This window comes from Sciurus vulgaris (genome assembly GCF_902686455.1).
Source record: "Sciurus vulgaris genome assembly, chromosome: 6".
Classification (NCBI taxonomy): Eukaryota; Metazoa; Chordata; class Mammalia; order Rodentia; family Sciuridae; genus Sciurus; species Sciurus vulgaris.
In genome coordinates this window covers 8114725-8185451 of record NC_136466.1, presented here as the reverse complement: position 1 = coordinate 8185451, position 70727 = coordinate 8114725, and positions in this window count along the sequence as shown.

Here is a 70727-nt window from a genome sequence, read left to right as displayed (position 1 = left end):
TATTATCTAGTAAAAGATACTTTCCAATTTCCACCGAAATTTTTTTGGGTCTATTTTAAAATATATTGTTTAATTTTCAAAATTTGGAGAATTTCTGCTTATTTTGTTATTTATTTCCAGCCTAATTCATCTGTGGTCAGAGAACGTATTCCAAGTAATTTCAGTCCTTTGAAATTTCTTGAGTTTTTTTATGGTCACATAAATGTCCATGTACACTTGAAAAGAATGTATGTTCTTTGGATACAGTGTTTGGCGATGTTGGTATATCAGATTTGTGGATTGTGCTGTGTAGATGTTATATCTATGTTGTTTTTCCAGCTTATTGTATCTTTCATTGAGAGAAATCTGTTAAAGTCTTCCCTTAGGACTGTGGATTTGCCAATGTTTTTCTTTTCTTTTTTAAATTAGAGCTTTATGTTTATACATAGTAGTTAGCTTCACCTATATTTTTTATAGTTCTGTCAATTTTTGTCTTACATATTTCAAATATATAACAAGCTATGTTTTTATGTACATACACTTTGAGCATTATTTTCTTCTTGGAGGATTAGCCCTTTTATCATCATGAATATTTCATTTCATCTTAATTAACGCTCCTTGGCTTGAGTCTACATTGCTATGAGCACAGCTGTAACGACTTTCTTCTGAGTGGTATTTGCAGGCTCCATCTTTTTATCACCTATTACTTTTTAAATTGCTCTACCTTGTACATTTAGGTGGTATCTCAGTAATCATCACACGAGTAGATTTTGTTTTCAGTCTGGTTTGATGGTTGTAACTGTTTAAAAAAATCTTTTTGTTTGTGATGGCAGAATGCCTTTTGACACATTGTACACGAATGGAGCATAACTTCTCCTTCCTCTGGCTGTACACGGTGCTGAGTCACACCAGTAGTGTAAGCGTGTGTATAGGATGATGATGTCTGTCTCCGTCTCCTGACCTTCCCATCCCCACGGCCCCACGCCTCCCCTCACCCCCCTCTGCATGATCCAAAGTTCCTTCATTCTTCCCTACCCACCCTTTCTGTGGATCAGCATCTGCTTATCAGAGAAAACATCCTGCTTTTGGTTTTTGGAATCGGTTCATTTCACTTATCATGACATCCTCTAGTTCCACCCATTTACCTGCAAATGTCATAATTTCATTTTTCTGTACGGCTGAGTACTATTCCATTGTGTATATGCACCACGTTTTTTAAATCCACTCATCTGTTGAAGGGCACCAGGTTGGTTCACAGTTTAGCTATTGTGAGTTGAGCGGCTATAAACACTCATGTGGCTGTGTCACTGCAGTGTGCTGATTTTAAGTCCTTTGGGTATAACAAGGAGTGGCACAGCTGGGTCCAATGGTGGGGCCATTCCAGGTTTTCTTAGGAACTGACGCGCTTGGTCCACCTGGATTCAACGCGGTTGCTGACCTACCTGGCTGTCTCCCATGGTGGGTCTGGCCAGCTCGGTTAGTCCCTCTGCCTCGCACAACGTCCGCAGGTGGGCCCCTCGCCCTGTCCCTCCTCCTGGCTCTCGGGCTGCGTCCCGTCTGTTTTCCTCTGCAGTCTCTCCCTCTGCTCCCGCCCCGGGCCCCACAGCCGCTCCTCTCCAAGGGCCCCTCATGAGGCCTCCCTGGCCTGCCGCTCCTCCCTGGACCTCCTCCCAGCTCCAGGAGCCTCCAGCGGCGTCACGCGGGGATCATCAGGATGTCGCGGGCGTCCCAAGGCCACGTGTCCAACGACCGGGTCCAGGGAGAGTGGGCTCCGGCCTCCCTTCTGCAGTCTCTGCCTCGCCGTGGGCGGGCCTCGTGACCTGAGCTCATCCTGACCCTCCCTTCTCTGCCTCCTCCAGGCTCCTCAGTGCTGCCTGGGCGCGGCTCCGCCTGGGGACCCTTCCCACCTGTGCCGTCCGTGCGGCCGCTGCGGAGTGGCCTGAGGCTCCCGATTGGGCTCTTGTGCCGGCCGTTTCCCACATGGTTGCTGGACGGGCTGGAACTGTCTTTTGAAAAATATGCCGCTGCACCACTTTTACGTCTACTAAAAGCCAGTGTTTCCACCATGGCCTGTGGCCCTGAGGGCGCCATTCCCGACCTCACTGCCTGCCCTTCCCCACCCACTCTGCTCGGCCACGTCCCCTCCCTGCCGCTCCTCCTGCACACCAAGCGCACTGTCACCCCAGGGCCTTTGCATGGCTCACTCCCTTCAGGTGTTGGTCCCCCGTCCCCTTCTGGATCACATTATTTAAAATATCAGTGCTCCTTTCTTCCATGACCTTCTTCCTTCCCGCTGTCATTTTGGGCCACCACTGATGTGTCACTCACTCATTAGTTGATTTGTTCACCATCTGTCTCCCTCCCTCATAGGCTCAGATGCTCAGCAGCTTTGCTGTGCCCACTGTTCCCAGGATGAAGGTCAATGAAGGGCACTCGGAAGGCCACCCGTAGGCGTTCATTAAATGGATGCATGAAATGCATCTCTGGTGGTTCTGGGATGTTGACGGGCCGGGGTCCCACATGTGCGTGAATTCTTCAGGGCTTGTGAGAGTGGGAAACAAGCAGGAGCCAAGCCAGTGGGTTAGGAAGAGGGGGCGGGGTGGCCTCCGGGGTTCTGAGAGAGGGGCGCAGACAAGGAGTCACCTGGGAGGACTGCTTCCTAACGTCAGGGGAGATTCTCAGGCCACGGGAAACCGCCTTCCACTCAGCAAGCTCTGGAGTCCGCGTGGTGCACAGGCATCCGTCAGGGCGTGGGAAATCAAACCCAGGACAAAACACCCTGCCGCCTCCAGGGCAGGAGATAAGTCTGGGCTGTCACAGGACGAATGGGTGTGGAAGAACCTCGGGCTGGCTGTCCGGAGCACATGCAGTGACTTTGAGGGTGGCTGTCAGTAAGGGGTCAGGGGCAGGGCCAGACCAAAGGAGCACAGGGGAGGCCACCTGAGGAGGTCAGCTTCCTGGCTGGTGGACGCAGCAGGGCGCCCACCAGACGGCATTTCTCTTCTCTTCAGGGGGCATCCCATAGAAAGCATGCGTGCCTTTGGGGTACACATTTTGTTCCTGTTGAGTGGAGCTCTCTGATTCCTGGTTACCAAGTCCTGAGCTGCTGTCCTCCTCCACGCCCTTCTGCCATGAAGTTCTGCCTCACTCTGGCCCAGAGAAATGGAGTTGGCAGACTGGTCTGAGTCCTCTGAAACTATGAACCCCCAAATTAACTTTTCTTCCTCTATGTTGTCCTTGTCAGTTCTTTTTGTCACAGCGGCAGAAAACTGACTAAAAAAATGGTACATTGCATTGATTCTGTTTATACATAATATTAGATTTGATTTACTGATATTTTTGTGGAGTGTTATTTCATTTGTATTCCTCTGAGATAATAGTTTCTAGTTTTCTTTATTGTAATGTCTATCTGTTTTTGGTATTTGATTAAGTCTGGCTTCATATAACAAGTGGAGGAATAGTCCCCCCATTTCATACTATTTCTTCCTTAAATATTCAGATTATTATGGCTTCTGTGAAAGTTCTAAATCACAATTTATTTCTTATTTAATCAGAGAACATACTTTGTGTGACTCAAATTCTTTTTAAATTTCATAGATTTGGTTCATGGCCAAACATATAGTCTGTCTTGGTAAACACTCAGCATGCCCTTGAAAAGAACGTGCATTCTCCTTTTGTTGGATTGCGTGTCCTCTAGATGTCTGGTAGGTCAAATTAGTTGACAGCTTTGTCCAAGTTTCCACAGCCTGACTTAGTGTGTATTACATTCTAATGATTACTGAGAAAAGGTGCTAAAGTCTCTGACAATAGTTGTGAATTTTGTTCCTTTTAGTTCTATCAGTTTTTTGCTTCATGTCTTTTGAAGCTTTGTTGTTAGGTACATAAATGTTTAGGACAGTTATGTTCTTTTAAAAAATCAACTCTATTTCTCAGCAACTCAGCTGAGACAGGAGGATGGCTGGTTCAAGGTCAGCTGCAGCAATTTATCAAGACTATCTCAAAAATAAATAAATAAATATAAAGGGCCGGGGCTATAGCTTAGTGGTAAAGTGCCCCTGGGTTAATTTCCCAGTACCACCACCACCACCAGCAGCAGCAGCAGGCTATATTATCATCATTAATATCAGCTTCATTATCTCTGACACTATTCTTTGCTCTGAAATCTACTTTGTCTGACATTAATAGAGCTATTCCAGCTTTGCTTTGATGTTTTGATTGACTTTAGCATGGTATAACTTTTTCCATCCTTTTCCATTTTGCTTATTTCTATCTTTGTGTTTTCACCTGGGTTTCTTCTGGGCAGTGTATTGTTGAATCTTGCTTTTGTTTGTTTATTTTTCTCAAACACTGTCTGACGATTCCTGCCTTTTGATGGAGCCCTCTGTTTGGGGCCATCATCAACATGGCTGAGTTGAACTCTACCACCTTGCCACTCATTTCCTTGAGTCCCCTAGCTCTTTGTTCTGTTCCCCTCTTTTTCTGACTTCTTTGGGGTTATTTTTAATATCCATTTTGTCTCCTTGGTTTATCAGCCCTGACTTTTTGGTTTTCAGTGGCTATTTAAGCAGCGGTGCGTCTTGGTCTGCCTTTGGGCAGGAGAACATTACTTGGTGGGTGGCTTAGGAATCCTGCCCTGGTGTACTTCCATCTCTTCTCTGACCCTTGTACTTTTGTTCTCATGTGTTTTACTGGTACATATATTATCAACCCACCAATACAATGTTATTTCTATTTATAAAAGACATTTATGTATGAGGAAAAACTCATATTTGCCCCCAAATGTACCATTTTCAGTTTTTTTACTTCTTTGTATAGATCCTTATTTTCATTTGGTATCATTTTCCTTCTGCCTGTAAAGTCTCCATTAACATTTATTGAAGTGCAGATCTCCCATTGATAAACCTTTTCAGCTTTTTAATGTCTTTATTTCCACTTAATGTCTGAAAGGAATCTCCGTAGGCATGGAATTTTAGGTAGACAGTTTTTCCCTCAGGATTTTAGAGACACTCTTCCTTATCTTCTGGCTTTCATTATTTCTGATGAGAAATATGCGGACACTCTCATCTTTGCCCCTTTGTATGTAGAATGTCTTTCTCCCTTTGCCTGCTTTTAAGATTTTCTGCTTGTCATTAATTTTGAGTCTGTTGGTGATGATGAACCTTGATGGGCTTTTCTCCATATTTTTTGTGCTTGTTTTTGGCATGTGTGTGTGTGTGAGAGAGAGAGAGAGAGAGAGAGAGGGAGAGATCAGTGGATTTTTAGTTTTGATCAAATTCAAAAAAATGTTCCCCATTTCCTCAGGTGTTCTGCTCTCTCTCCATTCCCGTCCTTTGAGAGTCCCGCTGGGCGTGTATCAGGCTGCTGTGAGCTGCTGATTGAAAAATCCTCTTTGACTTTTGGAGGGATTTCTCTCTGTTCCGCTTGGCACAGTCTCTGTTGCTCCATCTTCAAACCTGCTGTCTTCTTTCCGCCAGCGTCTAACCTGCCGTTAATCAGGTGCGGTTCCTTCTCGGCCTCGAGGCTGCAGTTTTCTCTCGGTATGTTCGATCTGCGTCTTTTCGTACCTCTGTGGTTCCCCTGCACGTGCTCTCTGTTTCATTTGGCTTTGAGAATTTAGAATGCACGGTACCTGTCGATAGTGTGTCTCCCCTTCTACCGTTCGTGCCATTTCTGGGTTGGTTTCAGTTGATTTCTTTTCCTTTTTTTTTTTTGCATTTTTTTTTTAAATTTAGCTTTCAATTTTTTACAGACTGCATTTTGATTCATTGTACACAAATGGGGTACATAATTCCGTTTCTATGGTTGTATCAGCTGATTTCTGTCCTCCTACTGGGCTGTATTTCCTGATCTTTTGTATACCTGGCTATTTTTACTGGACGCCTGATGTTAGGACTTTTACCTTCCTTGTCATTAGATATTTTAATATTTTTATGAATATTTTGACCCGTCTTCTGGCGTGAAGTTATTGGGAAGCAATCTGGTCCTTTAAGGTCTCGCTTTAAAACGCATCGTGGCCTCCGTGGCGCAGCGTTTAGTCCAGGGCCCGTTACTCTGCCCTCTTTAGGTAGGGCAGGCCCTTAGGGCTCCAGCATGGCCCAGGTGCGAGGTCTTCCAGCCTGGCGGTTGGTGCACACTGCTGCCCCTGTGCGGTTGCTGGACTCCGGAGAGATGGCTGCAGAGCCGGGGCTTCTGTCGTGCAGCCTTCTCCTCCCTGGTGTTGTGCCCTGCCCACACACCCTAGTTCCCCTCACTTTGCGGGCTCAGGGGGTCCTCTGGGCTCTTCCTGGGACCCCTCACTGTGTCCCATCCTGGGAACCCTCTCGAGGCCACGAGGTGGGGGATTCGCTGGGCTCACCCCACGTGCTTCCGATCCTGAGAGGTCATTGTCTTTTGTTTCATGGGTTCTCTGTGGTCTGAATGTTTTTGCTCCTCCAAAATTCACTGTGGAGCTTGATCCCAGTACCATACTATCAAGAGGAGGGGTTTTTTAGGAGGCGACTGGGTCTCCAGGGCTACGCGTTCGCAGGTGGGATTGTGCCCTCGTGGCTGAGCTGCAGGGAGCCCACTGGGCCCCATTTCTGCTCTGCTGTGTGAGGACGTGGCATTCATCCCTGTGCCGTGTGAGGGTGTCCTGAGAGCACCATGCACAGGCCTCCCGCGGTGCTGGGCCTGCCTTGCGCCAGTCCCTCCTTGGGGGGCTTCCCAGGCTCTAGAACCGCGAGACAAAGTCACATTACTGACAGCTCCTCAGTCCGAGGTGTGCAGCAGCAGGAACAGGCTCAAAAACCACTGCTCATGTATTTTGTCCAGTTCTACAGCTGCTCCAGGAGGGTCAGCCTGGTCCCCGTTACTCCGTCCTGACCACAAGCAGAAGTCTCTGCCCATTTATTTTTTATTCTTAAGACCACCTGGGTTATTGTTTATCGCTGGGGTCATGCAGAGTCAAAAAGAGTTTGCGTGCCCACAAATAGCTCAAAATTGAGGACACACCAGGCCGCTGCCTTTCCCTTTAACTACTTCCCATAATAATTTTTTTTACCATTTAAAAGCATCTTCAAAGTACAATGATTGTTTGAGGTCCTGAGGGAGACACCGTTCCAGGCTAGTGAAAGGTCTCATGGAATTTTATCATGAGAAAGAGACAGCTTTCTTGGTCTAGAAGCTGCTTTAATAATAAAAGTTAAGCTAGTTCAAGGTCTTAGATGACTAAGGGTACAGAGAATCGATCTCAAGACGATGAATGATTAGGAGTGTATTCAACTGAAAGTGAACGCTCCCCCCCACTCCATCCCCAAGTCTTACTGTCCCAAAGTCACTACGATGACATCCTTGAAAATGCCTTCTGTGAGCACCGAGCTGTCGGAGTGGAAATCGGCAGGTGTGCTCTGCCTCCTGAGGTCACTGGCTCTGTAATCAGGCTTCACCACCCTCCCGTCCACTTCCTGGCTCCTCAGCGGTGACTGCTCGGGCGCCACTCTTGAGGCAGGGAAGGAGGGACCTCGTGAAGTCAGGGCCTCTGCTCTCGCCCGGTGCACTGCTGTGCCCGACGTGATCACAGACACCAGAGGGAATTCACCTGGCAACGCAGTGAGGAGGAGCCCTTCAGGGGCTGCGTCCCAGACTCCTACGTGGAGACATCCTCCCGCCTCTCCCCGCTGAGGTGGCTCCCGTCCCCGACCCTTAGTTCTGGGCCACAGCAGCAAAGCGCTTGATGAATCCAGGTGGTTTCGTCCTCACCACCCAAAGGCCTCTACCAGATCCAGTGAGCGGCAACCAAGCTTCTCCACAGGACGCTGTTTGGAGTCCAGCCTCGGGGGCAGCCTTCCCACGTGCTGCCCAGGGCCTGCAGCTCCCAGCTGGAGGGAGGCAGGGAGAGCCAATCGCCTTGTCTGAGAATGAAGAGGGGAGGGAGGGAAGGAAAGCCGCATGCCAGGGCGGTGGGGCCATTTCCCCTGGTGCCCCGCTGAGACCGGCCTGCCTGCAGCCCTGACTGCGCGGTCCCACATGCCCCCCGGGGCCCTGCTCCTGTGCTCTCTGTGGAGGCCCCACTGGAAGGTCAGTTCCATGGGCTGGATTGCAGCGTCTTTGTCCTCTCCAGCCACCAGAACCGTGCCTGGCCCGAGGCAGGCACTCAGTAGGTCACTGTGGAAGTGATAAAAATTAATGAGTAGGTGGATAAAAGGCTTTAAGAGAAGATGATCTCGTTTTAATGCACAACTTGGCCTGACATGAATAATAGAGACATGATTCTGTTAGTGTAAAGGTTGCATTTTTAATCAGTGAGATTCTACCTGGAACCAAATAGAGCAGATCAAAGTAGGACGAGGAAGAGGGAAAGCAAAAATTGAGAAAAACTCAACTCACAACACGTGTGTTAGACATGAAGGAGAAGTGATGCTTGATTATTAGGTTGTGAGGGTGATCCATTGATAGAATACACATCCCAGAGAGGGCCAGGGAGGGCTAGCTGGACTGAGCCATAAATCCATGTTTCATGTGAGAGTCAAGAGATTCTGCATAAAAGGTGGTAGAATTTCATTCTTCTTTATGGCTGAGTAATACTCCATTGTGTATATATAGCACATTTTCTTTATCCATTCATCTATTGAAGGGCATCTAGGTTGGTTCCATAGTTTAGCTATTGTGAACTGAGCTGCTATGAACATCGATGTGGCTGTGTCATTGTAGTGTGCTGATTTTAAGTCTTTTGGGTATAGACCAAGTATTGGGATAGTTGGGTCAAACCGTGGTTCCATTCCAAGTTTTCTGAGGCATCTCCAAAGGTCACGAGCTAGGTGCCTTTAAATGGAAAGTCGATAATTCCCCTGGGCCCGAGGATGGTGTTTCCTCCTGTCTTAGCGTAAATGCCTCTTGACCTCTCGTGCCCCTGGCATCCATCCCGTCTCTGATCCTGTGCAGAACAAAATCCAAGACTCACATCGCCTCCCGTCCCCTGGGGAGCCGCCTGCGGTCAGCTCTGCCTTCACCGCCCCACGAGCGTCGCTCTGGTCGTGAGCACCCTGACCTCAGTGAGGCCTGCTGCCCTGGCCAGGGGTGGAGCACGGTGACCGTGGGGCAGCAGCGTGGACGCCCTCCACTGCCCCGCCCGCCGGCCGCTGCCCCGCTGCTGACTGCGCGTCCCTGGTCCGTCCCTGGTCCGGGAGAGCGCCAACACCCGCCTTCTCCTCCTTGGGAACCGCACGCGATCTGCGTTCCCTGCTTCACATCAGAGCTTTGCTCTTCCGTGTCACTTGTACCCTGGACTCGGGGCTCGGATGCCCAGCGGATCACCCGGGTGGCTTCTTAACGGATTCAAAGCAGAGTCCCTGATTCTGCCACCACCCCTCCCGCCGCCCCTGCCACCTCAGCCAGCGCACCTCTGCCCTTCCGGTTGCTCAGACCAGGAGCCCTGGGTCGCTGGACCCCTTTCCCTCCCAGGGTCCCCGCGCTCCCTGCTGTCCCCAAGGCTGCGTCCACCTGTCGGCGTCTTCACCTCTCTGGTCCAAGCTGGTGCTGGGGAGCCTGCCTGGAGTCTACCTGCGAAGACCCTCACGGCCAAGGGTCCAGGATCTTGTGGCCTCCTCCCGAGCCTGGCCCCAGCCCCGTGCGGAGACCCTCCCCAGCCCTGCAGGGCAGCCACGCGACACTGGGAGGTGTCCGGCCAGCAGCGGGCACCCACTGGCCATCTGGAGGGGGGCAGTTTAGAAGCAAAGCCTCCTACCTGGCAGGCCACAGAGTATATTCCATGGTAGCCTTGGGGTTATTGATTAGAAATCAATACCAGAAAGATGTCTGGAAAAACCACAGATATTTAGAAACCAAATGATACATTTCTAAATAACTCATGCATCAAAGAAGAAACCATAGAACATATAAAAGCATTTTGACAGGAAGAAGGATGGAAAGACAATATCATGAACTTGTGGGAAGCAACTGAAGTGGTTTCTAGGGGGAAATTCATAGCAGTGAAGGGCCAGCCACCAGAGATGAGGAAGGCGGCAGTCAGAGGCCCGTCTCCACGCAGAAGCTAGCAGACCGACGCACAGACCGACGCACAGACCGACGCACAGACCGACGCACAGACCGACGCACAGACCGACGCACAGACCGACACACGGCAAACTCGCAGATGGAGCTGACAGGCAGCGGAGTAGAGGAGGCAACAGTGACGGGGCGAAAAATGATGGAGAAAGTCTCCCAAACCCAAGATCAGGAAGCAGAGGGAGAAGACCCCAATTGCCAGCGTCAGGGAGGAGAGAACCGACGCCACCAGGTCCCTCATGTTGTAGAAGAGACGTCCGGAGCCACTTCCCGCCAATGAACCCAACAGTGGGGTACAGTGGAGAGACTCCCCTGAGGACCCCAAGACAGCCACTCCTGGGGAGTCGACCCCCTGAGCAGCCCTCCACGTACTAGAGAAGTCGGGCTCATGCTTCAGAATTTGCCCATCAAGAAAACGTCATCTCGTATGACGCCACTGGTTAATTCTACTAAAACTGGAGGAATCGTGCCGTTTCTACAGAAATTCAAGGGGAAACAGAAGAGAAGACCCTTCCCGATTCATTCTGAGATGCAGACATTGCCCTCACACCGGAAGCCGGCGAAGACACGTGTGGATGGGGGGCAGTCAGAGCGTCATTCCTTACCAGCTAAAACTGTTAAAATTTCAACCACTTCAACCCCTCAGGTATAAAGCACATCATGAGCAAGCAAGGCTCAACCAGGTGTGCACACGTGGTTAACTTGAAAATCAGCCCGTGTAACCCACCGCCTTAGCAGACCGAGAAAGGAAAAGCTCATCTTCACCCAGTGAACTTCACCAGTACTTACTTTAACTTAATCTCGTAGAAGAGGGAACTTCCTTAACTTGGCAAAGGAATGTATGAAAATCTCCACCACCAATGGCATGCTCCATGATGAGGGCTGACACCGTCCCCACTTCCCAGGAGACCAGGGGCAAGGCAGGGCTGTCCACTCTCGTTTCCATTACAGATCCTTCTGGGGATCCAGCCCGCGTGGCCTGTTGAAGCAGCGAGCACACGGCGAGGAGGAGAATATTTCATGCTGGCGGGACAGAGGAAAACAGAACTCCAGATTCTGAGCCCCCACCCACAGTTTCTCACAACCTTTGTAGGTTATTTGGCGTCATCTTGGACCCATCCTGTCACGGGGGCTTTGTCCTGACCTATGAGCTGAGGTCCTGTGCAGGGTCTCTAACAGGAAGCTGCCCACAGAAACAGAGAAGCAAGGGCTCCTTTCACAGGCATCTGTGACGTTTCAAGAGGGAGTAGCCAGACTCCAAGGGCAGTTATTTACCATCCAAAAGTAGGGACCCAGGGCTTATGAGGCTTCCTGGAGAAAGACTGAGGGAGGGGAGTGGATCCGACCCCTTCTCAGGCGCTGGTTTCTTACCATAATGTTTTTAAAATTTCATTTGACCACCAGGTCTGGTTTTGCCGTCGCAGGCCAGGCAAGATAAGAAGTGAAAGGCATCCACAAGAGAAAGAGGAAACCTCTCCTTGTCGTCCATGGAGAATATCCTACAGCGTTGTCCAAAAATAACCAAACCGTATCCACTTAGTGAGTTGGTTTGGCATGGTGGCAGAATAAAGTATCAATATTTGAAAATCAATTATATTTCTATATACTCACAATTAGCTGTAGGACACTGAAATTTAAATACGGGTGCCATTTATAAGAGCTTCAAAAATATGAACTACTTCGGGATAAATGTGGCAGAAGATGTTCAAGAAGACTGAGAGCTTGGCTGAACTGCTGCTGCCTCGTGGGCAGACCCTACGTGCTCCTGGGTGAGAGACTCAGTACTGAGAGGAGCTCTCTTATCCCCAAGCTGATTGACTAGTTTGACCCAAGCAAAATCAAAAATCTCACAGGCCTTTTTGCAGAAATTGACAAACCAATTCTGAAATCAATAGAGACATATAAATGACCCAGAGTAGCCAGAACATGTTTAAAAAAGAAAAAGTTGAAGATCTATGTTTTCTGGCTTCAAGACTTATTATAAAGCTCCGCCAGATGAGACAGCATCATGTGGTATTGACATCAAGAGAAACAAGTGGGTCAGTGGGATAAGGTAGCGTCTGCGAGGGGCTGCACACGAGTGTGCCCGGCTGATTTCCAAGTGTAAGGCCAGGGGAGAAAGAATGGACTTCCCGTCAGATGGGGTGGAGCATCTGGTGCACACAGGCAAAGGAACCAGCCTGCACTGGGCGCGTGGAGAAACCCAGCCAGGCGGACTACGTGCCTCAGAGTCGAACTTTTGACTCCGAAGCTTGTGGAGGAGAACGCGGGAGAGCAGAGCTCTCTGGGTTCCACCTTTCCGAGCACGCTCCTGACCCGGCTGTGGCTGGAAAGCCTGAGGGTTTATTAAAATGCAGATTCCTCAGACACATCCCAGACCCAGGGGGGCCGAATTCCAGGCGGAGGCCCAGGAATCCGCGTGGCAGCCATGAAGCTGAATGCGGGTGGCTCAGGTGGGCCAGGCTGGGAAGCTGGTCCCAGGGACTGCGGCCCTGACTCTCCTCTGCCGCCTCCACTCCCGGGCTCCTCAGGTCTTCCTAAGGCTCTGGCTCACACCACAGACTCAGTAGCAGAAAGCTTTTTTTCTCATTCTGAAAATCTGTGTGAGTCTGGAATAATTTTTGATTGAATTGAGATTTCTTATTTTCCTTGCTGCTGTCATGGCTTCTGTATCATTGACTGAGTGGCAGCACGTGGCGCTGGGCCAAGGAGGAGGCTCTTCGGCCTTAAGCCACTCGCCCAAGCACGGCCAGCTCATGGATCTTGGGACTAATGCTCTGAACCCAGGTTTTACCCATGTTCTCTGCCAGCGCGGCTGCCAGGTTCGGAGCTCAGTGACTCTGGACACGCCTGGGGCTCTGGCACCCGGCAGGTATTGAGACCGACACCAGGTTCTCGTCTTACCCCGAGGAGCTGCTGACTCTCCAGGGGGAGGGACAGACAATAAATAAACAGATAAATAGAAAAGATCATCAGACCTGCTGATTAAGTGTGATGACAGAAATTACAGGAAAAAAACGGAGGAGGAGTTGGCAAGCCGCAGGAGACGGAGGGAGAAAGCTAGCCAAGGGGCTGGGGACTGGCCCGCGAGACAGGCCTGAGCTCAGAGTGCCCCCCCACACCCGGCCTTTGCTGTGTCACTTCAGCAGAAACCCAGATAGCCCCCGAGCGTTCAGTTGTGGGGAAGAGTGGTCGAGTGACCTGTGGCAGGTGACGCTCTGGGAGTATCAAGCTGCTGCGTTCCCAAGGCGTTCGGTTTCATCTCTCTACGTTGTTCATTAGGAGGGAAAGCTGGCCACAAACAAATGTGCACGGCAGGGGCCCCGTGCTGCAAAACAACCAGCCCAAGCCCAGAGGCTGCCTGTTCCGGTTTGGATGTGAGGTGTCCCCCAGAAGCTCACACGTGGGACAAGCAGGAAGGTGTGGAGGAGAAGTGATGGCGTTGTGAGAGTCTTAACCCCGTCAGTGACTTCACCCTGGTGGGACTGATTGAAGTGGTGGGGTGTGGCTGGAGGTGGGACTGGGCGTGGCTATGGCTGTACATTGGTCTCTGAGGAGTGGAGTCTCTCTGCTTCCTGATGATGCCAGCTGCTTCCCTCTGCCACGCTCTCCAGCCATGATGCTCAGTCTCACCTGGAGCACCGAGGAATGGAGCCGACTTCTCTGGAGAAACCTGGAGTGCTAAATAAACCTTTCCTCCTCTGTAATCGTGCTGGTCAGGTCATTTAGCCCCAGCAGTGAAAACGCTGACTAACTCACCGCCCGTATGCGTGTGTGCACGCGTCTGTGTGAGCCCAAGAGGCGGAGGGGACACCCCAGCTCTGCAGGCATGCAGGGCAAGCGAGGGCAGGGGAGGTGCCTGTGGGTTTTCCTGTGTCACACACCCTCATGCGTACCAGGGAATGGGGGCACGTGCCCTCTGCAAAGCGTGAAGAGAGATTTACCAGGAGGACGAAGGGAGAGGAGGTCTGGACCAGGATGGATGTGGCGCCAGGCACCAGGCTGGCGCTGCTGCTCGTCTCGGGTGCTGACTGACTGGCAGGAGGAGCCAGTCTTGTTCTGCAGGTGGCACCTCAGGGTGGTTTCTGAGTGGGAAGCCGCTTGTGCTGCTCAGGGCTCGAGGCCTTCTCTGCAAGCCATGGGACAGGCCAGGGAGAGCTGGTGGCCTGCAGGGAAGGCCAGGCAGCAGCAGGACTGCAGGCGTGGCTGGGCCTGGGGGTGTCCAGGCAGAGCAGTAGGAAGAGGGGTGCATGGGGGCTGCTGGGAGGCTGGGCCAGGTGCCTGTCCCTGCACAGGGGGACACACCAGGACGGAGGGGAGCCCGCCTCTGGCAGCTGTTGGCCAGGGCCATTCCAGGGCCTTGGGAGCAGAGCAGGTGGCTCTGCTGACACAGGACCCCCTCAGCCCGGAACAGTAAATCCTCTGGGCGCGGGGCCTGGGCGGGTGGCTTCCAGAGAAGTGGAACTCCGGTTCATAGAAGGCTGCCCAGAGCGCCCTGCTTCCAACCTGCTGAGCGCCCTGCTCCCGTCCCGCAGCTCCAGGCCTGGCTGGGAGGGCGAAGGGAGGGCCCTGCCCCAGGTAGGAGCAGGGTCCCTGGGCCCTCACCCCCGGCGTCTAGGCCGGCGCCCCGTGAGCCGCTCCAGTCACCTTGCTCCTGGCTGTGGGTGCATCTTCTGGCCCCTCTTGGCCGCCTCTGCTCCTTGTGGCCCCTCTGCTCTCCGCCAGCATCTCCAGGGTCCACTTCCTTGTGGAGGCGCGGGGGGTGGCATGGCGGGTGGGGGGAGGGAGTCCCCGCCGCTCCCGCCTGGGCTCTCTTCCTTGGCGGGGGCTCCCCACTGCCCACAGCACCTTATCTCCATGCGCGCCCCGGGAAGTGGGCAGGAAGCCCCTCCGCGCCACGCGTGAGACAGCTGGTGCGCAGCCAGAGTCACACCTGGAGAGGGAGCGCTGCGTCCTGAACGCGTGTCCCCCAGGGCCTTGGGCGGTCAGGGACAAGAGGTGCGCGTGCTGGCGCCCAGCAAGTGGCTGCCTGCGTGCGGGCGATGAAGAGAGCCCTCACCAGGAAAGCCCGCCGGCGCTTGACCAGGGCTTCCAGCTCCCGCGGACGACGCCTCTGCCACTGTGGCCTCGCCGTGGTGCCGGGAGCCTCGGTTTCCCCACGTGCTCTGCTCACCAGCTCCCTGCCCGTGAGCCAGCGTCAGGTCGGGACAGAGGGCCCCAGCCTGGCTTCCTCACGTCCACCCACGGCCAGCGGCATGGAGAGCTCCTGGAACCGGACCCCACCCCTGCCGAGGCCCCTGGAGGTCGTCACTGGGGCGGGGCTCCCCTCCTCCGGCGCCCCTAGCCCAGCACGCTCTTTCTTTCTCCTCTTCCTCTAAGGACCCCTAGGAAGTGCGGAAATCTCAGGCCCAAACCTGCCTTCGCTCTTCCCCCTCCGCTTTTCCACTTTTGCTTCTCCGAGCTTCTTCTAGGTGGCTTAACTCCCGACCTGATAGTTCCTCTGACACCCCGTCTGTCTCGACTCTGGGGTTGCAACACCCAAGGCTGGTAAGTCATAACAGGCGGAATGTTTGCTCACCGTCTGGGGCTGGGGCCTGCGCTGGGAGCGGGCCTCCTCGCCACGGCCTCACGTGGGGGAAGGTGGAAGGGCCCGAGGGGCACGAGTTGTCCCTTTTATGACAGCACCAACCCACCTGTGAGGTGGGGCCGTGGCCTCATCACCTCTCAGGGGCCCCACCTCTTAACATCCTCACGTGGCAATTAAATTTTCAACATGAGTTTTGCAGGGGACAGCGATTCCAAGTCAAGCACCGTCTCTGTGAACGCTTCTTCTCAGCTCTCCAGGACGGCTCCTCGGGCACCGCGGCCTCTCTGAGCCCTCGCCTTCGCCCTCCTTCCCTCCATGGAGAGTCCCCGTTCTGTGCATGACAGATCACAGGGACTCTGCGGTCCATGCCTCCCGTCCAACCAGTGAGATCTGAGGGGAAGTCTGCTAGGAGACTCCTGAGGACGTTGTCCTCCCCTAATAAATAGAGTCCTGGCCCTACAAAGGGAAGGGGGCATACCGGGCATCCTGTGACCTGGAGATGCCCTGATGCCAGATGGGAGGCCTGAGACCTCCGCATCATGGGGAGGCCCCTCATGCCCTGCTGCCCGCCCCTGGGCTTTCTGGAAGGCGACAGGATAAGGGTCTGTATTGCCTAGTCCCCTCTGTTGGACAACTCGTTCCTGGCAGCCCAGAGCATTCCAGCGGCGGCACGGTGGCAACCCCCTGTTCTGCCACCAGGCCTCAGACGTTTCCGATCAGAGCCCTCTTAGAGGGGTTGATGAAATCAGGTCGTTGGGCTTACTGTCCAGTTCTGACTTGGTATATCTGGGGGACAGGACAGTCACCTGCGTTTCCAACAGTTTCCCAGTGGTGCTGATGCTGCAGTCCAGGGTCACACTCTGAGGAACAGTTGCCTAGAGAATACCTGGCATTAGATTGAACCCCTTCCCCACTTTCTCCCCCTTCATCCTGCCCCTGCCTGGGGCTCCCTGCCGTGTGGCCGTCGCTCTTAAGTGCGCCATCACTGCCTCACAGGAGTGAGGCTGGAGAGCGAAAGTCTCTGAGCGCTGTGCGTTGCAGGGATATGTTAGTGGGCAGTGGGCTTACGGAAGCATAGGGAAGCGGGCGTGCTCCAGCGTGGGGGCTCTACCAGGAAGCACAGGGAGCGCCTGCTACAGGAGGCCGGGGAGCCTCTCAGCAGTCTCCCTGGAGCTGAGAGAAGCCCCAACGACGGGGAAGTGAGAGGAAGTGAGAAACATAAGGAGAGGACGAGCTGGGTGTGGCGCATAGCTCAGAGAACTGGATGGCCAGGAGTCAGGGAGCGAGGGGGAGCGGCCCAGGAGGAAACGGGGAGCAGGCAGAGGCTGGGGTGCCGGTTACCCAAGGCTTCAAACAAACGTATCAACACTTGGAAGGCTGGAAGTTTTCTGTGGGTCAAGAATTTGGAAAGGGGACAGCTGTTCTGTCTCCCCGGGTCCAGACCCTCAGCTGGGATGCCTGCCTGGAGGGGTGTGGCAGCTCACTCCTAGAGTCCTTCATTCCAGGGCTGGGGCCGGTGGCCTCAGCTGGGTCAAAGTGTGCTCAAGGGACGTGTCATCCTGAACTCTTGCCCATGGCCTCTCCAGCATGCTGGCCTCAGGCCAGGCTATCCACGTCCCTGACATGTCAACTGAGGGCTCCCAGAACTGGTGTCCCAGTCACCCCGATGGAAGCTGCCTGTGTCACGGTTGACACAGCCCTCCGGAGTCATATGGAGTCATACCTGCTGGCCATGCAGTCACGAGTCACCAGATTGTTGATCTGCAGCCCTCCCTCAAAATCTGCAGCCGGAGTTGTGCCGGGCCTCAGCGCAGGGAGTCCTGGGGAGGTTTCCAGCAGCAGAGCGCCCGTCCCCAGGCTGGCTCTCAGAGGCCGCATGCCGGCTTCCTCCACTCTCTCAGCATCCCGAAGGCCACGTCCAGGCCTGCAGTGAGCCCAGTCTGGGGCTGGGCAGCCTGAGGGCAGCGGTCAGGGTGTTACTCTCCCTGTAGTCACACCGAGTCATGAATTCACCTCCTGTCTGCTGAGCACTAGAAAATGGTCCTTTGCAAATGTGAACAGGGCCTGCACCTTCTCACTGGACCGATCCACTTTCTAAAGAAGGCTGCCAGGTTCAAGGCGGGCCGGAGACTCGGCTGAGGCTACGGAGAGCGGGAATACTAGGGTCTGGATCCGGCCCTTTTGTGCCCAACTCGGAGTTCTTTTCCTCACGGGGGGTTGCTTTTCCTCCGCATCCTGGGTGGACTGAGCCCTTGGACCCTTGACGGGCGATTCTGGCATCTTATTTCCAGGAAGGGCGCTTCACATTGAGGAGGCCCTTCCTGGGCCAGCAGACTCCTCCGCTTTGTGCACACAGCTGGGGATTTATAGAACTCGCCACAAAACCTGGCTGAACACACACTGTCTCTCCACTGGAGGGTCAGCTCGGGAGCACTGGGCACTGCACTGACCACGTCCGGCCCCCTCACCTGCCCAGGGGACCCTGGCAGCTCCCTCTGAAGCAGTGCTCTGCTCATCGACTTCAATGTTCTCATGAAAAGCTCCCCATGAAACCGCTCTGCCCACCTTAACCGACTGTTTGCACTTGGGTTTAATACATGCTGTACTTTTTTGGTGCCCAAGGTTGGGGGCGGGGGGACTCTTGGCCCACGTGAAGTAGGCAGAAGCTCTTGGAAGAAGTCTCTGGAAGCATGTTTGAGCTGGCCTGGGAACATGGCTCTGGATGCCCAGGGAGCTGCGCAGGAAGAGTCTGCCGGGCCCACATGTCTTGTTGTTTCTGAACCTTTGACAAAATTAGGAGCAGCTGCTGCCGGCCAAGCAGGAATGCTTTATGATGTGCTGACACCTCAGGAGATGTTTCAGGGGGTGCCGGGCGCCGTCTCCGGAGGATGCGAGTTTATGGCTTCCCCCTCGGCAGGCCCAGGAATGCAGCTCCCTGTGCACTCGCTGCTGAGCTCACAAAGGGAGCCTGTGAAGGGTCACCTTGGCCAGACCAGCCATGCCCAGACCCCATTCCTCGAGGTTTTGCCCTTCAGAAGAAAGAGCGGTTCCTGCCCTGGCAGCACACACTGCTGCTCTGATGTTGCTGCGGCCCAGAGAGCCGCCTGAGGTCGATTGCTCTTGAAGACCGTGAAGTGGTCGTGAACGCAGCCAGCTCAGCCTGGGTGCCCATTCTGCCCTGCCACTTTCGAGCTCTGTGACCTGGGCCAACTCGCTTGCTGTTTCTCACCGTTAAAGAAGGGCTGATTTCTTCTGCCTGCAGCCTAGCCACCAGACGGCAGCTGCTATGGATCGTGAGCCTCAGTTACACCAGGAGCTGGGCTGAGCTGCTTCTGCGGATGCCTCCATTTAGCATCCATGAGATTCCCATGACAAAGCCACCATCTTACAGAGAGAAAATGAGGCCAGGAGGTTAGGAACCTTGCCCGAGATTCACATCCCCTGGAATGCAGAATACCGACAGGCTTGTCGATTTTGTGTTCAGCTCTGTATCAGATGTTTCTGTTTATGGAGGCCTAGTGAAAGGCCTGGCTTGGTGGTGGCTCTAGCCACTGTCCCTAGCTCCCTTTCCATATGCCCATCTTCTGAGTGCAGGAGTCAGATAAGCAGACGAAAGCCCTGGCACTGCAGGACAGCTGGCAGGAGCCCAGCAGAGCCGGCTCCGGGTGTGCACCTGTGCCAGCTCCGAGGCTGGCTGCTCCGACAGGCGGGCGCTCCTAGGCTCTTAGTGCTGCGGCTTCCACTGCCTGAGACCGGAACCGCAGCCTGCAGGAGCCCAGAGGGTGATGGTGAGGACCCGACTCAGAGCCCCTGGGCCACTGAGGCCTCTCAGAGCCTCAGTTTCTCGTCTGTGGAATGGGGTGATGGCGGGCTCTCAGGCAGTGTGAGGCTTGAGCCGCTGGGAGCCCTGGGCATGGGCCCGGGACAAGCACACAGCAGAGGGTAGCCATCGCTGTCCTACCCTGCAGACCGCAGAGGCTCAGCCGAGTCTCCGGCCCGCCTTGAACCTGGCGGCCTTCTTTAGAAAATGGATTGGTCCAGTGAGAAGGTGCAGGCCCTTCACATCTGCAAAGGACCATTTTCCGGTGCCCAGCAGACAGGAGGTGAATTCATGACTCGGTGTGACTACAGGGAGAGTAACATCCTGACCGCTGCCCTCGGGCTGTGCAGCCCCAGACTGGGCTCACTTCGGGTCACAGTAAGGGTGGGGAGGAGGGCCTTCATTTTATGAAAATATTTTAGGAAACAGAACTGCAGAAAAATCAAAGAAAGACACATCTGTGATTTTGCACCCAGCAGGCCCTCCCTGGCCTTGGTGGCCTTCATTCTCTATTTTGAATCTTCCTTTTAAGAATCTTTAAACTTTTCTCAAATGAAGCAAGAAGACCCCTTCCCAGCCCTCCCCAAGGGAAATATGAGAGTCTGAAGATGCTGTCGGTGTCCAGCAGCACTCCGTGTCCCCCTGGAGCTCCATGTCCCCCTCAGCACGGGTGTCCTGTACTCCCAGAGCCCCGGTCAGAATTTTCTGCGTGTTGTTTAAGGCACATAATTACTTGTGCCTTTTTTCTGAGGCCTTAAAAAAATCCTTAAATTCCCACAGAGTTTATTTAAATTATCTAAACAGTGAAATTCTTCTTGCATTGACCTTCAGGGAACTGAGTGGTTTGCAGAAATGTCCAAGAAGCAATCATTTTATGGGGGCTGAACTCTGTCTGTGGGGCCACACCACCAAGAATTCCACCCAGGAGGGAAACAGAAGTGTAGGCCTGTGGTGGCAGATGCTATTCACAGCTGATGCAGGGTCCACGTCCCCTTCCTTGCTGACAGTACCCTGGTTTTGTTCAGGATAGCAGTGAAGTCAGTTCCCAGGGGTATACACACTTTCCCAGACACCCTTGCAACCAGGATGGTGGTACATGTTCTGGGGGATGAGAAGTGAGCACGTGGAGAAGCCTCAGGGCTCTTTGGATGGTGAGCACCCGCTCCTTCTCCCTATCCCTACCTAGACACAGATAGGATGGGGGGAACTTAGCCACCATCTTCGAGTACTGTACAGTATAACTGCAGATGACCGTGGGTTCCGTATGCCATGTTCACACGTGCACACACATGATTTGATCCCTCTCCTTCTCCAGTGCCTCCCTGTCCCTCTCTTCTCTCCCCCACCCACTTGTACTCTGCCAATCCCCCTTCTGTTGTTGCATTGCTGTTTTTACTAGTGCATTATAATTTTCCGTATGTGCACACACACATGCAGCTCGAGAGGGAGATTCATACGTAGACATAGTGTAATCCGGTAGATTTCATTTTCTAGGACTTCGCCCTCCTCTCTCCTTCTTGATCCCCCATAGCCACTACCTCGAAAACAAGACAGGGAGGCACAGAGATGTGGTCCTGCCTTTCCTGAGCTGGTATAGCTGGCACTTTCTATCTCCAGTTGAATGATAATGTGAGGAAAATAAACTTCCCCCTGGTAAGGGAGAAGGTTGAGGTGGCAGTTGGGTTGACCAGATGGCTGAACTGCTTTCTGGCAGAGGCATGACCTGAGGTTGTTCAGGGGCCAGGGGAACCCCCAGATAAAAACATGACCACCTCTCCCTGGGCCCTTCTTGTCCATAAGAAGAAAAATTGTTCAAGTCATTTTAACTGAATTTCCTATTACTTGCAGCCTAAAGTATTCCTAACTAAAAAGCAGAGCGCTGGAGGCCTTTGGGAACTCAGGTAAAACACAAAAACAGATACAGAGGAGACAATTCAGAGATGGATTTTTCTTTCTGACCACAGTCTTTTTCTGGTTAGAGCTTGGCCCAGTGACCCCATGTAGATAGTAAAGAGAGGTCAGAAAATCTAGATCAAGACGTCGTCTAGAAGTGTCATAGATAAAAAGAAAAAAGAAAGTGAGGGTCCTTGTGTTATGAACTCCTAGCCCTTTAGGGGAGGAGGTCCTCTTAGCCCTGGATTCTCATCTCCCTGTTTCCTGGGTTCCCATTCAGCCTTGTCAAATTACTCACCATTTCTTGAACATTCTGTGCTTTGGCTAAGCCTTCCACTTGGCTCCAAAGCTTTCGTCATCCCTTCTTCCACTCCCCTTTCTGGCATGTCCTTCAGTGCCCTGCCTGATGACCTCTTCTGTAAGGTCCTCCCTGGTCCCCCATGCTCCCCACCCACATGGGAGGCACTGCTCCTTCTCCTAGGTCATCTCAGAGCTCTACTCTGACATCTTCTCCAGCCTTCCCTTATACAACAAGTTCCTGACCCTTGGCACACACCAGTCTAGGCACTTGGCACATGACACTACAATTCTTTGTAGACATGTTTATCTCACCCGCCAGAGTAGGATTTTTGTGAGGGCAGAATCCATTTATCTTGACCATTTTCATTTTGTGCAGAGCCCAGTGTGGTATGTGGGAGACACAGCAGTCAGGACGCCGACGCTCAAGTCCACTTTGCTTCTCCAAGTGTCTGCCTCGGAACACCAGTTTCCTGGGACTGTCTTAGGAACTGCACACCCAAATGGTCCCATGTTAAACAGTGGTGGGGAATACCAGTCCAGGTGAGGCTGAACAGACTCCACTGCCAGATCTCCCACAATCTAAGCTGCTGAGAGGGAGACTGAGTGTGTGGGGTTTCTCAGAGGCTTCAGCCATGGGCTCTCTCTCCCGTAGAACCTTGAGGACTAATAGTTGAGGAATGCATTTCAAAAACCCTAAATCAAATCTCTCCTTTCTTTTAAAAGGAAAGGATAATCCAGTGCCTTTCTTAAGATCTCCCAGCTAGATGGAGATATAGATGAGGCCCAAGATTGAGAGCCCTCGAAGGCATGTCTGGGTCACCTCCAGGGTCACCAGACAGACAGTCAGTGAGCCACAGTTGAAAAGGCAGCAGTTAGAAGGGTCAAGATGACCTGAGGTCAGACCCAGCCTTCCCAGTCACCCGATCTCCACGAGCAAACACTTCAACCTCTCTCAGCTTTGGGCTTCTCATTTTTAAAATGTGGCCAATATCGCCTACTGCACATAGTGCTTGTGATGCCTAGAGGGTCTGACACCTATCAAAGGCTCAATGGATGGTTGCTATGGAAGCCAACGATATTCTCCAAATTTCCTGGGAAGGGAGGAGAGATCCTGCTGATATTGAAGGCAAACACTGAAGAAAAGTTAACATCATTTTGAGTACACACACCTAAGATGCATAGAGATACAGCCAGGAAAGGCTTCCAGGTGAGAGGGAGCGCTCTCCAGTCCAATATTACCCTAGGACAAGGGCCTGGCTCCTTCTGGAAACTTCTTCCTCAACCCAGGCACAGATGCATGGACAACATCCCAAGTTTCCAACATCCTCAGTCCTTCAGGCTGGTTCCCACCCATCCTGGTGGCTGTCAGTGACCCTCCACACCCCAGAGGGGACAGAGGTGCAGCTGCCCTGACCCCAGGGCTCTCCTCTTCTCCATCTCCCCTGCTCTGGCCCCTCTTTCCTCTTTGCTTGTCTTCCTCCACTTTCCTTATCAATTTCTGCCTCCTTGACCTCCTGGCGCCTCTGGGCACCTCCCTATGCCTGGGTGTGTTCCCTTCTCTGATGGTCTAACTCTTCCTTCCAGTCTCACCTCAGAAGGTATGGCCTGAAGAGAAGTCCTCCATGACTGGCTGCTCCTGTTATTGCCCACAGAACTTCCTCCACTCTTTCTCATAATAAACACCATTAGCAATTACATTTAAAAAGAGCCTATCATCTGTTCTAGAAGCCAGCTTCATGAGGTATGCTTTACTGACCATTGTGTCCCTGGGGTCTAAATGGGTCAATAGAAGCATGCTGTATTGTCTAGATAACATTTTTGGTTTATGGAAGTCACAGGTCCTACACTTTCTGAATGGGATTGTTTCCTTTGTGGGCTTAGAAGGGGAAGGCTAGAGATTTGCCAAGCATGCTCCTCTGCAGAGAGGGTTGGTGTTCGACCTTGGTGCGGACATAGACAGACAGAAGCCCAGCAGAAAAGCCCACACCAGTCGGAACCCCCGTCTCTGACACTCCACTCAAGCATTTTCTGAACATCCAGCACATTCCATTTTTCGGACACTGCAAATTTTGGAGGAACTCATACCTTCCATTCTGCTTCAGCTCTGGGGGTCTCGAGGGACTTGCAGCCATTCACAACCAAATGAGAGCTGAAGGCTTCAACTTGGGCTCAGTCCGTGCCCAGGACACACTGGCCTTTTCAAGCCCTCTTTTCCTTTCCCTTGGGCTTCTTACTGAGCATCTCTTGATATACGGATGAGCACAGACGTCCACATCGAATCCTCTCTGCAGAGGGTTGGGGGTCTCTTAACTTGAAGTGAGACTCACAAAACAGAAAAGGAACCATTTAGAGTGTACAGTCGGCAGCCACGAGACCATCACCAATACCTAGTTTCAAAACATTTTCATTGTTCCAAAAGAAAGCCTTGGACCCTTAGAGCAGTACTATGGTCTGAATACCGTTTGTCCCTCTGAAGCTCATGCTGAGGCTCAACTGCCATTACCAAGGTGTTGGAAGGCAGGACCTTCCACAGGTAACTGGGCCATCAACAGGGATCAAGGCCTCCAAGGCGAGAGTGGTTTCGTTCTCACAGAGTGACTTGTCATAAAGCAAGCCGCCATGTTCTGCTCCTTCCACACCACCCACTCACCTTTCCACCACGTACTGTGCAGTGCGAGGTCCTCACCAGGTGTGACCACCTGATCTTGCATTTCTAGCTTCCAGAAACATGAACTAAATAAACTTTCTTCTATAAATTATGCATTCTCAGGTATTCTGTCATAGCAACAGAAAATGGACTAAGATAAGCAGTCACTCCCCACTCGCCATGCCCCAGCCCCTGGTAGCCACCAATCTGCTTTCTGCTCTACAGATTGGTTGATCCGCATATTTCATCCAAATGGAATCATGCAATTCATGACCTTCTGGTGTCTGGTTTCTTTCATTCTGCATAAGGTTTCAAGGTCAATCCACGTTGTGGCACGTATCAGTCCTTTATTTCCTTTTATGGCTTGTTTTGATGGATCAACTGATTCAAATTATGGGTCAGGAGAAGCTGGGAACTTCAAGTTCCCTCTGACATGTGAGGGGAGGAAGAATCTCTCCAAGTCTCTGCAGAGTACATAGTAGCAAGCCACCCATCCCACCTAGAAGACCAGTGTGCTGTGGACGGTCCAATATTACATTCCAGAGGTCTTGGGACCTGGGCACAAGCCACTTCTCTCCAGAGACACTCTCCCAGAATAGACAGAGGTGTCAGTCAGCATCAAAATAACCTTGGCAGAGATCCCCAGCCAGAGAGATAGCCACAAACATAAGCGCCAAGGTACGTGGTGGCACGCGGGGGGTGGGGGTTCTAAATTAAGTCTTGGTCTGGAGGCCTGTTGACTTGGGTCTGGTGGGGCCGACTGGTCAGTTGGGCCCTTCGGGGGCACGTCCTGGGCTTGGCAGGTGGTGGGTGAAAAGGGCCTTGGGAAGGCCAAGATGGAGCCTCTGCCAGGAGGTGTGGCATGATGGCCAGCACTCAGCTCCCCATCCGGGCCAGGGACAGGTTGGCAGTAGAAGTGAAGAAAGCCCAAGAGTGTCCACTCCTCGGGTGGACCTGGAGACACGGAGGAACGGCTCGGCTGTGGGAAGCTCTCTGTCCGTGTGTTGGCTGAGTATGGGCCTCGAGGACCCGGAGGGACTGCGTTAGAGGACAAGGCCTGCCACCAGAACCTCCGCAGGTCGGCCTCTTCCCTGTGGTTCAGCAAGTGGCTCCTCTTCTTCGGAAACTTCGTCACACATGGGTGTGGGCTTTGGCATTTGGGGGAGGCTTGGGGCTGAGCTGCACCTGGAGGGGGCCCGGCCCTGTCATCTTGGCGAGGTTGACTTGGTGAACTTCTTCTTGGATCCGGTTTTCCCCTCTGTGCCCGCGGCGATGGCACGGTTGACTCAAGGAGCGAGGGCACAGACTGAGAGAACGCAGGGGAGACGCCCGGCGCCGGAAGGTGCCCAGCGAGAGCTCGCCGCCGCCTCCTCCTCCTCCTCCTCCTCCTCCTCCTTCTCCTCGCAGGAGAGTGTAGCCAGGTCTTTACTTGAGCTCAACGGTGCTCAGCGACAGCGCTGGCCGGAGGGTGGCACACAGAGGGAAACCGAGGGAGGGTCGCGCGGTGCGTCAAGCTGGGACTTCAAGGCTGTCTGGTAGAAGAGACGATGAATCCCTGTGAGAAACGGTTTCAGAGTAACAGGGCACGGCAAGTGTGAGGTGGCATGTGCCACTCCTGACAGTGGCCGCCCACGCTGGTGGGTGCCATTCCACCTGTGCTCTCCATCTTGGCTCTGATGCGGCGCGTCCGTCGGATCTGTGAGGGCCTAGGCCTCTCTCCCCAGCCCACTGGGGAGATGACTTTTTAAAATACTCTAAGTTAGCTTCTAACGGCACTTTCACCCTCAGAGGGCCTGGGCTCAGTTCTTTGTCTGGGTGTCCTCCTGTCTCCATTACATCCCCAGGAAGCTGGTCGCGTTAGCATCGCCGACTTGCAGAGGGAGAGACGGGACTCAGAGGAGGTTTCCAGGATAGACAGGCAAGGCTTTGACCCACGCAGCCAGATGCCAGCGTCACTGCTCAGAACCTCAGACCCTTTGCAAACCTTGCCGCTGGTAATGGATTATATTTGAAATCTGTAAGGAACTCAAGCAACTCAATAGCAAGAACATGAGCTGATTAGAAATGAGCAGAGGATGGAACCGACATCTCAGAGGACCACATATAAATGGCGGCACGTATGTGAAGAAAGTCTCCGCATCGCTGGTCACCAGGGAAAGGCGAATGAAAACCACAGTGAGATTTCACCTTCACCTGCAGTGATGGCTGTCATTAACACAAAGGAAAACCGGTGTTGAGAGGAGGTGAAGAAAACAGAACCCCACGTGTTGTGCATGGGAATGGAAATCAGAACTGGCAGCATGGAAAACAGCAGAAAATTCAAAATGGCTCTCACCTAAGGCGCAGCAATCCCGCTGCTGGTTCTCCGTCCAGAGGAAACGAAATCAGCAGGTCAGGAGACATCTGTACCCTGGGTTCACAGCAGCACTCTTCACCAAGGTCAAGAGGCAGAATCAACCCGGGCATCCACGGAAGACAGTGAGCATGAAGGAACGTGTGTATTCACATCGTGGGACACTCTCCAGCCTCAAAAGTAAGGAGGAAATCCTGTCATCTGGGACCACGTGGATGAACCTGGAGGGCAGTTTGCTGAGGCAGATAACCAGACATTAAAGACAAACACTGTACCATCTCACTGCCACATGAAAGCTAAAGAAAAGTCGAACCCATGGACGCAGAGAGCGAAAGTGGGGGTCACCAGAGTTGCGAAGGGGAGACAGGGAAATGTTGGGGGACTGGCTAGGTGCTTCAATACTGGGTGCCCTAGGAGGGAGTCAGGTCCAGGTGGGCCTGGGGGGCTGCTGGGGAAGTCTCCATAAGACCTTGGGGTGTCACTAGACACATCTGCACAGAGGGCCTGGAAGACCACGGGAGACCCTGGAGACCAAAGCTTTCCAGTGGGAACAGAGGGCCACCAGCTCTGAGCACAGTGGCGTGGGCAGCAGAACTAGAAAGGTGTGTGTGGGAAACAGCCTCCCCAGCATGCAGCGGGAGCCCTGGATCCGCCTGGGTTCAGCAGGTCAGACCTGGACAGACCACTGCTGTGAAAGAAAGCACGAAAGCAGGGTGTTTGGGCGGGGGATGCCACCCCTGGGGCCATGCCTAGATTCAAGGGGCTGGTCTGCCCTGACTGGAGGGGGTGGCCAGGAAAGTCACCTTTCCTCTTTGGCCTGTAGATGTATCCATAAGATCAAGGGAATAACGGTTTGCTGCCCACTGGGAACAGTGCCAGGCTTGAATACAACGCATGCCACTGCGCTTGCCTTGTGGAGGGGTGCGTGAGTGGCACGGTGGCACATGCCTGTGATCCCAGCGGCTTGGGAGGCTGAGGCAGGAGGATTGCGAGTTCAAAGCCAGCCTCAGCAACTTAGTGAGGTCTTAGGCAACTCAGTAAGACCCTAAATAAAATATAAAAAAGGGCTGGGGATGTGGTTCAGTGGTTAAGTGCCTCTGGTTTCAATCCCCAGTACCAAAAAATAAAAATTTAAAAAAAAAGGAAGTGGTGTGTGGCACTAAGAGGAATACCCTTCTTAGCGTCAGCTTCAGTACAAACCTAGGTTTCCTCCGGTGGCCTCGCCACATCACGGTGAAAATCAAGGTGGGTCCACCTTCTTAGTCGAAGCTTTCGACGCCACTGTCCTATTCACTTGTATTCCTTGCCATATTGATCGAGTTCAGGGAGACACCAAGGAGTGCATGCAGCACGCACTGGCCAGTCCCCCCTGCCTTCCCGTCTCCCGCTCTCGACCCTCAGCAATTGCTATCATCTTTCACTGTTTTAGAATGGAGGGTGAGGAGCATTGGGGTGTCTGTGTGTGAGTGCTGTGGAGTTGCAGGTGCTTTGAACGTGACTGGAGAACGTGGATCTTGGTAGAGGGCAGGTCTGTGCCATGCGCTGTGCGGCTCCAGGGAGGGAATCATTAACTTTAAAAGAGAAACCTTTCAGAGGATGTGATATTCCCATGCGCTCCTGGCGGAGGAAGGATGCATTCTGGCAGTAAGGGTAAGACAGGTGGCAGTCTCAGGGTGGCCCAAGCCAGTCTGGTGCCCCTGGACTCCGCACGGTCCCTCGTCCTCCTTCCTTCCAGACACATCATGTAGAAGCGACTCCGTGCTCCAACGTCCATGTGTTCCAGGCTGGTGTCACAGCCCCAGGGCCCCCGGAAGTGGGCGGTGCCTGAAGAAGCTCAGCAGGGAGCCCGGGAGGCCAGATCTGGGAGGGCCTTCCTTGTCTGCGCTGCACGCCCTGCCAGGGTCACCTCCCTCGGTCAGCAGTGTCTGTGGCCCCGAGCCATGGAGATGGAGGGTGGAGATAGTTCTTGGCCAGGCACACCAAGGTCTGGTACATCTCATAACTCCCCTTGGAGGCCTCCCTGGGTGTGCTGTCTGTCACAGGCAGAGATGCACTTGGGCCCCCATTGGCATAGCCTGCCTCTGACTTGTTTTCCCAAAAGTGCGGCTGGATCTGCTCAGTGTCATCTGCACAATCTCACCGGCCACCCCACCCGCCATCTGTTTACAGGCTGTCAGACAGCTGGCTGGGGTGAGGGGGACACTGTGTGACCACAGAATGTACAGCATCAACTGCCTCCAGCAAGAGGGGCCCTGGGGCCTTTACCTCACTTGCCCCGGGACCCTGATGAGCAGCTGGATCTGGGGCAGCATCCACCATGAGCTTGGCCTACAGCAGCAGTGGCCATGGCAGTGATGGACGAGCCTCACCGAGGGTCTGTTAGGTAGCAGGTAATGCAAACACCCTCTGCCCCTGTAGCGACCCGGCAGGGTGGGTGTTCGTCTGCTCTTGCTGATGTAAGAAGCAGAGAGGTAAAAAGGGTCATGAATTGGCCAAGAGCCACAGGTCAGTGGCAGACCTGGGAATGGAGCCCCGTCTGCGTGACTCCAGAGGTGCGGGGTCTTTCCTTGCCTCCTCCTAGACGCCAAGGCCCTCAGGGTCTGCGGTGGCTTAGCTGCCTGGCCCTGGGCCCGCGGCACAGCCCTGGTGGTCTCTGGTCCTTCCCAGGTGCCCTGCCACCTCCAGGCCGGCCCCTCTGCTTTGTTCCCCACCCAGCTCTGGGTCCCTGGCACAGGGTGGTGCCTGGGCTGCAGAGAAGGTCCCCATTCTGGCCCCTCCAGGGCCCAGCAGGGCAGCCAATGACTGTTTTAGCTGCCTCGTTTATTCCCACTGGTCACACTCCTGCCTGACCACGTCTCTCCTGGTCAGTCACCTCCTGTCCCATTGTGGATGCCCTGGGCCGGGGGTTTCCTGAGTGGCCCTTTTATTCTGAAGCTGCACGCTCAGCACTCCCAGAGCGCCCAGCTGCAGGAAGCCGACCCTCTTCCTGCGTTCCACACCCAGGGGAGCTGCGGCGGGCAGTGGTTGCTGGGTCTCCAGAGGTTTCCATGGGCACCCACAGAATGCAGCTTTGCACAAAGAGGTCAGGCCGCCTTCTGGTGGCCTCTGTCTGCCTCCCTCCCCTGGCCTTGCAACTGTTCTATTTTTTTCCTGCCCCACTGTGCCCAGGAGGCCGACTCCACAGACGGCAGTGCCCGGCTCCCGTGGCTTCCAGCTGGCACCGCCAGGAGATGGGATTCCCTCCTCCTGCTTCTGCCTGCTGCCCTGCACTTCCCAACATGGTCCAACTGCCCAGAGGCACAGACTCTGCAGCTTTCTCTGGACCCCAGCAGCCCCGTCCCTTCCTGGCCCCTGAGGCCAAGGCATGACAGAGGCTTCCTGCTGTTGCTGTCCCAGTAACATGGGTGGACTCTGTCACTGGTGTCCCACTGACAGACACGTGGGTGTTGTCCGCAGCTTCACTACTTCAAGCTGTGCTGCAGTAGAACCCTCTTGTGGGCACGTCTTTGTCCCTCAGTCCTTTCAGAGAAGGTTCCAGATGTGGGGCTGCTGCAGAAGTGAGGGTGGATTGACACATGCTTGATGGGTGAGCGCTGCTGAGGGGCCGACTCCTCCCGGGGAGCCCATGAGAAGCAGCGCCACTTGTTTGCCTCCTAAGGGGCGGAGGAGGCCTTGCCCAGGAGCGGGAGTGGGTGGACCTGTCCACTCGGGCATCGTGGACTCCCTTTTGTCCCCAGTGGCAACGGTGGGGCTTGCCTCCCCCACCTCCCTTACCCGCCATCTTTCTTCGAGGAGACTTGGGGTCAGGGTTGACCTAAGAGCGCCGCACCCACAGTCCAGGGAGGTGTTTTGTTTTTGATGTGGTCCAAGAGAAAAGCCCGGAAGCACCCACTGCTTCAGGCTTCCTGGTGAGCCGTCTGAAGGGGTGAATGTCTAGAGAACACTTACTCTCCAGGTTCACGCTGGTGCTGGGAAACAGGAACGGACAGCTGCTGCCCGCAGCCCACGGCTGCCCCGCCGTGACCCCTGGTCCCCAGGAGGCCGGGCATCGGCCGGGGGTTTGCAGGCTGTCATGGGACTTGTAGCTCTGCATAACCTGGCGGGCTTTCAGAGTCACAGGCCCCTGGGCCTGCCCTGCAGCTTTCCATCCCACCGCCTGGAGCAGGAGCGGGGTCTGGAATATTCAAGGCCTCTGAAGCAGACGGCCTCAGGGCAGGCTGCGAGTGGTGGCCGGCACAGGGCTTGTGTGAGGTGAGCTGCGCAGCCTGAGGCGGGCTTGGGTCTGTGTGGCCGGTGGCTAGGCCTGCACAGCAGAGCCACAGGTGCCAGCCTCGGGGAGGCGAGGGCTCTGCCATCCAGACCCCACCTCTGCCATGGTGTTCGTGTTCCTGCCCAGGCTCACGCCGACCTGCATCGTGAGGACGGAGGGCATGGACGCAGCGTCCAGCTCCTGCATTTGCAGGAAGGACGCTCAGGAGGCAATTAGGCTCGAGTGAGGCCACAGGGGTGGGGCCCTAACCCCACAGAATGGTGGCTTCACAAAGATGAGGAGACTGGGTTTTCCCAGGGCTTTCTGTCTTGCCATGCAATGTCCTGAGCTACCTTGGGACACTGCAGAGTACCCGCCTGCAGAGGAACCGTCCTAAATACAGGTGCCCTGTCTTGAACTTCCCAGCCCTTCAAATGGTGAGCTGAGTACATCTTTACTGTTTAGCAAGGACTGTCTCTGGGGTATTCAGTTATAGTAACAGAAGACAGACCACTACACTGTCACTGACAAAACCTGACAACCAGGACCGTGCTTGGCAGGTGGGACCGGCGTGCTCCAGTTCACAGTCCCAGCCTTCCCTAGCATCTCTCTGTCGTGGCCAACTGCCAGCGGTGAGTGGATGAGCACACTCTCCTTCTTATTGGAGAACTCCGGGAAGATGAAAGGCTTCCTGTCCTCACAGGAGGCAAAAGTCAAGAAACATGAGGTGGACGGCGAAGTCTGTGCCAGTGTGGTTTCTGTTCTACCAGGGGAGAGCCTCCTGTGGGCCCAGCCTATGTCACTCACCTGCACGTACTGCCTGACCCCTGCGCACCACCCAGGGACACCGACAACCGGGTTATGTGAGAGCCGTGACTCAAGGGTTCACGTGGGCACGGTAGTGAGCTTCTCTTGACCTTTCTGTAAATGATGGCTCTCCACTGAGGGAAAGCTTTTCTTCCCTTACAAGGGACATTCAGTGTCCTGGGGACTTGCTCATTGTCATTGGAGCACTGGAGGGAGGAGAGGTCGCTGGCACGTGGCACGTGACAGTGGGGGTGCCGTGAACCCACAGCAGTGTGCAGGGGAGCCCCAGCAGCAAAGGGATTCCACTCCCCATGGTGACAGGTAGAGTCTCAAAGAGTGAGCAGAGTGGGAGGCAGGGAGAGGGCCCTGCAGGCCAGGCCCTGGGCCTGGGTGGTGAGGGGCTGGTTCTCCTGGGTGAGGGGTGGTGTGGCCACAGCCATCCCTGGATGCTGCAGCCTGCAGGGTGCAGTGTTCTCGGTGCACATGGAGGCATGGAATGATGCGGCTCTTCCTAAATTCTCCAGCTCTGTCTCTTTCCCAGACGTGGTAGGTTGTGCGTTCTGCTCAGGTGAAGTCAGGCCTGGCCGGTGACTCACTTCAGCCATGGAACAGCAGGCAGAAGAGCTGGGTGGAAATGTTGAAAGCATTCTGTGCCTTCCATCTGACACAGTGACCCTCAACATTCATCAATGTGGGACCCTGATCCGCAGGATTGCGTTGGGACCTTGCCAATCTACAGCAGATACAGATAAGAAATAATCTTTGTATTTGGAGCTCTTGAGATCTGAGGAGTCTTTGTTACTGCAGCAGAACCTCGTTATCCTGATTGATTTAGAGGGGAATCACTAGTGGTACCAGAGGTGGTTATAGACAGTACACAGGGTGACGTTAAATTTTATGACATTCCTCAGGAAGAACACTGTTCCCTTTTTAATGACCTGGATTTAACCAAGAAACATCTCGGTGTGGAGTTAGAGTGTGTTTACCACCTGCCCAAGAGGTCCTAACCCTATGCGGAGTGGACACAGTTTTCTGTAGTTAGCTATAATTTCACAGAGAAGTTTAAAAATTGAATTTAATTTTAAGGTGGCCTCATATTTATAGCAAAGGCTTAGAGTCTTACATTTATGGTAGCAATATAAAATTTTTACAAAATGCGAGTAAAGAAAATGAGTAATTTAAAAGAGATAGAAAGCCAATGAAGCATAAGCAGTATATGCTCAGAAGGAAAGTCATGGGGACGTTTCCCAGGTGACTGAAGTTGGGTACGGAGCTCAGAGCACAAGCGACATTTGCCGCAGGAACGAGGGGGCCCAGCGTCAGAGCGTGGATGCTGCTTTCAGGAGTTCTAACAGGAAGAGGAAAAGAGGAAAGCAGGCGCCAGGCAGCACTTCGGTGCCTGGTGCACAGTAGGTCCTCCTCAGTGCTGGCTGAATGAGCCGTCAGTCAGCAGGATGAGGTGAAATCAGGCCCCGTCTCAGGTGGGTGGGTGCAGCCTTGGAAGACGGCCGCACAGCATGTGACGAGCTGCAGTGAGCACATCTGGGGGACTGGGCCGCTGAGCGCTGGCTAGATGAGAGCTGTTGAGTAAGGGAGTGAGGGGCAGTGGGACAGAAGAGGGTGCACCTGCAAAGCTCGGCTCCTCCCGCGCTCCCTCCATGCCACACGAGGAGACCGCGCATCAAAGCTCGGTGGGCACCGCAGCCTCCAGAGCTACGAGGCCAGGTCTCTTTTCAGACGCTCGGATGTGACTTCTTCTCTGACAAGCAACCCTGGTTGATCGACAAACTTGGTAGCAATAAGAAGACCAAATACCACTCTAAGTGGGAAAGGGAACGATGCAGGAAGGAAATTGGTGGGAGAGGGATTTGGAGCATGTCATTTTATACCCAAATCGAGTCCCGTGCAGTAACGTTAAGACGTCATTTTTAAAAGTCTACTAAAAAGTGCCATCGGCTAACTGTGCCCTGCCACTCACTGGGGCCCCACTGCTGCACCTGGGGCTCAGGGTGGGGAAGAAACTGCTGCTGGCGAAGCCCGCCCTCCTCGGTCCAGGCCTGGGTGGGGGTAGCACAGCCGAGATGGTTTTCTGAGTGCCGCTCAGTGCCAGTCCCCTTTGATTTGCCCAGGGTGCTTTGCAATCGGTGTTAAAAACTCTAGCTGTGAAGGAGGATTGAAGGAGCCGAAGTCTGCCTGCCTGGACAGCTCTGGTGGACGACCAGCTTGGGCAGTCTTGTGCTGGTGGAGGAGTTGCATTGCACCCCCGAGGCAGGGGGCCAGCTCCTTCCAAAGGAGGCCTAGCCCGACTCCCAGTAACATAATAGAGGCATCCCGGGGTCTCTCTGCCCTGCGAGTTTCCCTGACAGGTGACCCAAGAAGAGTTGGGAACACTTGCTGACAAAACCTGGCAGGAATAAGTGCGAGGAGGCTCCGTGGTGCTGTGGGGAATGGTCTCTTTGAGAAATCCACATTGTAAATTCACTGTGAAAGACCTTTGTCAATTAGAGCCTTGGAAAAGGGAAAATAGTCCAGCTACTCCCTTCTACTGGGAGTTTATTCAAGGATGTTTCAGTTTCTCAAAGCAGAAAAGTATGCAGCTAATTCATTCCACATACCGTGAAACCTCAATCTTAAAACCTGGTCAACCTGACTTATCAAAGTGTGTGAGCTGGCGCCACCTACAGGCCTGTTGTGATGCTGCAGCCCAGCTCTATTAGATGCTGTAAATGTCCAGGCAGAGAAATCATAAAGTAAAACATGGAAAGAATTTTTTAAAAAATAATATGTGAAAATGTAAGCATTTCATAACACAGTTTTTTACAAGTATGAAATAGAAGCTCTTGGAATTGGTGACTGAAATCATTAAACTGATGGTGAAAAGACGGAGAAAACTGTCTTATAGAAATTTCTCAGAAAATAATTCTGTGTACAGAGGAAATAAATTCACACACTTACGTCCCTTAATTTGTGGAGTAAGACCCCATAACCTATGATGCAGGATGAGTATGTAGTTCCTGTAGAAACACAGAGCCCCTTAGCTGGCCAGAGTTGAGCCGGATGGGATTGACATGTTTGGGAGCAAAACTGCATTGCTGAGTCCCCATGGAGTTCTTGTGGGAAAGGGGAAGGCTGCCAAGGGAAGCAGGGGAGAGAGGGAGCTTGGGCACAGACATGTCTGACACAGAATGGAGGAACCGTGTCACAGGGTAACCTCTCCTGCACTGCTTTCTTCTCATGGAAAATCTGGTTGGATTTCTTTGTGGAAAGTGGGTTAGAGGTGATAGCATTAACAGACCTGGTTTACAAATAAAATCTTGGAATTGAAAGAGGTTTCAAGAAGCCACCCCCAGACACCCACCCAAAGTAGGGGCCCATTCCCAGACCCTCCTAGGAGGTATGAGCTGTCTTGTTCCAGTGCACCCAGGACAGAGGGCTCACTTCTTCAGGATGAGGACAGGGCCAGCAAGGATGCTCAGGGACTTTGTTTATTCATCTGATTCAAAAGAAATGCGAGTAGCGACGCAAGTCACACTTGGCAGGGGGAAGGAAGGGGCCCAACAGTTGAGCATTCTTACTGGGCACCGAGCACTTCATTTATATTATCCCATTAGTACCTTTTGGGGTGCTCATTCCTCCTACTGTAGAGATACACACGTGACGATCTTGCAAGCCCAGCCAACATGCCTGAATTCAACTGCTGGCAGGAGGAGAAGGAGCCAGGATCTGAACACAGAGCTCTGAGGTTTTCACCCCCCTCCTTCCTGCTGGCTTTCCTAGGAAGCCACCTCTGACAGCACCCGCGGAAGACACCTGTCCTATAGAATAGCTTCGCACCATGCCTGGCTGTGGTCCCTGCATCCTCAGAGAAACAGGGAACTTACAAAGTGGTCAACTAATTTGCAAAGGAAACGTGGAGATAAACCATCTCTGGGAAAAGCTGAAAGGAATTGGAAGGATTTCCCTTGGAGAGGCTGGTTATGCAACGGGTCTCCAGGTTATAAAAGATTTGTTGAGATGGTGGCCACCAGCTGTTCCTCATCTCTCCTCTGGATGAGTGAGGAGGAAATTGGCTTAAGCAGTGGCCTGAGGGTGTCTATATGGAAGAATTTCCTGACCTTGGAATGGGTTAGAGCAGAAAAACCAAAACAAAATGGGAGAGTGCGCCTTTCTCCTGAGGACACCAAATGGAGACCAGCGTCGTCTCAGAGTGTGGGCTTTGGAAAAGGCGGCGTCTGCCTCCCTGACTCGGCTGGCTGGGTGTGCGCCTCGGGGTTTTGCACTGGGGAACCCCTGAGGGCCGCCTCTGGCGGGAGCTCTGCTGGGACGATGCTTCCGGGATGGCTACACGCTCCTTGGTGGTGACGGTCCCTGCCAAGCAGCCGGGCATTATGATAGGGGCTCTGCAACCTATCAAAACCAGGCTGGGCAAACCAGGGAGCTTCTGCGAGTCTTGGTTTCTGGTTCATAAAACTCTTGCCAAGGGGACCTGATGGGGTTCTGCTGAGGAGGTAATGAAACCAGTTTTGCGCAAGTCTAGAAGAGTGCCTGGCACAGGGTTCGCACTCAGCACATGACGGCCCCCTGTCCTCCCTCGCGACCCACGTCTCTGGAATTTATGGGGACCTGAATACGCTTTGTTTCTAATAGCACAGTCACTTGGTTTGGAGTCGACGAGGTCTGTGAGGTCACACTGCTGGGCTTCGCAAGATTGATGGGGGCATGTGGGTCGGGCGCCTCCGTGGAACCCACGCTGCTCTGCACCCTCAAGCAGCCAGGGCGGTGTCCGCTGCCATCCGCCGATCCTTCCAGACCACAGTGGCCAGGCTTAGCCTGCTGCCCTATAGTCAGTTCATCCCACCAATGTCATCCTGGTCCTGTCTTGTCCCCTTCGGGTCTCTAGTCCTTCTTAGATACAGATTCCAAAGAGGCTCCAAATTAATTTAGGTCAGGCTGGCTTCCAACTCCAGTTCCTCTGTGGATTTGGTTCACAAGTCAATTATCTTCCTGAGCCTCAGTTTTCTCATCTGTAAAGAAGGAATGAAAATCTTGCAGGCCTGTGGTATGGAAAATAGAATGGAAATAGACTATACGAAGCACCTGGCACAAGGCCTTTTATGCATTTGCCAAATACATTTTGAGAACAGCAGCAACTGAGGAACCATTTCCACCTCTGGGCCAAAGCTGAGCCACGTGAGTACGTGGCTGGTCCCCCTGCATTGGTTCTGCTTTCGATGTTTTTGACTTTACAAGGGTGCAATGAGGATATACCTTCAGTAGAAACCCCACTTTGAATCTGGATCCTTTCCTGGGTAGCACTATGCAGCACAATCCTCTCTATGCCGGGCCATCGCAAAGAATTGCAGCTCCCGGTCAACCGCGCGGTGGCCCGGAGGGCCGACTGCTGTTGCTGAGGCAGGATGCTCCATGGGTGGGATGGGCTTAGTGCATATTTTCAGTTTATCATGGGTTTACTGGAGCCCATCATAAGTGGATGAGCACCTGTATCTGAGTCTACAAGGCTGCGGTCACTCAGACACCTGAGCTGGCTTTTAGAAGACTCTGTCTTCCTCTCAAGTTCTTTCTCTTCTCACTCAAGAGGAATTTCCTCTGGGCAGCAGTGCCAGATAGGCGGTCTCACCTTGCCTAAAATTCCTGCATCAGCTCTGGGAGCCACCCGTCCGATCAATCACGGACGGTGGCACCAAGGGCGAGGCACTAGCTGGACTCATGGCACGACGCAGGCGCAGGGCTGTGCACTGGGCTGGCTTTTGCAGGGATGGCAGGGAGGCGCCACGGGTGCCCACACAGCTCTGCAGCCTCCCAGGCCAGCCTTCGCCGGGCGCTTCGGGTGGCCGAGCCCCCGTGATGCCACCAAGGCACGAGTGGTGGGCTCGTTCTTTGCTGATTCGTAGTGGGGTGTCTGCAGCATCCTTCTCCATCCTCTAGATGCCGCCAGCCTGGCATGCCCCACCCAGGTGTGACAGTCCTCTCCAGGTAGTGCCGACGTTCCTGGGAGCGCAGAAGAAAACCCTGGCCGAGAGCCACTGGATGCAGCTGCGACATGGAGCCCTGTCTAGGTAGTGGGCTCCTGGGCACTGATCCCAAAAGAAGGGAAGGGAAGTCACTCCCTCCGGCCCTTCGCCTCTCTGCCGCTGGTACCCAGTGGGTAAGTGAGAGGCCACCTTTAGATTCTTCCAGCAAGAAAGAACCAAAGACAGAAGCCGAGGGAGGCAGAGGGGAAACTGAGGCAGGGGCCAGCAGCCCGTGACTGCCATGCTGCCCAGTGCAGGTGTGCGGGAGCAGAGGAAAGCACACTGGCCTGGGCAAACGCGCTGGGAGGGTCTGCGGGCAGGGAAGCCCTGGGACAGCTCCACAGGGGCTGCCAGGGTGCCCGGAGGCCAGCGAGGCGCACACAGCCCCTCCACTGACACTGCACTGTCCCTCCCTCCGCGCCTCCAGCAGGTCACTGCAAGCTGTCCTGGCACGTCCTGCTCTACCCTGCCCAGGCCCTCTGCTCCTGTCATCCACCACCGCCAACTGGCTCCACCAGGTCGCCGCTCATCGCCTGGCTGGACCCAGACGCGGGCAGAGCAGGGGCAACGGAAACTCCCCGTGCCGCGCCATTGAAAATAACCGCCGCCTTTCCAGAGGCCAGCTTCACCCTGGCCAAGGCGAGAACTGTCTGTCTCGCCACCTTTCAGTTCTTGTTAAAAAGCAGAAGCCATGTCGGGCCGGGCAGGGCCACAGGACAGAGAGGGCTTTCTTCCCAGAGCTGGACGCAGCTCCCAGCTTTAATGAAAGCTCTTATTAGCCCCAGCTGGCGTCCCGCTTTTCCTGAGCGGGAATGAAGAATTGCCTCGGTCACCCCTTCCCAGGCTGATTTCAGAAGCATAATGACCATCATCCTAATCGATGGCTATTTATCTTGGTTGTTAACAGTCACGCACTCCCTCCATTGTTACAAGGGGAATAAATGGTCTGAGAATATTTAGGGCACGTGGCAGCTGTATTTGTTTCCCCCATTCCACACTGATCCCTGCCCCAGGGTCAGGGTGACCCTTGGTTTCATGACACCTGGAGAATACGCCTCTCTGATTTGACGTTCAAACTGCTGTGTCAGGTGCCTGCTTGAAAATTGGGCTGAAATCGGGGACTCGGAAGAGACCTGAGGAGTATCCTCTTACTGCTACAGACTGAAGGGCAACACGGGCCAGCTCCTGAGTCCTGCCGGAGGAGGGCGAGGCCCAAGGGAGACGACTTCAGACCGCGAAACTGGCTTTCTCTTCTCAAGCCCCTGGAAGGAGGCACTTCCAAGCATCGGTGGGCAGCTAATTTGGGAAGAGAATTGGCACCCTTGGCCTTGGAGACAGAGAGCTGCAGAGCCACCTGCGTGTGACTGAGCACCGGTCACAATGTGGCAGATATTCGAAATGTGAGTTCAGCTCCCATGCCGCCCAGGCTCCTGAGACCCGGCCCAGTGAAGGTCGGGAGCAGTGGGCTCAAGGAGCACCCGCACCGCAGGCGAAGCCCTGGGTTCCACATCCAGGGCCCGCAGGGCTGGGGCTCGCAGCCCAGCTTCAGCTCTGGGGGCCCATCGTGGGAGTGACTCGGGCTGAGCCAAATGCAGGCCCCCCAGACACCGAGCTTCGTGATTGGTGGAAGAAGTTCCCCCAAGCCCAGATAGGCTCACCAGACCCCGCCCCAAGAAGTTTTGAAAGCGGGCCCAATCGGCGGCCTCGTTGGCATTGTAGAAGCGCCATCAGCCACAGACGATTCTTCTGCATGTGGTTGAAACCATTCCGTCCTCAGGAGAAGGGATTTAGTCAGTATTCAGAGAAAACCCAATTTCAGAGGTGGAGAGAGTCCTGGTGGCATCTGAATCCCTGTTTCTAGCTACTCCTGAAACTTGGAGCAGACACAGTAAGAATAGCTGGATGCGTTGTGCCCTGACATAGTTTTAGGAAGTGCTGTTCATAGGACCCCCATGTGATAGGGACCCCTAGGGTTGTGCAGTGGGCAGCCTGCACAACTATACATGGTGACCCTGCCTGGCAGCATCTGTGCCTTCCTTCAGCTTACTTAGAGATATTCTCGTACCCTATTATTACACTCTCCTTTTTGCCAAACGCACTTGGAGTTGAATTTATGCCACTTAAACCAAATGAGACCTAAGTAATATGATGAGAATAGTTATCTGCAACCACAAAAAAAAATAAAAAAGATGTTCGCTCTCCCGACTCCCACCCCAGCCCATCCTAAACGGCAGGAAGGAAGTACCTGTTTTCCTTAGCTAATTGATTAGGCTTCCGGGGAGTCAGGGGTGGGTGTAGGGAAGAAGAGTAGAAGCTGGCGCCCCGCTAGCCACAGTCCTGGGGGGCTAGGCCCTGGGAAGCCGCCAGCCCCTGCAGAGGGCGCATGAATGCAAGCAATTTCCGGGAGGCCTCGGGCTGGCTGTGTAGGAGCAGCTCCATGACAGTGTCAATGTCAGCAAAGGCTCTGCGTCCCCAGGGGGTGGGCCGAGAGCGCTGGCTGCGGCCAGCTCTGGCGGGGTGGGTGCAGGGTCCAGGCAGAAGAGCTGCACCCCGGGTCCCACCCTGCAGTAGGGGAGAGCAAGGAAGAATCTGGAAGAAGCTGCAAGTTCATGGGTCCTGCCTCGACCCCTCCAGGGCTTCCTGAGTCTCCCCAGGAAAATATGTGGACAATTTCAGCAATGAACAATAATTAAAGGATACTTTTAAAAGAGGACGGGAGAGGGACCCGACAGAGTTGTTGGTAAGAAGGCCGAGGGCAGAGAATTCCAGCAATCCCTAGGAATGTAAATAGTGTTCCACCAGGAGACGTGGTGTGGGACGGGGGATTAGCGAGGACTCTGAAGCTGGCCTCTCTGGGTTCATGTCCTGTCTCGGAGGGACTGTGGGGCAGGCACGTCAACCCTGGAAGCCTCAAAGCTGGGGATAATAATACCTGATTGTGTGTGGTAAGCACCAGACACAATAAATAAGTATTAGCTGGGACCTAGAGCCACCCAGGACAGCGGGGCCACGTTGGAGCAGGGCCAGGAGGGCAGGGGCTGTGTGCTGGAGGCCCGAGTTCTTGCTGCGTCCCTGACACTGGCCTGCATTCTTCTCTGCATCCTCCTTCCTCATACCGCCCAGTGAGCTGCTCTCGCCCTCAGCCACGTGTGCTGAGCTCCGTAACCGGTGCACAGATGGTAGGGAGCTGGGACTGGAAGTCTCCGCGCTCCATCTTCCTTCCTTCCTCCAGCCCCGGGCCTCGAGCATGCGGGAGCTACATCCCCAGCCTCTGCCCCACCCCCTTTCTTAAACTTAGTTTGAGACCGGATCTCACTAAGCGTATGAGCTGGCCCGAAACTTGCCGTCCTCCTGCCGCGGCAGCTGGGTGGACCGGTGTGAGTGGGCCTGGCCCAGACCACTCCCGTGTGAGTTTCCTAAGCCCTGCCTGCCCTACCCACCGCACCTTGCCTCCTGGTGTACCCTTTGGGTCTTGGGGTTGCTGTTGCTGTTGCTGTTTTTATCTCTTCTGTTTGTATTTGTTATGTGTTGCTGTGTCATAAACTGTACTTGTCCTTTGGTATCTGAGGAAACTGGTTCCAGGATCACTGAGGATACCAAAATCTGCAGATGCCCAAGGCCCCAAGCTAAACTGCCATAGTATTTCCATGTAACTGTGTACACCCTCCAGTATTCTTGAAATCATCTCTAGGTGACTTACAACACCGAGCACAGTGTCAACGCTACATAAATACTTGTTGTGTTGAATGTCGAGGGAATAATGACATGAAGAAATCTGAACACGTTCAGGGGAGACTCAAGTCTTTTCTCCAGTAGTCTCCATCTGGGGATGGTTTGAATCAAAGCTGCAGAACCTGGGGATGCAGGGGCCAGCTGCATACCAACCCCTGTGACTTAAAACAAGAAGGCTTGTCATCTCGCAGTTTCTGCCAGCCAGGAATTCGGGATGCCCTCACTGGGTGAGCCTGACTCAGGATGTCCAGGAGGGTGCAGTCAGGTGTCCCCCACATTTCAGGCAACTGGTGGCCCGAGGGCAGCCAAGCGACTGTGGGCAGGAGGCCGAGCCTCCCCACTGGGCCCCTCCATGGGCTGCTTGAGTGTCTGACAACATGGCTGCTCGCTCTCTCAAGAGCCCGGGGCAGAGAGGGAGCAGGTGAGCAGAGAAGCACAGTGCCTTTCAGGACCTCACTCCAAACTCAGGTGCTGCCACCTCCAGCCTGTGCTCTGGCCTGTGCCACGGGGTTGGGGTCTAGGAGGCACTTGTTCAGAAGCCAAGCAGGAGAGGGTCTGGGGGCCTTTTAGACCAGCGCATCCAGGGCTGTCACGCTCCTGTCCTTCAGCTCTGGGACCTAGGGTTGGTTTTCTCAGCAGTCGGCGGCAGGAGCGTCTGTCCAGCAGGGTCTCTTTCCTCTGGTCCCCGACATGGTGGAGCAGATAACGCCTCACCGTGGGATGTCCTGTGTGTTGCTGTAGGGTACTGAGCGGCATCCCTGGCCTCTGCCCACCAGACCCAACTCATGACTGTGAAAAATGCCCATGTCCCCCAAGGACATCGCCACGTGTCCCCTGAGGCAGGGGGTTGGTGGCTGAGAGCCAGCATGCTTGGCACTGCCTCTGCAGCCTCGCCGTGGTGCCCTCACAGGACACAGTGCCACGCGCACCACTCTCCGACACCGCGGTACAGGGCGTGACATGCACGGCTTTTGATGACCCGGACCGCTTCATGCCTGCACCGTGACGGTGGGTGGAGACTCAGGGCCTCATGGCTGGGTGAGCGCTCTCCCGCAGCGCCGCCCAGCCCTCCCTGTCTCTGGCTCGTTTAGGTCTTGGTATTAGCCACTAATTTGTCACTGTAGATAAGGACCATGAGCCTGTCCAGGTCTATGCTAGCGCCTCCCACCTGCCTCCATGCTGGTGTGCTGTGATTTGACTTGGAAAGCTCTTACTGTTCATTGTATATTCTCGCTCGCCTGGTGGGCCGAGCCGTGAACTGGTCCCCTCTCTTTCCTAGCCTCGATGCTGTCTTTTGCTCTTGCTGGGTTTTTTGTTTGTTTATCTGCTTAGCATTCTCTATATTGATCTCTAATTCCAACCTAAATCTCCTTTAGTCTATCTATTCTCATAAACTCTCTCTTCCAACTTCTTGAAGAAATCTAGGCAGCATCTAACCTGCTCAGCTGGGGCTAGGGGCCCTCCGTGCTGGGCACAGCTGTGAGCCTGATGAAGCCGTCGACGTTATTCTGAGACTCTCCTGCCACCTGTTTCTGTAGGCTGTACAGGGTAAATATTCTCCCAAGAATTTGTGACCTCCCCAGAACCTCGGGAATGTGACATTATTTGGGAGTGGGATCATGGTAGAATTTAATTCTTAGGAGGTCATACAATTGTGGGGTGGGTCCTTAATCCATGTGTCTGGTGTCCCTGTTAGAAGAGAAGAAAGAGGTGCGGGGTGGACATGCATAAAGGGAGGCCAGCCTGGGAGGGGAGACAGGGCTGGAGTTCTGCGTCCACAGCTGGGAAGCTCCAGGGCCCAGTGGAAGTTGCAGGAGGCCAGGAAGAGCCCTGCCCTGGGGATTGCAGGGGGAGCGTGACCCACAACCACGTTGACTTTGGATTCCTTGCCTCGGGACTATGAAACAACACATTCCTTTGTTTTAAATCCCCTCGTTTGCAGTACAGAAGCCACCCCAGACCCTCAGTTTCACTTATACAGTTTTAGGGACCCATGGTAAACTAGTCTGAAAATATCAAATGAAAAATTCCGGATATAAGCAGCATTTTAAACTGCACGCTGCGCTGAATGGCCTGATGGAGCCTCGCGGGGCCTGCCGCTTGCTCAGCGAGGTGCGCGCTGCAGACACACCATCCGCCCAGAGCCTCTTGGCTGCTGTCTGGTTGTCAGCTCCATGTCACCGAGTCACAGTGCGTGTGTGGAAGCAGCCCTCATTGCACTTAATAATGGGATGCTGCCGATGTGGACCCTCCAGAGAGAAGCTGAGAGGGGCTTCAGGTAAGGAAAGGTGCGCGGTCCTTGACTTAACCAGAAGCGGCCCTCGGGGGGGATTGCTGAAGCGCTGTACTGAGGCTGGGCTCTGCTTCAGGCGCCCTCAGGGTCCTGGAAGTGTCCCCCGTGTTCCCCCGGGGGGAGGCAGGGACTGTGTCCTTTGTTGTGTCGTTCTAGGAAACCGATACATACGGCGCATCTTTTTAAATTGCTTTTTAATTTACTCCTTTCTGGGCAGGAGCACATCCTCAATGGGGAGGCGCTTGAGAAGTCTTTTTTTTTTTGCATTTGCATGTCTCCGTTATTTCTGTTCTGCTCTCACACGCTGGTGATAATTGGGCCGTAAAACTCTGGTGGGAAACCCACTTTCCTTCTGGAATCTCAAGTCAGCCACTCGCCCCCCTTGTTTTCCTGCCGTGTGCTGCTGAGAATTCTAAATTCGGCCTAAGCCCTGACCGGTCACACCTGACCTGCTTCCATTTTTTTCTTCCTGCCTTTTTTCAGACACTTCCTTTTATCCCAGTGGGAGTTCCCTGATAACGGACCTTGGTGTGGGTGTATTTTCGCCCATGAATGCTATCTTCTCGAACGTTCCTCCCAGTCCGTAGACTCAGGTTCTTCAAGTTGGGAGATTCTTTTTCTCCACGAATCTCCCTCCTCCCGGCCTTCACTGTTCTTGCTTTCGGTACACTTCTTATTTGCATGTTGAACTTCTTGGACTTGTCTTCAGATTATCTCCCCACCCGTCCTTTTGTCTTTCTGGAAGGTTTTCTCACTAGAGTGGCCGGGTTTTAGTGAGAGGAGGGACTCTGCGTGCTTGGTTGACCTCACCAGGAGCCGAGAGTACCTGGCACGCAGGTTCAAAGTCAGGTTTTGGTTCCACCTCTTCATTGAGCAAGCGGGGAAACTGAGGCCCAGAGAGAGGAAGGGGCCACCTGGACTCACACAGCAGGCTGGGACAGAGCCAGTCCCCCTGGCTGCCTGGTGCCTCCATGTGCATTTGGAGCAGGTTGTGCATGGGCTGTATCTAAAGTCCAGGTGACTGACCTGGTTGGGGTTTCGAGGCCCCCTCTCAGCTGAGAAGTGACAGGATACTCCTGATCCTGTCCCCCCAGAATGTAAATCACAGGCAAAGAACAGTGTCCCTAAAGCAGAAGCAGGATGCCTGTTCTCAGATGCTGGTGGCAAACCAGGCCACCCTTCCAGAGAGGCTGGCAGCCTCCCATGCTGTGCCTCGGTCCACACCCCACCCTGAACAGGCCTGTGGCCCGGCACTTATAGCGGGCCCCCTCCCTGCCTAATTCTTCCAACTTGTGTCTTTGTGGTGTCCCTGCAGGGAATCAAGAGGCCTCACAGTCCTGTTCCTAGGGGAGACCTCCCACTGCTGCTGGCTCCACCTGCAGACCAGCAGTGACCCCTTCTACATAGCAGATCAGGCAGGACTCCACCTGGTGTGGGCACCAGGCATGGGCTTTACCCAGTTCCATGGGGACAGGCCCTGACAGAGGGCAGGGGCAGGTCCGACCTGAGTGCAGGGTTCTCAGTGACTCCATATCCTGCCAATCTGAAGGCCTCTGGACCTGGCCACTGCCAATGAGAATTCTCCCAGAAGTTAGAGAAAAAGTTCAAAAATTCATCCTTGGTCTTATCTCCCAATCATTTAAAAAAGTCTCCATCTCTCTTTTCATGTTGAGTAATAATGTATGTTTTGCACGTGTTCTTCCTTTATAGCACTCTGTTCTTGTTTCATAAGTGCGAAGTCTTTTCTCATCTCCCAAAGGCGAGTGAAGATCGCCAGGAATCCTTCTGCTCCTTACATGACTTGTTTCCTCCCAGTCATCTCCTTGTTCTCCCTTTTCTCTGACTCTCCTAGCAGAGACTTTCTCCAATGTCTGTTCATTCATGGTTGTCTGAATGGGGGGGGCCCCTTCCTCGACCTTGAGCTCTACTTGGGGTGCTGTGTGTGTCAGCTGTGGGGCGGAGCCTGATGCCGCATCTTCAGGCCTTTGCACGGGGTTGTTTGACTTGCGGAGGAGCTTCTTCCACTGTCTCTTCTAGAAGGCAGCGAGCTGGCCGCCAGAGTTCTGGGAGCACAGGGGAGGGTGGGATGGGTGTCTCAGCTTTCCGACATCATAGCCACACAAACCCTCCTGTTCCAGTATCATGCCTGTGGCCTCAGTGTGGTCCGATGTCACGTAGTCCAGAGTTGCTACATTTCACCTCCCTGGAAAGACCAAGTGGCTGGCCTTCAACACAGTGGGCGTAGGGAGGGGTCCCGGCACCTCGTCGCTTCTAAGCAGATTCCAGCCAACCGCCATTATGTCATCCTCTCGCCACACTTTGCTCTCAGTCCAGAAGTGCCTCTTTGCTGAGTTTCTGAGCACTGTCCTGTCGGAAGTGCACTGGCCAGGAGTCACTGATGGCGGCTGGAAGGCAGCGCTGCGGGGCTTCTCCGCCAGCCGCTGCTGCTGTTCCGCCTCTTTCATTTCCCTTGTGAGTTCATGTCTTTGAAGACTCCCGGGTGGTCACAGAGAGATTTCTGGAGGCGTGGCCTCTCCTGTGGAGGCCTGGCTTGCGTCTCCAGTCTAATCCTGGGGCTACTTTAGGAGGGAGGGTCCCTTTCTGACACTTTTCTCAGCATCACCCGATCGACAGCATTTTGACCAGTCGTGTTCTGTTCAGCAAAACCTGCACGATATCTTATTTAGAGACTTGCGCCTTCCTGTGTGAGCAACTGACTCGTGGTACCCAGGGCTTTCCTCGAGTACTTGGCCACTGTCCTGTGGTCTGAGGACGGCCCTCCACGGTGGCCCTGGGAGGAGGTAGACAAGGCGGTGGGGTGGGCAGGCCTGGTTCCTGCTCCAGACCTGGCAGCTGGCAGCCAGCATGGGTGTTTTTATCAGGATGGTCAGGGAAGCCTGCTTGGAGGAGGCTGCGTGGGAACAGAGTCCCTGGGCAGTAGGAACATGCTGTGGACCTGCAGGAAGAGTTTTTAGGGGAGGGGAGGCCAGGGTCAAAGCTAGAAGGAAGAGCGGGAGTCAGTGAGTGTGAGTGGAAGAGTGGGTGAGGACCGCGATGTTCCTCTGGGCGCCATGGGGAACCACAGGGCTCGGAGGCATCCGGTGCTGCCAGGGCTGCTGCAGAGGGCAGCAGTGGACAGGAGCTCCTGGAGGCACCCGCAGGGGCCGAGGTGTCGGCTGGGACAGGTGGCAGCCCTGGAGGACTCTGGATGTATTTTAGAGGCAAAGCTGAAGCCCCGCAGTGAGCGGATGGGCGGCCTGAGGGAAGGGCTGGCCAGGCACTGGGAACGTCCTTCCCTGAAGGACCTCTGCGAGCACTTGTAAGAGGGTCTGTCTGAGAGACAGAAAAACACGACAGCACTTCCAGGCCACTTTCCAGAACAGGATAAGCATTAAGGGCACGCCTGTGTTTGCACGTGTGAGCAGATATACTACCGACGGTCACAGGGGTAACAGGCACGAGCAGATGAACCGCGCTCATAAAGCAGTAAGTCAACAGGAAAAATGTGGATGCACCTTTACCCTTGGCTGGTAACTGAGGGCACCCAGCCTTATGACCCTGGTCACGGGAGCCACCACGATGGGCCCTCTGACCCTCAAAGACCTCAGTGGACGACCCCCACACACACATAGTAGCTGGAAGAGCCCTGGTCTTGAGAAACCCGTCTCTTACAAAGGCAGGCGTACCAAAAAGGACACCTCGTCATGCACTGAAGAAACATCAGCGTCTCGGGCGGAGGCACAGAGGCACGCTGCGAGCTGTACTTTCATGACTCACGGTTTTGGACGTCAGCTACGGCAAGGATGCAGTTACCAGGTGTTGAGGTGCAAAACTCGGGAAGAGCCGGTTGTAGAGAGACCAGGAGTTCAGCTTCGGCTACGGCGCCCCCAGTGCCCCCATGGAGATGCTGAGTGCAGACAGCAGCGCCCAGCGTGATGGAGACTCGTGTGCAAACACGCGTGCTGTGCGTGGGACTCACCCCACTTCCATCACTGCGGCCCCCGGGTGAGGGATCGCCGTTCTTCCCCGCAGACAGGAAAGCAAGGACCTGACAGGTGGGGGCCTTGCCACCAAGGGTGGTCTGTGAGCTCCAGGGTGGGACTGGAGCCTTAGCTGTGGGCTGAGCCTGCCTCTGCCCGGGGCGCTGGGTCCATCTCCTGGGCTCCTGCACGGAGGACCCCCCAGGTTTGGCGCACGCCCGGAAACTTGAGTGGCGAGACGTGAAGCTCACAGGTCCAGGACAGCAGGCAGGAAGTTGGTGTGGTTGTTAACAAGGAGGCTTCTGCAGCCAGGGGGCACTGGGGTTGAACCCGCCACTTAGCTAAGGAACGGATCTGCCCTCTCAGCAAGGTCCCTTCCTCTGTGACAGGAAGACGATCGCGTACCTACCCCTCAGGGAGAAGGCGTGCCGGTAAAGGCTACCTGTCTCCATGGCCGCCATCAGCGATAGAAGGCTGCCGTGTCTCCCAGTCAGACCCGAGCTGTGTCCTGGAGGAGGCGGGTTGTGAAGGGGTCCTGGGGAGCTTCCCCTCCTTCCAGGAGGCAGGCGTAGCTCAGGGCACCATCCAATCCCCAGGAGGTTGGGTTCCATCTTGGCCGATACAACTACCCGTGACTCTTCTGGCCCAGGGGTCTCTTGACTTAATTTCCAGCACTCCAGGACATCAGGGATCAGGGCCACCAGACAGAGGGCCATCTGGGCTGGATCCTGGATTCACGCAGAGCATCGCGTCCCCCAGGCCACCTCCGACTCCCACCCTGAGGAGTTGGGATGTGGCTTTCGCTGGTCGGCCTGGCCGCAACACGCAAACAGCCCTGGAATGTTTCCCTAGACGGGCTGCCACCAACTTACAGGAATAAAGAGTCACCTTTAATTCCTGGGTCCAGAAGGCTCCCAAATGAATTTAGAACAACTAAAGACTCTCAGTTCAGAGGGACACTGAAAAAAGTAACCAATAATTACAGTTTGGGAGCCATGAAGTAGCCAGAGAGGCCGAAGCCTGTCTGTAGGAGACCAAAGAAAGAATTGTTTACCAATTTTTCATTTATGCTCCACCTACTTCCAAAAAGAATTTGGGGTGGCTGGCGGGGGCAGGCAAACAAGGCGCCCTGCTCCGAGACCTTGCCGCTGCTGACGCTCCCGAGGCGACTCTGAGGAGAGGCTTTGAGAGAGCAGAGAGGTGCTGGGTCGCCGGGTGCCCACACGGTGTATCCCGGGCCCTGGCTCCAGCAACCTGTGCACACGACCCTCTTCTGCAACATGGCACCGTGTGCACGTCCGCCTGGGCCCTTTAGTCACCCATGGATCACGGGCAACACTGACACCATGTCAATCTGTGTCAACAGTTGTCACCCTGAATTGTGTGAAAAATAACAAGGGGACCATCTCCATGTGTCCAGCACAGATACGTTATTTTTGCAGGATGTTTCGGTCCCTGGTTGGTTGACCCTGCAGATGGGTCCTGTGGACGCAAGAGGGCCGGCGGGTCCTCCACAGAAGCCATTCCGCCATGTATTTCCTTTAACCGAGGAACAGAATTTTTCATCAAATGCCGCAATATTTAAATGATTCCTCTCTGTTCGGGGCACTGAAATGGGCCTAGAAATCTTGACGCAAAGCTTCCTGGAAGTGACGGAAGCCAATGTACAGACTTGGGGAGTGTTCCCATCACGCTGCTGGGTGGAGAGGCGCTGGCGGGCGGGGAGGCTGAGCCAGCACTGGTGCCACCTGGGAGTGCGATGGGCGGGCGGCCAGGGCACCGGGTCCAGCCACAGAGGGGCAGGGGGACGGGTAGGCAGGGCAGCTGGGGCATGGCGTCCTGCAGAGGGTCAGGGGGCGGATGCATGGGTGGGGTGGCCGGGGCACCGGGTCCAGCCTCAGAGGGGCAGGGGGAAGGGTGGGTGGGTGGCCAGGGAACGGGGTCCAGCCGCAGAGGGCAACGTGAGGAAGGAGAAGCGGGGAGAAGGTGTGGGGTGAGGAGCAGGCTCTGGGAAGGTCTGGCTTCTGCTTGGGCTTTTTCCATGCTGTCTCTTCAGCCACCCGGTGAGGCTGGCCGACTGGCCCTCTGTGCTGCCGGGGACTGGCCCAGGGCTGGCCTGAGCCACAGCCGGGGAGGAAGCACGCTGAGTCGGCAGCTGGTCCACACCACCCACTCAGCACCACATGGAGCGGGGACTCCCTGGTTCCCCGGCCTCTGGGGAGTCCAGACCTGGGGACCCTTTAGGGAGTCACAGCCAGGAAGCAGGAGCTCAGCGCCGGAGGCATCCTGCCCCCGGGCCACAGCAGAGGCCCACCTGAAACAGCCCTGACTCCTGGTTCTGGTGCTGGCTGACCCCGTGGCTGCAGGGCCCCATGGACCCCACGACACCCGCAGGCTCCCGCCGGCCCTCCCAGCCCACAGCCTTTTCAAAAATGGAAAGTTTCAGCAGCCACACCTGCTGGGAAGTGGAGGCTATTTTGTGCTGGCAGCCTCTATATTTACCGCTCTTGACCTTGGTCTGCACCGACAACATTCCTAAGGTTCTGGAGACCCGCAGGCCAAGGCCCGTACAGCTGGAGCTGGAGGGAGTCGCTGAGCTTCCTCCAGTCAAGTATTTGCAAGCACAAGTGGCCTGGGGCTCGGAGGTATGTCCACACAGCGTCCCTTTGTTGCCCAGGGGCTTGGATGCTTTAGGTAAATACCAGCCTGGATTCCAGGGCCCGCGGCCCTCCCTAGAGCATGTGCAGGGAGGTTAAAATTAACTCACTTTTCCTAGTGCTGTGTGACAAACCGCCCCGTCCATGTAGGCAGTTGGCACATTAGAATCAACTCATTTAGAATGTGCCACTGTGACGCATTTAAATGGCCTCGAGCCCAGGGGTGTGGCTACTTCTTGAGAGGTGGCGGAGAGAGTGAATGTAGGTGTCAGAACTCCGCAGGCCAGGGCACCTGAGAGTAGCCAACAGCCACCACTGTGCGGGGTCTCCCGTGTTCTGGACCCTTCTCTCCTAAGCAGCCAGCACTTAGTGGGAGAGCATGGGACTTCCTGGGTTTGACTCTGGGCCTTGCCATTTGCCAGCTGTGTGGCCCAGGGCAGTTTAAGTGCCCTCTCTGTGCCTCTGCTTTCCTCCTCTGTAAAACAGAGCTACTAGGGTCTCTGTAGTCCTGGTTGGGAGGCAGCTCTCACAGGAGGCATCTGTCACGTACGCTTCGGCAGGTGTCGCTGCCCGTGAGGTCACAAGGCGCCAACACGTTTTCCTGCATTCCTTTAAGAACGCTGGCTTGGCCTCATGGAGGGCGGGGGCCACCGGAGCCACACAGCCAGTCGGGCAGAGAGGACTTGAGCTTTCCATCCGGGAAGGCAGAACCAGTGAGGGGGCAGGGGAGGCTGCCACAGGCCGGGGTGGAGGCCAGGAGGCCGGCGAGCGGTGTGTCCCTCAGCAGTGGCGCGGTCAGTGGGGAGAGCTGGTCGCTGGCCAGAGGGGACCCCTGGGGTGCTCGTCTCCGACTCAGACTCAGTCTCCCGGCGCCCTGAGCAGACCTCTCGTCCAGCCAGCTTGCAGGGGATCAGCATGTGGTCCCCGGGTCACCACAGCTAAGAGACGTCAGGGCCACGCGCTTCACCAGGGAACGACGGGAGGCCGATCCCCAGACACCGGGCTGACCACATCAGAGGACCTGTCCACGCCAACATGGGTGCGCTCGCCACTAACGGAGACCGAAATCAGTGGAGAGCACCGAGACTTCCGTCCCGAACCGTGTGGACTAAGCGGCAGTGACGTGAGTCTGTCCACGTGGAAAGGGGAGGCTGCCCCGTGCGGCGAGTCCCCAGGTCACCGTGCACCTGCACCAGCCCCGTGGCCAGCGGCGTATTTTCTCTGGGATGGGTGATCAAAAAATCTTGGTAAAGATCCAAATAAAACAAAATGCAATCTTCTCTAAATTTCCACAAGAATCACAGCCTGGGAAACTCGGTGTGTCTGAGCGTGACAGTGACTTGGTGTTTGTGTGACGCTCTGCTTGGGCTCCCGGCTGCATGGCTCCAAACAGCCTGGTGGCTGGCGTGGGCATCCAGGCGTCGTTCAGACGGAAGATGAGATGCACATCAAGATGAAGAGGTGAACTCACGACACTTCAGGAGGCACGGAGGTGGCCGAGACCACCAGGCAGGGACAGTGCGTTAACCGGGAAGGCGAAGCTGATGAAGCTCACTGTCCTTAAAGTGTTTTAGCAAATGACATCTTTATGAGCGGCTTTAGGTCACAGGAAGAGAGAACATATTTGCAATCTGCGTATTTATCAGGGAAGTCATTTCCAGAATATATAAAGAGCTACAAACGAGCAAGAACTGAGACAAGCCACTCAACGGAGACCAGACGGAAGAAATGAGCAGGCACCTCACAAAGGAGGAGGTCCAAAGGCCAGTGACGGCAGCGGGAGACACAGCACACTGTCAGGGCGCTGCGACGAAGCTGGCAGACAGCGCTAAGTGTCGGCGGGCACGGAGGCAGAGCATGGGGGACTCGCCCGCCGTTCAGGTGGGAATGTCAGATGAGCCACTGTGGCAAATGCTCCCAGCAGCCATTCCGTTCCTGCAACACTCTTGTCCCAGGATCCAGCTGCTCGTTCTAAGATACACACCCAGCAGAAATGGGAACCAGGACCTGGAGTGAAATGTCGAAGGCCACTGTGGTCCTAATAGCTCCAAACTGGAGGCCGCCCCTTTTCTATCAAGAACTCTTTGCAGCAGAATGGGACCCTCACGGGGGTGGGAGTGCGACGCCAGGCACAGAGCCGCCCAGCAGGCTCCTTCCGGAGCTGCAGAGACTGAGAAGAATCCGGTGGGAGGAGTCGGGCGGGTCTTACCTCCGGGGCCTCAGTGGCTGCAAGGTCCCCCTGGGGCATCGGGTGCTCTTGTTTTGGGTCTGGAAACCGATGCCGGGAGTTGTCCACGGAGTGGATCCCCGAGTGCACGCCTGTGACAGACGCGCTTCTGTGCGCGCACCACAGTTCAGTGAGCGCACAGTGAATCTGAACCGCCCCCCGCGTTGCCCCTGGGTCCACCGTCACTCAGACGACTCCAAATGCCCCGCTGATGTCCACACCGTCCCCAGGGCTCCTCTCAGAACCACTGGCCAAACAAAGTGCTAAAGTAAAGAAACGGGGCGGGGCTGCCAGACGCAGCGCAGCGGGCAGCGGGCGGACTCGGCCGTTGCCGCCCAGGAGGAGACGGGAGCAGGCGGCACAGGGGTGCAGGGGTCCTGGAAGCAAGGGGCGTCTGACCTTGGAAGGGGCTGCTGGAGCGAGGGCAGCGGGCGGTGGCCCCACGACCTGGCGCTGTGTGCGGGAGCACTCCTGGCCTCCCAGGCCCCAGCTGCAGGGAAGACAGGTGACGGGCTCGGGGGAGCACAGCGAGTGGGGGACAGGTCAGTGAGGGAAGCCGCAGAGCACCCTGGCTGCTGAGCCCTGAGCTCCTGGCCACAGGCAGCAGTATGGAGTGGCAGGTGCCGGCCACCAGCAGGAAGGGCTTGTGGCTGCAGGTGCCACGAGCCCCGGCCAGCAGTCACGCTGGGATGCTGCTTGGGCCCTTCCCACCAAACACCTGCCTGAAGCGACATTCAACGTCGGTGGCACAGATGTCCCCGGGCCTCACTGGTCAGACAGACGGTGGCAGGGGTTAGAGTGGGCCTTGGCCCCTTCCTCCCCAAGGTCCCCCTGTGCGTATCTGAATTGTGAGTCGGGGGTCCACCCGGAGCAGCCAGGGGCAGGTGCCCTGGTGGGTCTGAAGCAGCTGCATTCACCCTCATGGTGGCTGGCTTGCTCTGCTTTGTGTTGCTGTAACAAAACGCTCTCGAGCCCAGGTACCTCGTGAATAAAAAGGTGTGTTTGGCTCATGATTTCTGGCGGATGGAAGATCCAGATCCAGGGCCGCCTGCTGGAGAACTGGAAGGGGCAGCTGGGTGCAGAGGGGACCGAGAGTCCTTGCTTGATGCAACACTGGATGTCACGAGGACTGAGAACCACAGGGCAGAGCCCACTTGCCAGGTCGCACTAGTCCACTGCCCATTCACCCCACGGGCCCCACCCCTTGCGGGTCCTGCCAGCTTTCAGGGTCACCAGGCTGGGGGACTGAGCTTCCAGGACGCTGAGCCTCAGGACATGCTCCGGCCACACCCAGGCCACAGTGGTGGCTTTTTAAACGCACCAGCCGGCTTGGTTGAACTGGATACGCTGGCCAAAGGTCGCCAGCACCTAAGCCCTGCGTTCAGAGAAGCGGGGAGCCATGGCGACGGCGTCTCCAGTGGGGTCCAGCAGCAACGCTGCTCTCAACACACCACGCCAGCCCCGAGTCCAGCACAGGCTCCGGAAACTGGGCATCCTGGCCAGCAAGCACGGACGAGGCAGGGGAGCGGGGGAGACCACACCTCAGTCAGAAGCAGCCCCGGCAGAGGGCTCAGCCACGGCCCCCTTCAGCTGCCATGAGGGTCCAGCGCCCCAGAGGGTTGGGGTCCTGGGCACACACTGTCAGGCTCATCTCTCCCCGATTTGAAACAGTCCATTAACAGTCCAGGGCCAGCATAGAGGCCCTGCAGTCACTGGAGGACCAGGGCTTCTCTACTTCTGCCTCCCCCACCTTAGCTCTCCTCTGTCCCTCTGGTTTGCTCTGTGACCCAAAGGGCTGTTTGGGGCTCCGGGCTATTTCTTATGCCATTCCTGATTACTGAAAAGAGGACGGAGGGAAAGGCAAAGGATATATCACCCAGCTATCCTCTTTGAAGAAGTACCTTGACCTTGCCTCACGAGGACTTGAAGAAACTTCTGGGGGATCACAGGGCGGGCAACAGGGCCTCTCAGACACAGAGAAGCAGCTTCCAGGCAGGCCGGGTCCAGAGGAGGAAGCATTTTGAGGAGACTATTAGAGGGAAACGGGGCCTCTCAGAACTCAATACTGCAGCAGGACTATTGGGTGAGCCCAGGAGACCCCATGGTCTCCCAGAGTTCTCTGCATTCAGCAACCAGCGCTCTGGGGCCACAGAGCAAGCTGGGGCGGGCAGGGTGGAAGATCAGGCCGAGTGGAATCTGGGTCCTGGGAGGAGAAAGAGGATCCAGCCAGCTCAGAACCAAGGGTGTCCTTGGCTGCACCCACCCAGGGGTCTGCCAGGAACACAGTCCCTGCCATGTGACACGGATGTGTCCAAGCCTGTGACGCAGGCACAGGACACTGTTTCCGCAGAGCTCCTCCAGGGTCGAACAACATCTCAGCCCAACCTTGCAGAACGAGGTTCCTCCTCCCTTCCTTGGGCTGAGGGGCTCTGGGTGCAGGTCCGAAATGCCTAGGCCCTATTGCAGAGTCCTCTCTCCACAGGGTGGCGCCATTGGGAGGTGCTGAACCTGGGGCCCTTAGGTGCTGGGGTTGCGGAACTGGTTCCTGCCTTGCCCCTTGCTCCCTGCTTGTGACGTGAGCGCTTGCGCTGCACCATGTCCTCCTGCATGATGTGCTGCTCCGCCACAGGCCCAGAGCTATGGGCCCAAGTGACCATGGCCTGAAACTCCCAGAACTGTGAGCAAAATAGACCTTTTCTCTTTACAAACGAATCATTTCTGGTATTTTGTTACAGTGGTGGAAAGCTGATGAACACATCTGGCTTCTTTCTGGGTCTGAACCAGGGGTCAGCCTGTTGTCGGAATGCCACATAGGGTGGCAGGGCGCCCGGGCATTTGGGTGGAGTCCAGCCCCACTGTGCTTGCTAGGTGAGTTTGAGCACGTCAGCCACTGCTGTGGACCACTGGTCCCCTTCGAGAAGATGGGAGGGTGGTCCCTGTGTCCCAGAGCCGTCGTGTGGACGCGATTCCTGGTGATGTGAGGAGTCACGCTCAGACTTGGCGTTACCTGGGGCTGACCAGGCAGCTCCTGCTACCTTGAAAGCTGTGTGGAGATCTCATGTACACACTGATAACTCGTGCATTTGATGTCACGGTCCGCTGATTTCCAGTGTCACGGGGTTGGGCCACCACCACGACCATGCACCGAGGACATCGGCACCGCCCACAAGAGACCCTGCTCCTCACAGCTGGAGTGCCGGCCCCACCTCCCCTTCCCCTTCCCAGCTCCCAAGCTTCCTTCTCAACCGGCTCTGAGCGCCACTGCGCCGGCAGTGCTGTCCAGGCTGGTGGTCAGCAGGGTCCTGCTCACGCTGGAGCTGGGCAGCAGAGGGGCTGCGGATATGGGTCTCAGGCTCGAGGTGCAACTGGTGCTCATGGGCTGCTCAGTGGAACCTGGCTCAGGGCTCCCTGATCAGCAGCTCCTGACTCAGGAAGGCCCCATTCAAAGCCAGAGCCTAGGCATCTTGGGCTGACTAGGATGCGGCCCGCGGGGAGGTCGGCTCCGGCCAGCGGCGGTCCTGCCCTGCTGTCACACAGGTGAAGGCCTGGCCTGGCTGTGACACTCGGCTCTGTCCTCACTGCCCAGGAGCGCCCCTCCTTGGCACGTGCTGGCTGCATGAGCCCAAGGCTTGCGCTCCCCATCGGCATCTGAAGAGGGGCCCAGCCTTTGGGGCCCAGGAGCAGCTCCTGCCAAAGCCTGGGTCCACTCACATTTGGGGGTGATCGAGGCGACTTGCCCATCCAGCCTCTGCCCTGTGCTGATCTGGGCCAGGTCGTGGAGAGAGCCCGCGGCTGCCTCCCTGGGTCAGGGCCAGCTGCCAGCCTATGCGCCCCTTGCCCCGGGCACTCCGTCGCATCACTCATCCTGCAGGCTCTGCTGGCCTGTCCTTCCTTCCCCTAGGGCTCCTGTGCCTGGGCTGTGACCCGGGTCACATGCTGCTGATTCTGCTCTTTGATCACCCTGTGACTCCGTGTGGAACGCTCGGGACAGGGTCACCGACTAGTCCAGGGCTGAAGTGGCCCAGCGACAGCTCACAGGGCCATGGTGTGGGAGGACGCCAGACCCCAGGGAGGCGGACAGCCCTTGCTGGGCCTTCCCGCCCTGCACCCGTGGACCCGGAGCCCCGACTCGAGAGCTCCCACAGCCCTTCTCCACCGCTGCACAGAGGGATTGACACGGGGTGGACGCAGCTCCTGCCCAATGGCTCCTGAGCCCCTTCTCCCTATGGTTCCCCGTAGCTTTTCGTTTTCCCGTTTATTCTCCATTTTCCAGGAGTGGTTCTAACGCGAGCGAGCATCATTTGCTGGGACCGTTCCAAGTGCCGTCCACGGGTTGGCTCGTGATGCTGGCCAGCCCCAGCCAGTGTGCAGCGAGCTGTTGTCTGAACCGAAGCGCGTGCCCGTTGGCGTGCAGCAGCGGTTTCAAAGTCTGGCCCGGGCCAGCCGTCACCGTGCACTGTGGAAAACACACGTGCCCGGGATGCGCCTGACCTTATGAGTCAGAGCGCCCGGCTGATGCTCAGGAGTCTGCGGGCCTCCGGGCCTTCAGCTGAGTTCGTGCCCAGTGGCCTCTCGCGCAGGAATCCAGCCTCCCTGGTGTGGTTCGGTTGACCCCCAGCTGGCTCGCCAGGTGCAGGCGCTCCTAGGGGCTGACCGTGGGCGTCGCTGGCCTGGTGGAAGCCCTCCCGGAGGGTGTTAACATCCCCATTTTACAGACCAGAGACGAAGGCCCAGAAGGCTGAGGGCTGTCGGAGGCAGCACCCACCTCTCCTTCCCCAGTGGTTGTGACGATGACACAGAGACATGGCAACATGCCACGCAATCCTTAGTCCCGGAACACCTTGCAAACTCAAGGTTGTTTTTTTTCCTTACAATTTTAAAAGTGGCAGCTGACCAGAAAATACGATGCAGGGGCACTGGCTCCCTGTCAGGGCCTCTGGTGAACTCAGGTCTTCCTCAAGGTCTGAGGGCCAAACCTGAGGCCCCCAGGGCCAGGCAGGTGACGTAACTCGGGGCGGCCCATGAGGTGACGGCCTGTTGGGGACTGGAGTACACATTGTCCAAGGGAAGCTCCTGGGGCTCCAAAGGGGTGTTGCCCTGGGGGCATGTGGGCATCTTTCACCCGAACCTGGACCTAATGTGGCCTCCCGTTCTCCAGGAACTCTCGAGCTTAAACTCCCAGTTCAGCTTTTCAGACCCGGCAGGCTGCACAGGGCCCTGTGGGGGCCAGATCTGGCCACCCGTGGTCTGCTCAAGGCTAGCTCTCCTCAGGGTCATGAGGGGTGGTCCGCATAGGTGGATCTAACTGCTTCCCTAGATCCGGTCAGTGGAATTCATTATTGAGTCGTGTGCATTTGCACATCATCCTTGAGTCAATAGCCCATATGCAGGGAAAAAAGAATGGTGCAGACACCGAGTTGGATTCCGGACGCCCTGACCTCACCGCGCAGCGGGGGCCTGGGGCCCAGGCGGGTGGAGGTCGGGCTTCAGTGCCTGCAGGCGGCTCTGCGCAGCCCCGCGGTGCGCAGGAGGGGTCGCTCGCCCCCTGCTGGAGGGAGCGGGCACTGCCCAGAGCTCGCCGGACGCGGACCTTCAGAAATACCCATCTACCTGTATACTGGGAAGGCATTTGTGTGACGAATTTTACCAACAAACCCACATTATTCACACACATGCACAAGTGTGCACACAGAAACTCTGGGGCGATCATAGTACGTTGTGATCCTGTTCCTACAGGGATGGCAAGTGCAGACAGTGCAAGACATAGAGGGGGACTTTCACATTTGATTCTGAATGGCTGGATCCTCTCATTTGTACACTTAAAAAAAATAAAAAATACATCCCCATAGAAGAAACACCTGCTAGGCTGTGTTCTGCCGTCCTGCCTTGGGCTCACCCCTCTCCCTCCTTCAGTCCCAGGAGTCCTCAATATGACTTAGTTTAACATAGGAAGAGAGTTCCCTGGAGCCCCGGAGCCAGCTGGGGCCCTCCCCGGCCGCCCTCCTGCCCGTGCGGAGCGCGCCCTCTGCTGGTGACAGTGTGCAGCGCTGGGCACCCTGCTGCAGGGGGTGGAGCAGGCCTGCAGAGGTCACAGGGCTGGAGCCTGCAGGCGGGGCAGGACGCTGGTGCTGGCAGAGCTCCCGTGTGGGGAGATGGCTCCCTCCTCACTGTTTGTCCTCTCCATCTAGGATGGCCAGACTAAGCTAAAAACACGGGACACGCGGTTGCATTAGAATTTTGGAAAAACTGAAAGTGAATTTTGGTAGGAGTTTGTTACACGGACTGTATGAAGATGGCATGGGACATGCTATGCTAAATTCTAAAAAAATCAGTTTCTCTGAAATTCAGGTTCAGTTGAGCGTCCTGTGTATTAGGGTCCTGCCTGTGGCGCCGTTCCTATTGGTCCCGGGGGTAGGGGTGGCAGGAGGGTGACTGACAGGAAGGGACAGGGCAGGGCTGCGAGGGAACAGCAGAGGGATGGTCTTTGGCAGACCACAAATGGCACCTGGTTCCCATGCAGGGAAGCCACAGGTCCCCTCCTCTGGGACAGCACTGCTTGTCTCAGGAGCCTGCCCAGCCCCCATTGTCTGATGTCAGTGGTCTGGGATGAGGGCAGGTTGCAAGCACACACCCGCGTGTCCCAGATGCCTTCAGTCCCGTGTGCCCCAGTTCACCAGGCTGGGGTCCTCCTTCCCAAGCCCCCAGTCCACCACCCATTCCCCTGGGGCTCACGCCTCCCTGCCCACAGCTCCGACTTCCTGTGCACCGAGCCTCATCTCATTCCTGCCTCTCAGGGACTCTCTTTCTGTCCTTGTCAACTGAATGATGGCCTTCAAAGACCAGCAGCACATAGCTGTCTTGCTCTTCAGATGTTTCCCGAAGGTCTCAGTGGACCAGGGGTGTCTTCCCCAAGGTGAAGTCCTAGGGCAGGCGGGAAGGGACTCCTGCCACCAAGAATTTCTCCCTGCAACTCCCTCTGCTTCCCTCTTCCTTCTGGTCCCTCTTTCTCAGGAACCATCCCACCCCCACCCCTGGCCAAAAAACCTCACAATGAAGAAAACAAATAAAGAAAACCCAACAACAAACCCTCTTCCTTCGCCAGCCCACGTGCAGCTGCTGGCCAAATTCCAAATTGCTGTTCCTTCTTGATCAGAACAACTCAACACCCCGCGCCACCATCTCCCCCGTGTCCAGGTATTTCCAAATGGCGCATGCATGCTTTCTGAGTAAGCAAGAGATTTGCACTTCAGACAAGCCAGGGCCAACTGTGGCCGACATTTAAAATCAGCCTTTCTTCTTCCTCCTGGGTGTGCAGGTCTGCAGGGGTCTCAGAACGGCATCTCACAGCTAGAGGCCTTGCTGGTTTCGGTGCTAACATCTGGCCAGAGAACTGAGGTCCTTGGGTGAAGCCCAAGAGTCCGGAGGGGTCAGAGGGTGCCCAGTCTTGGAGGAAGGCAGCTTATGTCCCAGCAGATGTTCCTCAAGACCTGGGTTTGGGCGACATCTGTTCTGGGGGAGGTGCAGGAGAGAGGGAGGAAGCGGGAAGAGGCAGCAAAGGAGATTCAAGATTGATCCTACACTGCCCAGAGCTGGATGGATTGCCACGTGTTGGCCAGAGTGCGGGGGAGTGGGCCCTGCCTCTCGGCCGGGAGCAGCGAGCAGGTGCTGCCACTGTGTAGCTGGTGGTCAGGTCCAGGATCACAGTGAGCGCTTTGCTAGTGACCCAGCAGCGCTACTCCCCAGAAGTGGCCCAGGGGCACTTTAGGTCAAAAGGTCATTCGAGAAGATGCTCTTTAGCATCACCCCTGGTGGGGCCTCGGGGGCTGCTCAGGTGTCCACTCCCGAGGGATGTGAGTACACGTACAGGTGCACGTGGGAGAAGCAGGCCCGGGAGGTGTGTGCAGATCCACAAGCTGCAGATTACAGGTACATCCGAGGCTGCTGTCCCACCCAGAGAGGCTGCCTCGGGGAGGGACCAGGGCTACAGGTAGACCCCAGAGCTGCTGCTGGCCCTCCCAGCCTCAGGCAGATCCCTAACTTCAGTGGGTTTTCCAGAATAAAATCCGCCCTTCTTCCAAAGCAGCATTTTGAAGGATAATAAGTGCTATCAATATTTTTACAGGCAATTAAATTACTAGACCATCGGGACTTTTTCCACAAAGAATGTTCATTATCAAAATTCAAGATATTTGTTAATTGAAAAAACATTGCATTAATACAGCACGGATTTATTTTTAAATATGTTAATTTACATTTCGACTTGTCGAGATGTAGAACAGCTGCATAAGTAGGTACCAAATAAAGAAAAAAAGCAGGAAAGAAAATGAAATAAAAAATATCCAGATGGGAATGGAAGAAGTAAAACTATCAACTTCAACTACACAGATAGGAAAACCTTTCAAAAATTGCTTATAAACTATTAGCACTGAAGGAGCTCAAGAAGGTGCAGGAGACAAAATTAATATACAAAATTGATTGTATATTGATACAGTAATAGTGAGTTAACCAAGACAAAATTAAGGGGATGATTCCATTTAAAATAATAACATCAGCCAGGTGCAGTGGCCCACACCTACAATCTCAGCTACTTGGGAGGCTGAGACAGGAGGATCACAAACTTGAGGCCAGCCTTGGCAATTTAGCAAGACCCTGTCTCAAAATAAAAAAATAACAAGGACTGGGGATGTAGCTTGGTGATAGAGCCACCCTGGATTCAACCCTCAACACCACAATCATTCAAATAAAAAACAGGATCAAAACCAAGAGAAACCCTGAGAAAAAATGTAACAAAAAGATAAAAGTCATACTCTGAATAACTACAAAAACATGGTTGAGTGATATTAAACAGGACTTCAAAAATGGAGGGCCATCTCATGTTCAGTCACTGGAAAGCTTATTAGAATGGTGTTGTGGGTTGAATTGTGTCCCCAAAAGATGCTGGAATCCTAGTCCCCACTCCCTGTAGATGTGACCCTCTTAGAAACTGTCTGTGCACACGGCCACGTGAAGACGCGCTCCCTGGAGTGAGCTCTGGCCAGGGCGGCTGAGAGGACACGTGACCAGAAGCTGCGGAGCCTGCAGGGCAGGCGTGTGAAGATGAAGGCCGAGGCTGGGACCCCTGCTCTAAGGACAAGAGACACCAGGCATTGCCAGCAAGCCGCCAGAAGGACAGGAGGGCTGGGGCAGGGTCTCACCCACACCCAGCCCACCATACCTCCACTCGGCCCTCCTGTCCCCAGAAGGGACAACCACATCTTGCTGTGTAAGTCATCCTGGCTGTGGTACTTTGCTATGGCTGCCCTTGCAAACTAAAACCAAGGGCGATATTCCTAGACCAGCTCCAAATCGCACACAAGGCCTGTCAAAATGCCAGGTGGCCCCATTGGTAGGAGTTGACAAGCTGACCCTAAAAACTCACACAGAATCTCGTAGCCAAACAATCCTGAAAGAGAACGAGACGGGAGGAATCATATTTCTGGTTTAAAAACTTACTTGCAAACCTGCAGCAATTGAGACAACGTGAAAAACCCTAATAAGGATGGTCCCTACAGATCAGTGGGACAGATCCAAGGACTCCAGAAAGAAACCCTTATGCTTTACAACTGGCGTTTTGACGAGGTAAGACCATTAAATGTGGAGAGAGGACTTTCTCAGCAAATTGTGTGAGGACACCCAGATATCCACATGCTGGACCCCTGCCTCACGCCACGTATAAAGACACTTTCGGGATGGAGCAGACCTAAAGGAAAGAGTTAGTGCCAATAAAACGCTGAGAGACAACCCGGGGTGTAGTCTTTGTGACTCTGGATTAGGCAATGGGTATGCAAGTTGTGACATCAAAAGTACAAGCAACAAAATGCAAAGTAGATGAGATGAACATCATGAAGATAAAAATACTGGGCAATCAAAGGAAACAACCAGAAAGTGAAAAACAGTCCAAAGAATGGGAGAAAAATCTTACAGATCAGGCAGACATTTATTTATTTATATATGAATGCACGCACGCGTGGGTGTGTGTGTTTTCCCCCAGTACTGGGAATTGAACCCAGGGTGACTTATCATTGTGGCCACTACACCACAGCCCTAGCCCTTTATCTTTAATCTTCTCTTCATTTTGAGACAGGGCTCCCTAAATTGCTTAGGGCCTCACGTTTGAGACTCAAACTTGCGACCCTCCTGCCTCAGCCTGGCAAGCTGCTGGCATTGCAGGTGTGCATCTCCATGCTGGCCAGATCGCGTCTTATGAGACGATCATCTAGAATACAGGGTAGACACCCCCAGTTCCACCGCCCCAAAGAGCCCCAACTGAAATCAGGAATTCGGAATGGCATGGTCAGAATCTTGAAATAATAAATTATATGGTGGAAAAGTTCCCATTGTTTGGCTCTGAGAATAATGTTTAAAAAAAAAAAAAAAAAAAGAAAAAGGAAAGAGCCAGAGTCACAAAAACAGAGCAAATCCCGCTGTCCAGGAGCATCTCTCCTCCGTAGTCCTCCCTTTGGAAGAGTGGCCAGCGAGGAGCTGTGTGGCTAGACCTCCCGAGGCAGGTGTTCAGGAACGCCCTTCAGCAAATGCCCAGCACCCCCTGGGTGACAGGGCCCCAGGAGCGTGTGAGCGGGTCCCAGTCCCGGCGCAAAGCCACTCTGTGATGGAGGGAAGAAGTCTTGTAGGGGGCTCCTAGTGCGAGGCAATTTGGAAAATCAAGATCCGCAATGAACTGCAGAGACGATTTTACTGCATGAGGGCGGCCACCTCATAAAGGCTGCCTTGCCAAGTCAAAGCGTCACAGGCACCTCGGTGACCTGACGGCAGGGATCACTTACTGGGGAACGGGTATGAGGGTGCATCTGGAAAGCAGTTCCCAGGGAGTCACTCTGCGCCCTTCTGCTGGCTGGCTGTGGGCTACCTCACACATGGAGCAACAGGCAGGGCAGACATGGCATTCTGGGTCCTTCTGCCCCTGAGCTGACTGGTTCCTGGCGTCCATTCCGTCCAGCATGTTTTGATCAGGTTTTACCCTGGTCTACGTGACACTGCCATTTGGGGGGTTGGCGTGGGATTCAGGTGGGCACAGGGCAGGCCCCTCTGCAGGGCGTGGCCCAGGGCAGGGGTCCTTGAAGTGATGGCTGCCTGCCCACTGAGTGTGAGGCTTGGGCAGCTTCTGTCCTGTCTGGCTGCACTGCCCGCACCTGCAGAGAGGGGGTCAATCCAGGAGAAGGGCCTGGGCAGCGTCTGGCAGGTGGAGGGCTCAACTCACTTGGACAGGAGCCGCGGCCCTCGGCAATAGACCACGTCAGGGCTGCGGAGGGCTGGCGGGTCCTGCTGGGCTCCAGCGAAGGCTCTGCCAGGTCCTCTCTGCTCTCGGCTGCGCTGGCTCCAGGGCGGGGCCTCCCAGCGCCCTCTTCCCATCAGGGCTCCCTCCTGCATCCGTCTAGGGGTGGATGCCCGTCCCTGCCTTTGTCCCTGTTCCTGTTCCATTGAGTCTTGCTTTTCGTGTGCACAGCTCTCAGGTCCCTCCACTCCACTCAGCCCCAACAACTCCTTTCAAAGAAATGAACATCCCTTCAGGACCCCGCGTGGCATCCTCCGTCCTCATCCCCTCAGACCCCGGGTGGCATCTCCTGGGCAGCACTGGAAGCAGGTACCACGGGTGCATGAGGAATGAACCCCCTCTGTCTCCACGTCCCCAGTGGAAGTGAGTTCCCCAAAGCAGGTGACACTACCACAGTGCATCAGTGGCTGGCCCAAGGACATGTGGGTGAGGGACGGGTGGAGCAGGTAGGTGGCCTCCGCGGGTCACTTCTGCTGTCTCCCTGGGACAGCTCCCCATACTGCTCCATACCCACCATGCTGCCCTCTCCGGTTGGGCACAGAGCTTGCTAGCACCTGCCAGTCCATGTCTGCCCTCATCCTCCACCCGGGCTTCCGAGGAGGCTACCCCAGAAATACCGGGCAGCTTGCGCACAGCCTTGGCACTGAAGGCCACCATCTTACTGTGGCCTCACCTTAAACGGAGAGTCACACTGACGGCCGTGTCGAGACCAGCGACCAGCGGGGACCCTGCCCTGACAACGTTCACGGGAGCCCCACTGGCCCCCCTCAGACGTAAATAAAACATCGACTTTAGAGTGTCCCAATCCACACGCACCCAGTGGCAACTGTCGCCTCAAGCAGGTCGAATACAGGTCAACCAAACTGCACCATTTAAAAGGTCCCAGACCAAGAGCTGCAGGTCCGGCCATGAATTCTTGCCTGCTTTGTGAAGTGACGGTGATTCTGTGCCAGAGAATCTTCCACGATGCCACCAACCCCAACTTCCCGGGGTCCTGGCGTCGGGGGCGGATGCAGGCGCCACTAGGACCCAGGAGAGCAGACCAGACCACGGAGCTCACTCACGGCCAGGGCACGTGGCTGGCGGTGGGCAGCGTGGCTCGCCACATACCACGCTGCACTAGAGGGTCAAGAAGCCACAGAAGCAGCATCCATCCACGCGGATGTTCACGACCCGGCTCGTGGTGATGGGGGCTGTACCAGGTCCACATGGAGCGTCTGGGGCTGCCAGGGGCCCAGCCTGGTCCCCACCTGTCTGAAGGGCAGATTGACACGTCGGCCATCCCAGGTCAGCGCTGCCTCCTCAGAAGCCAAGTGACCTCTAGTCTCCGTTCCTCCCACTTTAAAGCAGGGATGGGAGATGCCGGCTCCAGCCTGCGCTGGTTTGGAAGGTGGACTGAGGCAGAGGCCCCCAGCAGCGCTGGGGAGTGGGCAACATGCCCCATCCGTCCCCGAGAAGGCGCCCACCTGCAGAGTCGTTAGAGGAGCGTCTTTGCAGCTGACCCCCAGTCCCCGGGTCCCACGCCCCTGGAATCAACCAACACGGTACAGAAAATACTTGAAAAGACTGAGGGCTGCATCAAATGCAGTAGACTTCTTCCTTGTCACATTGGCACTATTCCTAGCCCAAGTCGGTGCTGACGTTCATGTGGCATTTCCGCCGCATTCGTTGTTGCGAGGCACCGAGAGATGAGGTGAAGCCCTGGGGGCGTGTGCCACGTCTTACCAGGCCACTTTATGGTGGAACATGAGCCCCCCATCTTGGTACTGGAGTGTGCTGGTGCCTCCCGAGATGCGGAGGGAAAGGCAGTGTTTCAGCGGTGGGTATGGCACCAGCTTGGTGCCAGCGAGGAAGAGGGAGTTCTGGTCAGGAGCTCTAAGGGGGTCCGGGGAGGGCAGGAAGGCCTTCCCAGCTTGCAGCAGAATGGGGGCCCATGCCTGCCTCCAATTCCAGCCTGCCTCCTTCCAGGCCTGCGATTCAGGGCAGATTGACTCGCCTTCTTGCTTCACTGGCCCTGTCACATGTGTGACGGCACATTAAGGGGGGACAGGTGCACGCCAGATGTCCAGGCATCTTGTGTCAAAACTACCGCTTGGGTCCTCCCCTGGGGGAGGCAGGCTGGGGAGCACCAAGGGGCAGGCGCTGGCTCTGGGGAATCACGGCCTGGCTTGAAGGAGAGCCAAGAGCCGAGGGCAAGGTGAAGGCCAGCAGAACCAGGGATGAGCCTGCCCAGCGCTGGCCCTGTACTGCGGCTGCTCCGTTGTGGCCATGGTGGGGTGGTTTTTCTTTGCTGCAGTTGCCCGGTTCCCAGCTTTGCCGCTTGCTTCCCTCAAACCAGGCTTGCACCCGGCGCCTGACCTCCACGCAGGCTGGGGCCTCCAGGGCCACCAAGGAGCTGTGTTTACTCATGCCACCTCTGTCCTGTTGACAGCAGAGGCCCCTGACGAGACAAGCAGTTGTGGGGCCGGGTGGCTGCCCCACAAAGCCAGCTTTCAGGCCACACTTGGCTGGAAAGCATGGTGGACACAGCACGGCGAGATAGACAGTGAGGTCAGGCAAGGTCGGCCCAGGCTGAGACAGGCAGTCACAGTGGCCGTGACGCGTCTTACTGTGTAACAGACTGTACTGCAGGCTTCACGCGCATGACCTGTTATTTTCTCCATGAGGAGGAAGGAAACCAGAGACCCTTGCCCGAGGCTGCTCAGTTGCCTTTGGGGGGAACTGGCATTTTGGGGCTAAGATCTCTCTGAGGTTGTTTGTTCTATCTCCACTTTTGTTTTGGGGTAAAGTTAATACCAATAAGTTCCATTAAAGTTTCTCTCGGATCTTCACAGGCAACCCATTTACAGGTGAGAGGACTGGGGTTCAGAGAACACCAGTGCCTCGTCTCTGATAGAAAGTGACAGAGCAGGGACACATCACGCAGATCCTCCAACTTGTGAGGGGAGGGGCCGGTGCCAGGCTAAGATGCTCTCTTCTGACAGAAGCGTTTCCTTTAGGGAAATCTGGCATTTCCTCCTGCTGTGTGGGCAGAGTCAGGCCGCTTCCGTCTCTGACAGTGCTCAGTGTGCTCTCCTTCAGAGGGGCGCCCAGCCTCCGCCTCTGCCCTGGGCTCAGCCACCTCTGGCTCAGTGACAGCTGACATGGTTTGGGGACTGAAGACTGGGCTGTGACTGGCCTTATCCCACGGTGGCCCGAGAGGCAGGTGCTGTACTCAAGCCCTGAGGAAGAGACGGAGGCTCGGAGAGTCCAGGGCACCTGGCTCCCGTGGGCCAGCTTCCCTCCCCAGCCGACATTCCAGATGGTTGACGCCCTCGCCATCCCATCTCCTGGGTCCAGGCAGGCCCTGCCCAGCAGCCAGCCTGGCCTAGACCTCCTGGTCCCTGCTGCCCCGTGTCCCCAGGCACCTGCGCCCCACGGTTTCCGTCTCCCTTTCCCCACATCTTTTGGCTTCTGCCTGGGGCTGGGCTCCCACCGCCTCCTGTAGGGGACAAGCTCTTGGTCCGTCACCGTGGCTGGCAGGGCGACGTTGGCCAGCTACTCCACGGCTCTGGGAATCTTCGTCTGTGAAACAGGGTGGTGGTGCTGTCCTGGCTGCTGCGTGCTATGGCAGTGGACGGCTGTCACGGCTCTGCTGCACCTGCGAGGACGAGTCCTCCAGGAGCGCATGCGCCCTGCCCGCCAGAGCCTGCAGCCGGTCTCACCCTGGAGCGAGGTCAGCGACGCTGGCCTGTGACCTCCACCCTCTCCTCGCCCGGGGCGAGTCCACCCTGCTCGTCCTGCTGGCCCATCCTGACCCCCCCCCCCCAATCCATAGAGCCTGGCCCGGCAGGAGAGCCTGGCCTCAGAGCCTGCGCGGCAGGGAAAGCTTCAGCATAGGAGGGACAGGGCGAGGGAGGCAACCCTGCCAAGGACGGGCTGTCACTGCTCACTGTGGGTCGGCCACTGTCCAGCCAGCCCCTGTGAGGGCAGCCATGTGGCCCCCTGGCCCTATCTTTCTGGTTCCTCCAGTCACCCCAGGCGGGCCTTGGAGGGCCTCCCCACGCCCCCTGGGGAACCCTGACAAGGGAGCGCCCCTCCTCCAACCCCAGGGCCCAGCTGGGCCCCAGGGAGCATCTGGCTCACAGGCCCACTTCCCATCATGCCCTTCTGCTGACCACCTCCAGCCTCGAGGGGGCCCAGAGCCTGCTCTGCTCCTCAGGGAGGGCCCAGCCTCGCCCCCTCTGGGGCTCAGGACGAGCCTGCTGTGCGGCCCTGGCTACCCAGGCTCTGTGGTCCCTCCGTGGTCAGCTGCACAGCTGGGGCTTCCTCGTGGCTGCTTCTCACTCTTTTCTCCCTGGTGAGAGATCTTGAGTGTTGCTGGAGTGATGGATGCCAGGACTTGGGTTCTGGCTCGGGGAGGTGGGCGGAGTGGCCGCCCCAAAGCTGGCTTTGGTCCTGGTCACGTCATCCTAGAAGGGCACGGGCCACACAACACCCATGTGTTCAGCCTGTCTCCCTGCAGCTGTCACAGTTTGGGATCAAAGGCAAGGCAGAAAATGAAGGATGACTTTACCAGTATCAACTGGGCAAACATCTTCCTTGGGAACTTGGGGAGGCGGGAGGCTGGGCCGAGACGGCAGAGACATCTCCAGGCCCAAAGGCCCATTGTACACAAACGACGAGATGTCCCCGTGCTGCCTTCCGAGGAAGGGTGCGGTGATGCAGCATGACACTCCTTTCCTGGGTAGCTGAGCCAGTAGTGCACCCTCTCACTCCCCCACCCCAGACCCGCGTTTACAGAGACCGGATCTGTGCTTGGTTGGAACCAGTGAAACCTTAGCTTGTGCCCCACTTCTGACCTAGAAACGTGTTCCTGCTCATTTCCAGTCTGTGACAATGGCTGTACCTGGTGGGCAAGCTCCCGGGCTCCGACCCGGTGTGTGGGGACCAGCCCTGGGCAGCCCCAGAGCTGAGCAGGTCCCCTGGGGGGGACAGGGCCTCAAGAGGCTCAGAGCAGATGCAGGCTGGGTGGGACCGTAAGTGACGTGCAGAGGAAAGCAAAGCCACAGGTGGCTGCTCCAGAACCTGCGTCCCGCGGCGCCCCACGTCCAGAAGGTGGCCTGCTGCTTCCTCTCGTGGCCACCTGTACGTCAGCTGGCCCGCCACATGGCTGTCTCCCGCTGTGCCAGGTCTTCACGGTTCCCACTCCGCCAGGGCCTTCCCAGGATGGAGTCGGCAGTTCACACCACGTGGCCTCGGAGCAGGATCGGGTGAGAACCGAAGACGGCATGAACTCGGCCGAGAACCACCAGCGACTCCGGCGCTGTGACTCTCGGAACCGCAGGGCCTGTGCCGCACGCTGAGGTCAACGGCAGACCACAGACGGACAGTGGTCCCACAGGACGGTGCCCAGCAAAGCTGTAGTGGCCATGCTTGCCCAAGAGCACTCGGAGATGCCCACACCAGCAAAACCGCCGCCCGCTTCTCAGGCCGCATCCCGCAGGCCGGCCCGGGCCAGCAGGCGTCCACACGCAGGAGCAGCAGAGCCTGGCTCCCAGGAGGTTCGCTCGGCACAGGAGCCAAGGAAGCAACGGGGACGCGGTCAGCACGAGGTGGGTGAGGCTGCTGTTGGCAGCATGTGAAAACAAGAAGGGGACGTGCTACGAGAAGGACAGAACAGCAAGGCACAGGCCAGCGACGTGTCAGCAAGACTGCTGCCACGCTCGCTTGCACCAGCCGCTCGGGCTGGTCTGCACCAGCTCTGCTGCCAGCACAGGAGCACACCTCGGCCCCTGTGATGGCATTTCCAGTCCCTCTGCCATCACGGGACTGTGACACACACACAGCCCACTGCTGACGGACGTGTCGCCATGGGGTGTGACTTTGATTACTGAGCACTAGGTTGGGCTGCCTCCCTGGAGGTGGCGGAGGGGCAGGAGGGGGACGGTTCTGCAGTGACTAGGGATGGGGAGCCTGGCACTGCTGAGGAGGAAGGGAGGCGACTAGAAGGAACCTCAGGCTGGGAGCAGCGGTCCCCAAACGCCAGTTACAGCAGCCAGGGCTCCCCGAGAAATGGAAGGGTCCAGGCCGGTGCCGGGAGGTGTGAGGGGAGCCTGGTGGCACCTTCCCATCCGGCACAGGAGGGGCTCGGAGAGGGGGAGGCTGTGGAACAACAGCTGCTGGACGGTGGCTTCACTGGCCGAATCTGGGACGACTTGAGCATCCAAAGAAAGACCACCACCAGGTATTGGGACCCGCGGGAGGGAATGGGAACCAGGAGGTTCAGAGAGGAAAGAAGCAAGAGAATACACAGATGGGGACAGAGAAAGCCTCTTTCCAGCAGGATGCCAACCCCACTGCAGAAGGGATGGCAGAATGACAAAGTCACTCTGGCTGGGTCCGAGCATGGTATTTACAAACCCTAACTTCCCTGGCACTGCCCCCAGCAAGACAAAGGGCCAAGAGGCACACCAGGCAGATACCACAGAACCACATCAACACAGGGACAAGCTGGAATCGTGCACCAGCAGAAGCAGTGGAGACTCAGCGCCACGTGCAGCTCTGTACAGCTGCAGATGTGGAATCACAGCAGCCAGCAGACAAGAGGATCCAGCCTGTGGCTCCCCAGGAACCACTCAGGATTGAAGGGGACAGCAGAGGGGTGCCAACCAAGGCAACACAGAGCTCTGACCTGAACGTACTCTGCAGAGACCTAGCGGGGCAGCTGGAGACACGGAGGAAGCCAGGGTGGCAAGGCAGCAGGGCTGGCTTCAGGTGCTTTCATATAGGGCATACAGGAGACCCCCTGGCTGGCAG